This window comes from Kogia breviceps, chromosome 4, assembly GCF_026419965.1.
Source record: "Kogia breviceps isolate mKogBre1 chromosome 4, mKogBre1 haplotype 1, whole genome shotgun sequence".
Lineage (NCBI taxonomy): Eukaryota > Metazoa > Chordata > Mammalia > Artiodactyla > Physeteridae > Kogia > Kogia breviceps.
The window spans coordinates 101,120,314-101,181,261 of record NC_081313.1 but is presented as its reverse complement, the minus strand read 5'-3'; the positions used below and the strand labels follow the sequence as shown (position 1 = coordinate 101,181,261).

General features: G+C 35.7%; 1 protein-coding gene across 1 annotated transcript; it reads right to left on the bottom strand.

Moving 5' to 3' along the window:
- Window positions 1-621: 621 nt before the first annotated feature.
- Window positions 622-55,836, bottom strand: SNX2 (sorting nexin 2). The gene is made up of 15 exons (XM_059060990.2): window positions 55,607-55,836; window positions 32,473-32,590; window positions 27,694-27,857; window positions 26,038-26,104; window positions 25,660-25,703; window positions 24,047-24,188; window positions 20,203-20,281; window positions 14,136-14,211; window positions 12,866-12,979; window positions 12,516-12,609; window positions 10,973-11,178; window positions 3,992-4,135; window positions 2,705-2,785; window positions 2,506-2,577; window positions 622-782 (listed from the first exon to the last, which is right to left on the bottom strand). The coding sequence occupies exons 1-15, from the start codon at window positions 55,712-55,714 to the stop codon at window positions 732-734; spliced, it is 1,560 nt and encodes a 519-aa protein (XP_058916973.1). The 5' UTR covers window positions 55,715-55,836; the 3' UTR covers window positions 622-731.
- Window positions 55,837-60,948: the final 5,112 nt, after the last annotated feature.

Sequence of the window (60,948 nt, the reverse complement as noted above, 5' to 3'; positions counted from 1 at the left end):
GTAACAGAAACATCTGTTTTTTTTCTAATTCTTAAGTTGGGCACTTACAAAGACAATTATTTACTCTCTTACTCAAGACAAGAGCATTCCCTAAAGTTGAACCAAGAGATAAAAAAACTTAATTAACCTTCATTGAGTCATTTAATAATGAAAGAGTTTAGTTTTTTCTGTGAATTAAAAAAATTAGTGATCATAGCATCACCTATATACATCTAAAAGAAAAAGTTTCTTCCTATTAAAATGCTTTTAAAAGATCCCTAATATGTTTACATACCCAAATAATCTGTTACTAATACTTCACAAGGAATATCATTTTATTACTGTAATCACAAAATCATTTCCGTACAGGAATGTATAAGTGAACACTAATTAATGCACTGATAATTCACTTCATAAAGAAGGTGAACATACTACAGTAGAACATATTGTAAAGAAAAAAATATTGTAAAATTTTCTGGCCTTGCAGTGCACTTTTTAGTGCAAGAATTTAAGACACAATAGTGTTCAATTCAGCAAAGTATTGCAGAACGTCATGCCACAGTCCACTTAATTCAAAGAGGGTCAGGACATGCAGCTTGTAATAAAATGTCAGAATATATATTTATAAAAAACCACATGTAATTCATAAAATATATAGTGGTTTATTTAGATGATTTTTGATGATTTCACTATGGAATTCTGCATAACTGGAACAAGCATCCAAGATCTTCTTAACAGGAATAATCTTCTTGCTAGGCAATGGCTTTGGCCTCAGGTAGAAATGCCTCCCAGTATTTTATCAGCTGTGGATGATAACAAAAAATAAAAGACATTCTCATAATCTTTTTGTCGTTTATATAATATATCCTGTGAAGCATTTAAAAAAAAATCTATACAAATAGCTAACAATGATTAACACTTACTAAAGTCTGGTTCTTAAAGGGATCATCTAAATTCCCTTATATTAAGTCTGTCAATATAATTCATATATAAATTATTTAAAAATATAAATTACTCCTAGGTAATTTTAGTTTTTGATGTAAGCAAAAAATTTTTTTAAATATCGAAAAAAGATTTCTTTAATTTATGAATTGTATATATAGAAACAGTTAGTGTAAGTTAAATAAGATTACCTTAAATAATAAAACTGCAATGAGCTTTTCCAATATAAAGTGATAACATCTCCTAATTCAGAGGATATTCACATTTTATGTTATTGCTAGCCAAAAACAATGAGAAAAGGAGGAAGAAAAGAAAATATATCCAAGCAAGAATGGGAAAACATACTGGAAGGAATTAGCTGCCAGTCTTTCCTGGATAGTCCAGAGTCCAGAGAACAGAACAGACTGATATATAAACTAACACTAAGTTTAAAACAATTCCTTTAAAAACAAGCTTATATAACCTTTTTTTTTTTTTTTTACAGATAGTTGCTTTATTTATTCATTTAAAATCTTTTTAAAAAAATTTATTTTATTTTTGGCTGCGTTGGGTCTTCGCTCTGTACGTGGGCCCTCTCCAGTTGCAGCGAGTGGGGCCACTCTTTGTTGCGGTGCGTGGGCCTCTCATTGCCGTGGTTTCTCTGGTTGCGGAGCACAGGCTCTAGGTGCACGGGCTTCAACAGCTGTGGCTCGCGGGCCCCAGACCGCAGGCTCAGCAGCTGTGGTGCACAGGCCCAGTTGCTCCCGCAGCATGTGGGATCTTCCCGGACCAGGGCTCGAACCCATGCCCCCTGCATTGGCAGGTGGATTCTTAACCACTGCATCACCAGGGAAGCCCCCAATTTCTTTTTATATTTAAGGAATCTGACTTTATGAACTAAGTATTTAAAATAAAAAACAAATATAATTTGAAGATATAATGTTATCACCTAATTTAAAAATTTAATCTATTGATATTATAGTTTAAAAATAATTGGTGGAAGAAATCCTTCTATTCAAGATATTAAATAATTTGATCTATTACTCAAATTTATATCAAAATACACAGGAACAAACCTCTGATATTATCTTGTTAGACTTTTCTTTAATATAACATTAAAATCCATGGTTTTCTCTATTTAAGGAGACAAATGCCACTTGTGGTATACAATCAACACCAAACCCACACAAACTAAAGGAAAAATCAAAACAATATATTTTTAAAAACCTTTAAAATTTAGTTTTTAGTTTAAGTTCTATCTGATATGGAAGAGAAGAACTTACTACAAGAATGTACTCAAACAGCTATGATGAATAGGGAAGTAAAACTGGGAAGACTGAGGAAAAGGGAAAAGTAGTCCAGAGTGTTTCTCATAATCTAAAACTGGGAAGAGTATCTCTCTCCTAGAGGTTAGCAGTAGAGGCAAAAAGGACCCGAGAATTTCCAATTACTTTTACTACCATTCTTCCTTCGTTGTCTTTGGTTTTCTCTACTCCATTTATTACTTCTCAAGTAAAGCTCATTTCATTGATTATCATCTTTAAAATAAAAAAGCATATCAAAAACAAATTCTAGAAGTTTTTAAGTTATAAAAAATTACCTTACCTGTTGTTGTGTTTGTACTAATGATTCTAAGTACTTGATAATAACAGTTTTAAAATCTTTCACTCGTTGTTTCTGTTGAAGTACAATGCATGGAAAAAAAAAAAAAGTCCATTAGTACAAAACCAAGTTCGATTTTACCATGATATTGTGGCAAAATGTGACCAAGCTGTTAAGAAAAGTGTGAAATTATTATACTTGCCTCAAATCTTCCCACTTCTTTTCGAATTGTTTTAGAGATCTGTTCAAAATCTCTTTCTCCTTGTTGCACTTTTGCCTCCCACTGACAAAAACAAACAAAAAGGTACAAATTTTTAAATCTTGTCTGGGAAAAATTTATAGAACTAGCTGTCATTACCACTCATTTGACTTATAATGCAGTGCCTAAAAATCCTGAAAGCTCAATATTGGCAAAGCCCAGTTTGGCATCATTCAAACTTGTATGTAACTTTCCAGTATTGGAAATGAACACCAGCTTAATTTCCATTAATATTTTACTGTCAGACTTACGATTAGGATATTCTAGTGCTTAATGAACTACAGTCTCCACACCTTAATTCAGATGAAAAGATTTTGAGTATAAAATTCACTATCAAATAATTTAGTAGTGTTAGAGTGTAATTTTCTCATTTCTTTATATACCTTTAAATTATTTCAAAATATATCAATAATACTGGCTAATTTCAAGAATACATGTTCATCACAATTTATATGCCCATGGAAATAATTAATTAGAAAAATTATATGACAAACATTTAAAAAACATTTTTGTAATGGTGAAATGTACAGATTAAAAAAAAATTGTGCAATTATGGTCTACTGAACACCTATCGATAAACATTAAATTCACTACAGAAACAATGAACGTTGTGATTAGTGACCAATGGAACAGCTAAAATAAAATAAATGAAGACTTAAGCAATGAAATGATATTTTCCCACTATGTAACCAAAACACTGGTACATACTCTTCAAAGAGCAGGTACATTTACTTTAAGTAATATAAAGGTTGTCCTACCTCTTCAATTTCCTTATTGAAGCATGGCAAAAAAAGTGTATAAATTATAATAAACTTATACAAATTTACTAAAATACCATATATAATACATATATATGGGGGATAATGTCACCTGGACAGCTACATGTGGGACAAGTCTATCTCTAAAACCAATTTTAGACACAAAATAAGTAATTATCTGAAATCAAATTAACCATCTCAAAAGAAATGTGTGATCATTAATTCAAGGTTAATTTAAATCTTTTCCTTGTATGCTTCTTTATCAATTCCATAATTATGTGAAAGTAACAAAGGGATCTGGAGATTTTAATGATGATCAAAATGTTAAAGTAATTATAAAACAGTTCATAAGTTATGAAAAAATAGCTAAGTGTTGAATGGTTCAGAAAAAAATTTATGAAAAATTATGCATATATGAATGAGTCATGAAAACTTAGGTAAAGAGATAAATAAAGCATTTTATATTAATCACCTCTCTTATTTCATTTTTAGCTTGCTGTATTTTATCTGGTTTGTTAGCAACCATCATTTTTGCTTCAGTTTCACGTTTTTTGAGCAAAGTAATTTGAGCGTCTTCCCATTTCTGCCAGCACTTCATTCGATGGTCAAATACACCCTATAAGTGAATGACATAATATTACTACTGGGAATTAACACTGAAATACTTTCAAAATACTAGAAGTGCTATAGTACTAAAAACAATAAAACCAAGTACTTATATACTACTCTAATACAATGAGATACTGAAAATAAACATGCCAATATCAAAGAAAATAGAGGTCCATATTCATTTGCTTAAAAACAAAAGCCCGGTAATTGGATGACATATAAGAGCTCAGAATAAAAAAACAAAAAACAGGTCTTCCCTGGTGGCGCAGTGGTTGAGAGTCCGCCTGCCAATGCAGGGGACACGGGTTCGTGCCCCGGTCCGGGAAGATCCCACATGCCACGGAGTGGCTGGGCCCGTGAGCCATGGCCACTGAGCCTGCATGTCCGGAGCCTCTGCTCCGCAATGGGAGAGGCCACAACAGTGAGAGGCCCGCGTACCACAAAAAAAAAAAACCAAAAAAAAAAAAAAAAAAAACCAAAACAAAACTATATATAAAATCCATTTCACTAGCCTTTAGGATTTTTTTCTTTTTCTTAGTTCCCAGACCAGGGGGATCAAACCCATGCCCCCTGCACTGGGAGCACAGTCTTAACCAATGGACCACCAGGGAAGTCCCACTTTTAGGGTTTAAAATGTGGAGTATAATAAGATTTCTAACAGATTTTTATGCTTTGAAGAAAGATTTAATAGGAAGATGCTCGTGTCATATTTACAATTGAAAGTTTTCCTACTAAAATATCAAAAGCAGATTTAAGTGTTGGAAATATGCCAAAAAATTAAAAATAGGAAATGTGAAAAGCCATAAGGTAAGAGAAAGTAAAGTAAAAATGTGGTGGAAGAGATTACCAATGGCAAAACAATGTAAAGATATAACAAAATGTGGGGATCGGGGGGAGAGATAGTCCTATACAAGATAAAAAGCGCAAATGGATATATGTATCTAGTATGCAGAATTAAATGAAGAAATAGACAAAAAGACCGTAACAGAACTATTCAACCAACTTCATGACTTCCTTCAAGGGGTTTGGTAGAGCAAGAGCAGGTGAATGGAGGAACGAAATGAAATATGAATGTAAGACAGTAATTAGAAATTTCATTAAAAAAAACCTGATGGACTGGAATACAACAATCATCCCTTTTCTAGCTTGATGTTGGGGATATATTCTTTTTTTTTTTTTTAGTATTTATTAATGGAACAAATGAAGCAAGCATTAATAACACGGGTGAAACAGAGTTATTTTCATTTATTCCAAATAGAGAGCTTTTGGATCAAGAAACAGTAAATTAATACACGCTGTTATAGGAACCTGATGAAGAAGAAAGCACGCAGATAGTGTATTTTCAAGATGTAGGCTGTGGAACAAATCAAATTTGGATTCAAATACTAGTTCTGTCACTGTATGTTCTTGTAGAAATTCATTTAATTTCTATAACCCACAGTTCTTCCAAATATAAAAGAGTGAAATGAGATCCAGATTTATGGACTACAAATAAAATGAAAAGTATATAGCACACATGGTGACTTAACCTAATGGATGTTTAATAATTAGTAAGTACTATTATGGATTACTTCTAGATAACATACACATATAAATGTAGTTAATTAACTCTTAGATTTCTACCAGAAGTGCAAATAATAATAAGTAATACGAAAAAACCATAATTGGACTGTATTTACAGCATACAGAATATTTTGAAAATGCAGGCAAGAATATTAAAAACTCCAAATCCAAAGAGTTCTTAAAGACCGTACACATTTTAATTAGCCAGGACAAGAGACATCCTAGGCAAACTAGTAAGTTAAATGCACTCTAGAGGCATTTAAATTCATTTTACTAGATTTGTCACCTCATATAATTTCTCTTCTCTCAGTAGTGAGTCTTACTGTTCTCTTGTTTGCTTTTCTTATGTTTAAAAGACTACATTCTCCTTAAAACATTTCTCATTATGAATTGATTTTGCTTCAGCCAAATTAATTTGGGCCAAAATCACAAAAGTAACACATCTAACACAAATACAAGTCACTATCGTTTAAAACAAATAAACAATCCCTGTGCCTCACCCCCTACACATACACAAATTTTAAAAGTAATTTAAGACTTTAGGCCTAGTTTTCCTTTAAAGGAACACGGCCATATCAGCTCTTCATTTATAAATTCCTCTGTTCAATAACAATTTGATTATTTAAAATATGTACCAATACAGTGCAACAGCGAACCAAAATGCCCTTTAATTTCAATATTTGCTTAAGTTCTTAGTATATATCAACTGGCCTTTTCAGTAATACACCAACTTAAACTAATTTGGTCTCTGCCTGGTTTATTATCTCATAATATTCCAGAAATCACATGTTCACTGTGGTACAGATACAGGAGCTATGGGAAAGGCAAATCTACTAAAGTCAGGTTATTTTAGATAAAAAAATTAATCTTAACTCCATAAGAATTAACTTTTTCTTCATTTGGTTTCCTACCCTTGTAACACCAGAATATAAAAGAAAAAAAGAATCAGAACCATACCTGATCTTCTAAAAATGCTATCTTTTTCTTTTTCCCATTGGGGTATAGCTGTTTTACAATGTTGTGCTAGTTTCTACTGTACAGCGAAGTGGAGTTCCCTGAGCTATACAGCAGGTTCTCATTATTTATCTATTTTATACGTATTAGTGTATATCTGTCAATCCCAAACTATCAAATCATAACTTAATGTATTCCTCTGCATGTCAAGATACTAATCCACTCTGGTACAACCAACTTCTTCTACAAGAGGGATACATTTACACTGATGATTCACTTTAGACATCCCCCACCCTCCGCCAATTTATGGTACGCAATTATATGCAAGCTCATCTAGGTTAGACAAGGTTGCAGTTGTGGAGCAGTTTTTCTGGCCAACCAGGAAATCTGAGGCTGCAATTTTAATTTAATTAATACCATATTCTAATTCAGTGAATCTGAAAGTATGCTGCCTAGATTCCTGGAGTCCTGAAAGGATGCTGATTACTTATAGCCAAACGATGAAGATTTACTCCTTGGGGAATCCATCTACTGTTTTTTTAAAAAAATTATTTTATATATTTTATAAATCTGCATTCCCTGTAAGAATTCCTTATGAAGATTCTAGCGCTAAAAACATTGAAAGCTATTACCCTCAATCCTGACCCTAATCTGGTGGCTCACAGAAGGCCAATACATGAAAATGCATCTAACGAGTTTACCACTTAATACACGTAAGCTAACTAACTGTATTACCCAAAATATAGAGTCCCAGATATCAGAGCCTGTACAAAAGAGGGAAACAGGAGTTCCCTGGCTACAAGGCCAGGCCTGGGCAGTATTCTGAGTGGATGAACTTCATCACTTTCTTTAAGGCCCCAATTTCTCATGTTCTCAGTACCCCAACTTTGGCCCTAAATTCTAATTCCCAAAGTACTCCTAGTTTCAAAATTACCATCATTTTAAAAAGTACTCTCAATATGGATAAAAGAGCTAATTATTGAATAGTGTTAAACAGGTATTAGAAATCAGTAAGACAAAAAATAGAACTGGGCATAAACATAAACAGTTCGTAGAAAAAAGAAATGCAAATGGCTTATCATTTGTAAAGATGCTTAAATTCACAATAACTAAAGAAATTAAAACTTACACACACACACAAAAAAACCCATCATTGGGTGGAAGAAGAAGCAACACATATATTGGTGTGGGAGTATAAAGAGGTATAACCTCTTCAGACAGTAATATGGCAATGTTTATTGAAATTTAAACTTCATATACCCTTTGGCCAAGTAATTCTACTTCTAGGAATTTTATGCCCAAAGAATTATTATCAAAATACTTAATATTTAATATTGGACTCATCAAAAATTCAAGGTCCATCTATATACTAAATGATGGAATATGATACAACCATTTAAAAGAATGCAACACATATTTACGTAAGCTGATAAAGAGACCTTTTTATTTTTTTAATTTTATTTATTTATTTTTTTTGTGCTAGGCGGGCCTCTCACTGTTGTGGCCTCTCCCGTTGCTGAGCGCAGGCTCCAGACGCGCAGGCTCAGCGGCCATGGCTCACGGGCCCAGCCACTCCGCAGCATGTGGGATCTTCCTGGACCGGGGCACAAACCTGTGTCCCCTGCATTGGCAGGTGGATTCTCAACCACTGCACCACCAGGGAAGCCCAAGAGATCTTTTTAAAATAGAGTGGGTAAAAAAAGCAGGCAAAGAACTGTGTATATAGTATGTGCCTTTTTGAAGAAGGAAGGAAGAGATGAAGGGAGGGAGAAGGGGGTTGAGAAAAAGAACACAGAAAGAAAGAAGGAAAGAAAAACAAAGAGAAAATAAGCTTCATAAATGTGCACAGCTAATTCTGTAAAGACATCTAACAGAAATTCACCAAAGGAAGAGAAACTAGAGGTTTTAGTAAAAAGAAATTTTACCTTTTAGGGCTGTTAGAATTATTCTGTGCATGTATTACTCTTTCAAATACAAATGAATTAGTTTAAAATAAAAAACAAACAAAAAATAAAGACCATAAAAATTGCCTTGCCATCTTACTCCATAATTTCTCAACTCCTTCATGAAGCTGACCTGGGCTAGGTTTCAGTAGAAAATCAATCTGAAAGAGCTTAATTCATCTTAAGGTAAAACTTGACCATAGCTCTTTACTCTTCTTCTAGTCAATGAATCACTAATTCAGTATTTCCCAAAGTGTGTTGCATATATGTAAAAATATATTAATTGGAAAAGAATTCCTGATCATATGAATTTGGAAGCCTCTGGATTAAATAAAGTTAAATGTCTTTTTTTACTGCTAGACAGTCCTGAGCTTTTTAAATGCACTCTGAATCTGCAAGACAGGGATACTGCATACATTATCTCCAAAACTCAGCTAACTGTGGCACATCTTTCGGTGTCAGTGTTATGTAGAAAACATTCCAGGAAACACTGATATAACTGTAATTTCATGGAATGTAAAAAAACAGTAAGAAGGTAGAGGCAGTTATGAGAAAAGCTGTTTTTGAGGGATACGCATCCAACATACACTCCCTACCCTGTCAGGGAGTCTTGTCCCAGGTTAGCTCTTCTCAGCAGGTACTACTTCTCAGACAGTGCCTACTGTCCCTTTTTGAACCCTCAGGTTTTTTGCAAGTGTTATACTTTTTAATAATAGCTCTCATGCTAATGGAAGCTCTGGAATGAGGTGAGAGCAGGTGAGAAACAGGAACCATTATCTCTAAACTGAATTTCTGTATATCACAAGTTGTCTATATAAAATGAACTGATAACTATATATTAATATAATTAAATAGGTGAAAAGAAAAATTAACTGCCAGGAATATAAAGAGTAACATCTAACAACATAAATGTCCATCAACAGAGGAATAGATAAAGAAGATGTGGAATATTACTCAGCCATAAAAAAGATATGGAATATTACTCATCCATAAAATAATGCCATTTGCAGCAACATGGATGGACGTAGAGATTGTCATTCTGAGTGAAGTAAGTCAGACACAGAAAGACAAATATCATATGATATGGCTTATATGTGGAATCTAAAAAAAAAAGGGGGACAAATGAACTTATTTACAAAACAGCAGTAGAGTCATGGATGTAGCAAACAAACTTATGGTTACCAGGGGATAAGGGAGTGGAGGGATAATCTGGGAGATTGGGACTGACATATACACATTACTATATATAAAATAGATAAGTAGTAAGAATTTGCTGTATAGTACAGGGAACTCTACTCAATACTCTGTAATGGCCTATATGGGAAAAGAATCTAAAAAAGAAAAGAGTGGATATAAGTATATGTATAACGGATTCACTTTGCTGTTCACCTGAAACTAACACAACATTGTAAATCAACTACACTTCAACAAAAACTGAAAGAGTAACACCTAAGAATAAATACAAACAAAACTGGTAATGTAGACAAACCTAAACCTAAGAAAGTAACACTCTGAAATGCTAAGAACCCTCTAGTAATAACTGTCATCATTAGCCTGAGAACAGAATCGTCTATAATATGCATTGCATCAATGTTCTGAATACAAATACTAATTTAACTTTCTAGATGTTTGAATCCAAGGTAAACTTCCAGTTCCTCCCGACTCCATGAGAACTAATGTTCCTAACAGTAATTCATAGATACCATAAGATCTTAAAAAGTATATTCCAAAACATGTAACATAAAATAAGTCAGTTCAGTTTCATTAACTGAATATTGGTGTTATCTATAAAATACTAATTTTCATTAGTTAATGGGATTACTTTCTTAACTATTCAGAAACTTAAGACTGTTCATCCTTAAACATTACCACTAGATAACATAATTTTTTATCTAATCTAGTCCCATCTTGTCTATAATTAGATGGTGACATAAACACAGAATGTTTGCTTATAGTCCAAATTCATGCCAAAGCCACCGTTAAACATATTCGTGCAATAATCAGTTCTGATTTTTTCCTGCTTCTTATTATAAATTTACTAATGGTTAACAGAATCCAGTCTGTAGTTTCAGCTTATGCTAGAAGGAGTAAACAAATGCTATCAGTTAGCTGCAAACTTCTATATACAAATATATAAGTAAGTGTGTAATGGTTTTATTTTAATTGGCATCCTTAGATCTCTTAAAAACATCCATTCTGTCTATTGTACTGTCTAAGTCATAGGGGAAGAGAATATTAAGCTATGAATAATCATCTTGAAGCCATTTTATACTTACTATTATGTAATTTACACACTTAAATGCATGCCTAATAGGATACCATATTCTTATAAGCAAAACACTGAAGTATAAAGAATTCAAGGAAGATTACAAAATAAGGCTTACTTTCACTGCAGCAATAAGACGAATGTAGTCACTAAGTAGTTCTGAAAACATATAAAAGTCAGCAAAAGCTTGTTCTTGATGTAACTGGTCTATCTTCTCCTCAACCTCTGCAAGCTGAGACAAAGCTCTAGACAGTGCAGTATGATCTTCAGAATTACCTAACATGGCAGCACTTTTAGCAAAGGCAGCTGTGTTGGCTGAAAGTTCTGAAATAAAAAAGTATGCACTTTTAGTGTTCACTAGTGAAATTTTTCAATATTTCATTGATTTTTTTTACTGTCATTCTATATTTTATCTATTCACAAACTGCTCGAACATTTTAAAATAATTAACATGCAACAATCAGTCATTAAAATGCCTTGGGCATATAAATGTTAACTACTCAGAGATCTACTGAAAATTTAAAAGAACCACTGCCTATATTCCCAGGGGATGAACTATGTTTAATAATATAATAATCTCCCTTCCCTTTCTCCCCTAAAGTGCTGTTTCTCTGTCTAGTCCTACAAAAGATAAAAAATATATTTTTCATATGGAAAGCACTGGGATCAATCACAATTGATTTATACTACATTATTTGGCCTTTAAACATTTATTATTGAAAATAATATCTCTAACTTTTGATAAGAATATTATTTAGCTCACAGGAGGAAAGCAAAGTAAAACTGCACATGCAATTCACATAAATCTTATTCTTTTCTTCTTTGTGTGCAACAATGCGTAGTGAAATATTAAGAATTTTTGAAAAGATTTTTCAATGTGATTCAGATACATCAAATAAAGAAAAACAGATGTCAAGGACTAACAATTATATTGCTTTGATTGCTCTGTTGCTCTGCATTACATAAAGTTCTCTTAAAGAACCATAAAATGTTCCCTAAGAGAAAGACTACAAATAGCAAAAACTGTTATAAGTTACTTTCAATAATAAATGTACCAGTAGATTTTCTGTAATTATTTTTTGCAATGTATTGCTGGGAATGGCACATACTAAATTACTTATTAAGTGTTTTAGAAAGATGATTGTAAAAGCCATGTATTCTTCAAAAATAAAACCAAAAAACCTCACCATGGAATCAAAAAATTACAACTAAAATTTTCTATGAATTTTTAACAGCCCCCTCCAGGTTTTTAAATATGGTGTTTGAAAAATGAAGAAAATACTCGAGTTCTCTATGAAATATAGGTACAAAACGAACATTTTAAAGAAAAATTTCATCATTCATTTTTGAATTTCATTCCTTAATTATATAAGGGTTACCAATAAGACATCTTCATTCATTCATTAAATATGTTTAACAAAGAGTTAATCAATCAATTTTAATCCAAAATTCAAAATATACTTTTACAAGTTCAAGATTTTTCTCCTTCTAAACTAGAAATTACATAAAATGGAACAGAAAACATTAAATAACAAAGTTGAAACAGAAAACATCCTCTTTAAAATATTCATAACTTTAAAATGTTCATTTTTAATAAAATTTAAATAAAATATCTGAATTAACTTACAGCATTAAACATATAAATAACAAGACAAACAAACCTTTTCTATGACAGACCAAGGCTTCAACACTGGCATGAAGTTTCCTAAGTTGCTGATCCAGATTTTCAAATTGCTGCTGCTTTTCTTCGAACCACTAAGAAAAAAATGAAAAATGGAGCTAATTTAGCCAGAACAAACCACTGTAAATTAGGTTACCAATAAATAGCAAGCTACATCCCTTGTTTTAAAGCAACAAATTAACCATGTATAACCATGGTGGTCAACTGATGTGCTGAGAACTAAACTCAATAAGCAAATTAATATCCTATTTTCTACTTGTACAGCTTTAAAATGCAATTGTTGGGCTCATTAATTCATCTCATTATTCAAGTCAAAAAATCAGCTCTTACGGCATCCGATTCATTCATCTTGATTGTCATTTTGTTGACAGCGTCGGCAGCCTTGTTCACCATCCTCAATATTCCTGCTCCACTCAGAGCCTGTGTATTAACTGCTCTAGGCAGCTGGAATTGAATGACAAATAAGGGCAAACAAACCGGTTAAAAGCCTGGAGGTTTAACTGGCCACAGAAGGGACTGCCCCCCCACCACAGCCCCGAAAAACAAAAAAGAAAAAAGAAAAAAAGGAGGTTGTATTTTCTTCACTCTCATACATTTCAATAGTGAGATCTAATTTCTCAAATATACTACTTCTCAAAGGAAAACTTAAAAAATAGACTTTCCATTTGTTTTTCTTCTGCACGTTTACATTTAGATAGAACAACACTCTGTTTGTCAAAATATATTAAGAAATTGCCAAGCACTTTAACACTGGCCACCTGTTTGCTAGCAGAAATAAACTGTTTATAAGGAAAAAAGAAGAAAGTCTCGAGAAAAATCTCCTTATGCTTAGTTAGGACTGTGTGATTTTGAATTTTTTAACAATCTGGGGTTCAAGTAAATTTAAAAACAATTCTCAAACGGTAACAATTAGAGGATAAAATGTGCCAAATACAAAGAGCAGCATGGTTATAATTAAAGCTCTTTCAAATCATAAATTTGCACTTCAAAACCTTAATAAGACTATTAGAATGTAGACACACAAACACACATTATTCAACTATCTCTAAAATGAGGTCTGAATAAACTTACTTCAACACAATGCCTAAGCAACAACTTAGGGCATTCAGAATTAGACTATTTATAAGCCATTCTTTTAAATCTGGTTTTAATTTTTCAAGAAAGGGAATGATCATCCTACAATTATCAAGGCAAAGAAGATATTTTGCTAGCAATTTAAAGTAATTAAAGCTAATTAAAGCACTAAGCAAAAAAAAAAAAATTTTGCTTTATTCCATCTATTAATGCAACTGTTTACTGAACACCTATTTTTTTTGTGTGTGTGTGGTACACGGGCCTCTCACTGTTGTGGCCTCTCCCATTGCGGAGCACAGGCTCCGGACACACAGGCTCAGCGGCCATGGCTCACAGGTCCAGCCACTCTGTGGCATGTGGGATCTTCCCGGACCGGGGCACGAACCTGTGTCCCCTGCATCGGCAAGCGGACTCTCAACCACCGCGCCACAAGGGAAGCCGTGAACACCTATTATTATACAAATTATTACACTGATAATCATAAATGAGAACATTTACATATAAAAATTTAAAGTAGAAATAATACCTCTGAACTTTCCAAGAACTGCCTTAAATCAGGATCCTGTAGTAAAGTCGGATGATTTACTGTTCTTTGAAGATACCTAGATTTAAGAATAAAATGCTCCTTTATTTATCAGTACCATCTTATTTTAAATCTTATTTCAACAAAATAAAAATTAAAAAATAAAAAAAAAGATGTACTCTGTTTGCCTCCTATCATATCAGTTAGTCTTCACTCTAATTATGTAGAATCTTATAGTAACTTAATGATTAAAAAGCTTTTCATTCATCTTTTGAAAATTCATAATTATGTAAAAAGAGACATGGTAGGGGGTGGGAGTAGGAATGGGGAGAGGTTAAATAACTTACCAAACGTCTCACTGCGAAGTATTAGAGTTATAAAAGGGTATATAGGTAAGTTTATCAAATAACGCTATCTTTCGGTGGGTCAGTATGTTTCCAGCTATTACTATATATATTCCAGTAATATATATATTACTATATAGTCCACTCAAATTTTTTTCCTTTTTAAATTGTCATCATTACCAAAATGGAGAACAGCCTACCAATTTCTTTTTCCTTGGCAGCGGATTTTAATTATCAAGTAAGTTTTGGTCCTTATTTGACAAGGACTAAATTTTCTTCAATATTTTTATTTTTAAGGTTCTGCTATTTTTGATAAATGTCTTCCTTATATGATACCACATAAAATAAAAAGTAAAGAGAAACATCATTATTAAATCACTATTAGACTAACTTTAGTAATTTTCCTTTACTAGAAAAGGTACAGCCCTGACATTCATAAAAAATAACCAATCTTTCATAAAAAAAGAGGTTCACTATTTGATGACCATTGATTACTTATCTAATCCCATTTTTAAAAAACTGCTCTTTCCCCAGATTAATAACATGCAGTAATATTTCAATTATAATATTTTGCCTAACAGTTAATGTACCTTTATTTCTGCAGCATAAATGTAGTCAGTGATGACTTTTATCTCTTTACAAGATTATAAAGTATGCCTAAAATAGTTTCTAAAAAAAGTGATAATCTTTTCTAAAGTCAAACACTATATATAATGGTTAAAATGAATAATCGCTGCTTAAATGTTAACTTCTGTTTTTTGTATATTTAAATAAAATACACACCATATTAAACTTCACTATAAGTCATTAGCCCACACAAGGTCATTATAACAGAAACAGAGTATTTAATAGATATGTACAATGCAATCTACACTGTGGTTTTAAAAAGTATTTGCAGCTTACTTTATAAAGGTAAAAAAGAGATGCAGTAGGAACACTAATCCTGTAAGTCTAAGAAATGTTGGTATTTTCCCACTGGAATTTTACTTACAATTTTAACACTAAGTTCTCCAGTACTACTCTAGGTGAGTTATTTACTTAGACTGTGTACTGCTTAAAGCAGTTTGCGTAAGTTGTTCACCTGAGTGCACACAACAGCTGATGAATAGCAAGCACTCAGACGTTCATAAAATGAACAAGCAGGAAGACAAAACATCTAGTACCCAACCTTTAAGAAATATTCTAATATTTCAATCTAAATGGAAATACCTAATACTATTTATATTCTAAAATAGCTTTTTAAAGTGAATTCACAGAATACTAGTCTCATACAATATTCCATGAAAAAGACTGGTTCTACAATCAAGAAAGCTTGAAATATATTACATACATATTCCTTTCTTTAAGACTTATAATGAACAGCAGCATATTAAATGCTATGAGAAGTACTGCAGGAAAAAACCTGGTTTAACTTTGTTACAGCCTACATTTATAAACCTCAACTGACAACAGATTTCCTTTTTTCATCCTACCACATACTAGCAATCTGAGGAATCCATTTTGGAAAATGATATTCTAGAAAAAGAGATGGTAAAACTTTTCTTCTTAAGCGTTACATGAAAATAAAGAGCAATTAACCATTAAAAAAAGGTATTGGGCTTCCCTGGTGGCGCAGTGGTTGAGAGTCCGTCTGCTGATGCAGGGGACACGGGTTCATGCCCCGGTCTGGGAAGATCCCACATGCCGCGGAGCGGCTGGGCCCGTGAGCCATGGCCGCTGAGCCTGCGCGTCCGGAGCCTGTGCTCCGCAACGGGAAAGGCCACAACAGTGAGAGGCCCACATACCACAAAAAAAAAAAAAAAAGGTATTAAACTTATATAATGTTAAAATTAAGAAAAGAAACATAAAATGGATTTTAAATTGATGACTATTTGTCAATAGTCAACAATTCAGAATTAAGGTAAGAGAGGGTTGTAGATATATAAAGGAAAGGTACAGAATAAAAAGGAAAAGAATGTAAGAAAAATACATGAAAAGAGGTATGGAGAGAAGCAGAAACACTGAAGGAAAACAGAAGTGGAAGATGCAATGGAACTGATGAAAAATAAGTATCAGATTCAACAAGAGGTGGTCAGTAGTTGTTCTTGAGATTTGTGCTAAGGAAAAGTTATTGGTACATTTAGAATCACTTAGGGCTTTCAAATTCCTACTTACTTACCAAAACAAAATAAAGCAGGTTATACAAAACGCTTGAGAGGAACAGAGTTAAAGATATTTCTCTTGCTTAAGACTCAGACATGTGTGCTAAGAATGAGAGAATAGACCAGCAGAAAGAGCCTGGGTCTTTGATGACATTCATTTGTTCATTCAATATTTATTGAGCATTTACTACACATCAGTTACACTCTGAGTACTCAGATGTATCAGTGAACAAAAGAGAACAAGATTCCTTCTCTAGTGGAGCTTTAAATTAATTAATTTATTTTTAAAGTGATTTATTTACTCTTTTTTTATTTAATTTATTTTTGGCTGCGTTGGGTCTTAGTTGCAGCACACAGGTTCTTGGTTGAGGCATGCGGGATCCTTCGTTGCGACACATGGGCTTCTCTCTAGTTGTGGTGCACAGGCTGCAGGGAACGCGGGCTTGGTAGCTGTGGCTTGTGGGTTCCAGAGCACGTGGGCTCTGTAGTTTGTGGCATGTGGGCTCTCTCTAGTTGAGGCCCATGAGCTCAGTAGTTGTGGCGCGTGGGTTTAGTTGCCCGGTGGTGTGTGGGACCTCAGTTCCCTGACCAGGGATTGAACCCTCTTTCCCCTGCATTATAAGTCGGATTCTTTACCACTGGACCACCCGGGAAGTCTCTGGAGCTTTAATTTTAGTAACAGAAGATGGACAATAAATCATAAACATAAAAATTATGTAGTATGTGATAAGGTAGCAAATGCTGTGGAAAAATGAAAGGACAAGTGGAGAAAGGACAAGTAAATGGGATCAAGGGTGTAAGGTGTGGTTGATGGAGATGTAAACAGAATAGGTCAGAATGAAACCAATAATCAAAACAGGCTTCACTGGCAAGGTGACATCTGAATGTTTGAATTTGAAAGAGGTAAGGGAATTAGGTAGCAGATACCTGGGAACAAAAGCTTTCTAGGCAGTGGGGACAGGGTAGGGGGTAGAACCCTAAGGTGGGAAGATGCCTGGGATCTTAGAGGAGCAGCAAAAAGGTGAGTGTGGCCTAGAGCAAAGTGATCAAGGAGGATAGGAGATCAAGTAGATATCAGAGTAATAGGAGATCAAGCAGGTAACAGAGTGAGCAGTGCAAGTCACGTAAGAATTTATAGGTCATTATAAGGACTCTGGCTTTTATTGACTGAAGCTGGGTGGGTGGACGAATAGGAGTGGGAAGATGATCTGATTCATGTTTTAAAAGGATGACACTGGCTGCTATATTAGAAAAAAGAGTAGAGGTACAAGGATGGAAACAAGGAGACTAATGAGGAGTCTACCACAGTTAATTCAGACATTTGGACTAGTAGTGGACGGGTGAAAAAATGGTTGTCCAGATATCAGAAGGAAGCAATAGGATTTCCTGATGGATTTGATAATACTAAACATCTGCTTACCTCCAAACTTCCTGATATGAACGAATGGATTAATCAACAAACACTAACTGTTTAGGCTTTGCCAGTTGGGTTTTCAGGTGCTTGTTATGATACACTTACATTTTAGAGAAAAGGAACAATGAATTTAAGTTAAATAACTTGTCCAAGGCCTCACAGGTAGTGTGTAGTGTGTAATGGAGTGCAGGCTTCAACAGAGAAAGGATTCTAAAACCCTATATACTGCATAATGCTACTTTACATTTTTTAGTTTATATTTAAAGAAGTGTATCCTTACTATAAAATAAATTCAATATGCTTGTAGGTAAGATATGAAGCACTCTTAAGAAAATCAAGTGAGCGATCTTCGGGATACTTAGAAGTACTTTCTGCTTACTTTACTGAGTGTGGCACAGGGGAATTACTTGGGTTCTTAACCACTCCCTTTCTCTTCCCATATTTCAATACCAGATGTTTATCCTTTTGTTCAAGATAGTTATCTGGATTCTCTAAGTTGTACAAATAAATATGTAAATGAATACCAGAGTGTAAACAAAGAAATACTTCCTTGACCCGCCAGATCCAACTAGGTTATATATCCACAGATATGCCTATTCTAATGTTTAAATTTTAAGAAACGCCACAGAAAAATCACTTAAGAAAAATCATTCCAGTTCCTTTGCTTCTGTACCTTTACACCTATATTTTCTTTAGTTATCTTTTCTAATGCAAAATGAACTCACAGTACACCGTATCCTTCCCCCCGCCAAAACTGCAAATTCCACTAAGGTAGTATTTAACAAGTAACATTTATCAGTAAGAAACTATCTTCACATACACACTAGGTCAAGCTTCAATATTTCCTTAAAACTCTCCTCAGTGTTACACAGTGAATGAAGATATGGTTTAAGTATTATGCAATGCATTCAAGTTAAAAGAAAGGTGAATGTAGAATCAAATTATATGCCCTTGGTACAATAAATCTTCATTAAGTTCCTTATCAAGAATGCCATCCAAAATATTTCAAATTTACTCACAGAAAAATAGGACTGGAAAGGCTTCTCAAAAGGTCATGGTTATACTTTCAGGAAGGACTAAGCAAAATCAAGGCAGCACATTATCTACCTTTACTCTTAAAAACACTCATTCTATGACCTCTTTCACAAGAGAATCAATTTAAATGCCTAAATTAAACTTCTTTCAATGCAATTTAAATCCTTTTCCTGAGTAACTGCTGAGTCTCATGGACATAATCTCATCTTTTAAGTCTTCAAGATTTTAAGCTGCACACTAGCTTTTCTTATAGCAAATTGTTCAAACATGACTTTACTGTGGTATTTTCTTAAAATTTAAACAATTTATTACTAAAACCCAGAAATACACTGCCTCAAAAAGAGTTTTACAAAATCATTTGTACCCTATAGATATATATACTATTTCCTAAAATCTGTCTTATCTATGCCAACCACTAATTTTAAGCCAAGAGAGAAAATAAGACAGAGAACAAATAAGCAAATTCAATTAAAATAACAAAAACTATGAAATTAGAAAATGTATTAAGTCCAGGTAATTACCAACTTATGTACTATAAATTGGGCTTTAAGATAGTTTTGAACTTGTTTTCTCAAATCTTCAGCATAGCAAGGAAGAAATGTTAAGATTCTGGGAGTGGGATTCCTCCCATCCATTTCGCGTTTAGTCGGCCACAATGAACACAAGTCTTCAAAGCCATAGGAAATGTGTCAGGTCAAGAAGTCTAAAGCAAGGCACAGCATATATATCTATCAGCCTTTAACTATACAGTCAACTCGAACAATGACTAATACCTTCTGTACACTCAAGTCAAAATCAATTATAAAGAATTGAAGGAGGGAGCACAAACCTAATTTTTCATTGTATTTAATAACATTTCAGTATCACCAAGTAATAATTCAAGGGAAATAATTCAGATGAAAATAGGTATTACTTTGTTAGACTACTAATGAGAATAAAAATGGAACAAGTATACAGTACTGTGTTTCTGAATGAATCAATATTCTTAATAAAAGCTTATAGCACTTAATAAGAGTAATCAAGTTGTACTTTGAGAATTTTAATACTTAAAATATACTTGTGCCATTTAATGGAATTAGACTTATATTATTGAAGTAAAAACATTGTAGTAATAAAACACAGCTGATTAGAATTACCTTTCAAGAGCTGCTCTTCGTTTTTCTACAAATTCTGTGGATGATGAATCTTCTTTACCCACTTTGACCTTGGTCATGCCTTTGAAAACATTGAAAGACTCATGATTTTCTATTACTGAGAAACATTCTTTTATAATCACTTCTGCATAATTTAAAATATATTTTAAATTTGAACTTGACAAAAAAGCTCCTAAAATTATAACTAGTATCATAGTTTTGAGAAATTAACATCTGTACTTGGCAAGCACTTATAATGTAAGTTTTAAAAGAGTACAGCTAAAGCAGAGGTTGAGCTGTGTCTGTAGTTTTCTAACTCATAACTGTTTGGACTCTTTATCTGACATACATTAAACTCTTGGTAAGTTAAAATGTGTTTGCATTTCAATATGCATAATGGAGTTCAAATTAGTAAATTTAAGCACATTTGATATTTCCATCTCTTATGAGCAATAATTAACGTTCTTTACTTTGGGGACTAGAAAAATAAAAATAAGTGTAGTCCACTAATATGCTAAGTATTTCCTCTGTTGCAGATTCTAAGAACATGTTCTTGTTTATTTATCTGGTCTTATACCAGTTTGAAATAATGAGCTCTTTCATAGAGACATTTAGAACTCTTCAAATTTAGAGAATAAAAATCATGCTAATCATTTCTGTATTAGCAATTTCAATTTTAACAATACTATCAGACTGCAGATTTTTCTTCTTTTCCCTGTTCTTTTTACTCTCAAAATTCGATTCTATGGAAATGAAGTAATGACATATGTACAACATGGATGAACCTTAAAAATATTATGCTACGTTGACAGAAGCTTGTCACAAAGGACCATGTATTATATGATTCCCTGTTTTTTGAAATGTCCAGAATTGGAAAATCTAGAGAAAGAAAGCAAATTAGTGATTGCCTAGGACTGGGGGTGGATAAGGAAATTAGAGGATGATGGCTAAGGGGTAACAGAAATATTCTAAAACTGACTGTAGTGAGGTATGTACAAGTCTGAATATACGAAAAGCTAATAATCAATTATACACTTTAAATGGATGAATTGTATGGCATGTGAATTATATCTCAATAAAGCCATTTAAAAATAGATCATGTAAAACCATGTAATTCTTATTCAGGTTGGTATACCTGGTGAAAAATGACATATCACCTATGAATGTTTTAACATAATTCCTCTGAAATACAACAGTTTGAAAAGCAAAACTCATTCAAACACTTAAAATTACCTACCTTGAGTGGACTACTAGGTGTGGGATGTTATTTCACATATTCTGTTTTTGTGAAAAAAAACCTTACCACTATATAATTTTTTGCTTTTTAAAATTCTGTGATCTGCTCATGCTACTTCCTAGAGGTAAGTAACCATTATGGGCCACTGCGGTAAATAAAAACTTACTGTAAGCAGTTACTCCTTAACACTTTTCAAATTCTTTGTTGCTCTTTTTTAAAAGCTTCACAAAAATAGTGTTTTTAAGTCAACTAAGGTTCTATAAAAGCAGTAACAGTTACATGCTAATGAAAAGACCCCTCTTCCTTCAGTGGCAGTTACAGCTTCCCAGGAAAGAGAAGTTACTATTCTTATTACACCACTGTGTTTGTGACTTGAAAACCACTGGGTATATAATTAAAAGGGCCTCTCATATTTAAAAATTTTCTTAGACAATATATTCATTTTTATTTTTAAAAATTGATGGACAATATGAAATTTTTTAAATGACTGCTTCTCTACTTGATTTTCTGCCAGGAACTTCACAGAACTTGTTACCCACATTCAATAATTGTTCACACTTTATGCACACATTTAGAGGAAACTGTTTAATTTGGCTTCATCTTTTATTTTACAATAATTTTTCCTGCTAATTTATTTATATCTATTTTTTTTAAACTGCATTTTATGTGGTTGCCTCAAATTCTTTCAATCTCTTTTTAATTCAATAATTTGTGGAAGGTTGAAGATTATTAGGGCAAAATATTAGTTTGAAACACAACAAACTTGGGCATAAAAATTTAGTTAAAAAAATTTTTTTTTTCTGGCTCAATGTTTAAGCACTAAACTAGTGTATCTAGCCATCAAAATGGGAAAAATTATTTTTTGTTTTTTTCTCTTTTGATATATAAAAATAGTTGTACAACTTAAAAAAGGATATTAATAACAAATAATTTATGATAAATGAAACTTAAACTCACTACATAGATAATAGGAGGACAAAAGATAACACTGCAACAATTTAGAGGAGAGAGAAATAACATTATTAACTAGACTAGCACTTCTCAGAGTATGGTTAGCATATTCGGAAGGTTTCTGAGACCCTTTGGGCTGGTGGGGGATGTGTACAAAAATCGACCTTCATAATACTAAGCTGCTATTTGTGTCTTTTTTGCTCCCATTCTTTCATGAGAGCTCAGTGGAGTTTTACAAAAGTTGTAAGATGTGTTGTATCACAACAGGTAGAGTGTAGAAACACATACGAAAATACAGCTATTTTCTATTAAGCCACAATTTAAAGAGATTTTGCAAAAATGTAAAAAACAAAAGCAAGCCACTCATTAAATTTTTTTGTCTTATAAAAATTATTTTTCACAAAATTTTTTTTATTTGTTAACAGGTAATGAGTTTATTATTTTTAAGTGCATTAATAAATACAATTTAAAAATTCTCATATAATAGGGACTTCCCTGGTGGTACAGTGGTTAAGAATTTGCCTGCCAATGCAGGGTACATGGGCTCGAGCCCTGGTCTGGGAAGATCCCACATGCCATGGAGCAACTAAGCCTGTGCGCCACAACTACTGAGCCTGCGCTCTAGAGCCCGCGAGCCACAACTACTGAGCCTGTGAGCCACAACTACTGAGCCCAAATGACACAACTACTGAAGCCTGAGTGCCTAGAGCCTGTGCTCTACAACCAGAAGCCATCACAATGAGAAGCCCACGCATTCAATGAAGAGTAACCCCCGCTCGCTGCAACTAGAGGAAGCCCACGCACAGCAACAAAGACCCAAAGCTGTCAGAAATAAATAAATAAATTTATTTTTAAAAAAACTTTAAAAAGAGAAAGAATAAATACATTTAAATATATCAGGTTTCAAAAATCATAAAAGATATGGATAAAACTGCTTTTCAAATCAAATGTTTAAAAAAGTAAAAACAATAACTTAAAGATATGTAAAATTCATTTTGAATATTTTTCAGAAGATAATCATGTATATTAAAAAATAGAGATAAATAACCTGTGACTGAAAAGCCTGGAAAATATACTACAAAATTTTAAAACATGACAGATGTTTTTTAATGCTGGGACAATGGAAGTTCTCCTCCTCTTTTGTAATGTTCTGCATTTTCTTAACTAAGTAAGCCTTTATTACCTGTAAAAATAGAAATGTTTTTAAATGTTAAATTGAAGTACGTAATAAACTAAGATGAGATTAAATAGCTCCTGTGTGAGCAACGCTAGATCAAATCTTTTTGTACAATGTATAGCTAAGCACAAAACACCTCCAAACCCTTAGAAAAATGTTAATATACTAATAATATTGAATATTCTCTAAATGTTACTCAGTAATAAGATACTCTAATGACCCTAAAAGGGTTTATAGTTGCTTTCACCTTGCCAAATATTTAACATCATTATATTATACAAATCAAATCTTCAAGTGTTAGAAAATAAAACTTAGCTATACACTCTTCAGTTGATGAATGACTATCATAAACAGAATACTTAAATTCAGTATCTCTAGATATTGAGATGTCATGATAGTGAATGATCATGGAATATACACATCTATACAGTTAAAACTTAACTAGTAAGAGTAACAATAAATTTTTTAAAATTCATACTTACCTACTATACTCTTTTCTGGAGCTGGTGGCACAATATAACCAACGTGTAAATACTTGCTTGCTAACTTGCTATGCAAACCGAGAAAGTCACTAAATCTTCTTTTAACTGAAAATTCACTCTTACTGAACATGGAAAGAGAAGTCTACAAGTGAAGAAGAGGTATTTCAAATTCTGAATACTAAACAATTTTTTAGAAGTTAATGTAATACATAATTGTGAACATGCATATATACATATCACACACACTGATCTACTCTGAAAAAATGCAGAGTAGCTAACTAATGTGATGTAAAGATTGCTAACAACTGAAAAAAACCCAAATCATAGATTTTTTTTAAACAGAAACTTAAGAGGACAGAAAATGTTTGCTTTATTCTACCCTTAACTCATCTCATTGACTCTACCTGTATTTATGCTAATGATTCTTAAATCTTTACTTCTGGCCCAGATCTCCTCTGAGCTTCAGTCCAATAATACATAGCCCAAGGGAAACCTCCACTTAAATCTCACTGCCACCTCAATTTCACCATATTTTTCCCTGCTAGAACATAAGTTCCATGACTGAAGGGCATTTCTTTGTGTGATTTACTACTATACTGTAGTCCTTGGAAAAGAGCCTGACCCCGAGGTATTTAATAAATAAGTATCTGTTCAATGAATTAACAAATCTGACTCCATACTGTGTTCCTCCCCTCGTGTTGCCTCCTCTCCAGGATCACTCCAACAACCACAACGTTCCTCTAGACAAAAACTTAGGCATGGGAGGGAGGCTCAAGAGGAAGGGAATATGGGGATATATGTATACTTACAGCTGATTCACTTTGTTGTACAACAGAAACTAACACAACATTGTAAAGCAATTATACTCCAATAAAGATAAAAAAAGACCCCTCACACTTAGGCATCCCCCCTTCCCCACTCCTTACATCCAAGCCCTACTGATTCTACCTCCTATACATCACAAGAAGCCATTTATTTCACTCATCCCTAGAACTAATTCCTTAGTATTAAGAATCACTTCTCACAGCTAGAACTGTTTCAGATCCTCTCTTTAAGATTTGAAGGCCTACAATCCCTTTAAGGATTGCAACCGCCTCTTAACTTGAAATCCTGACCTTTACTTTGATCCTCCCAATCCATACTGAGTCAGGGAGAGCTTTCTAGAACAAAAATCAATTGCACCACATTCTTGTTTGAACCTCTTCAATGGCTCTCCATTATATATACTAAGGATGAAGGCCAAATTCCTAATGTGGCTGTTCATAATATAGGAAGGCTTACTGCCAAACAATTTAATCGGGCACCACTTCCTGCAGATCCTAGAAAGAACAATGCTTTCTTGATTTCTGGCTTTTACACAAGCAAATCCCTTTGCCCCTCTCCCACCCAAACCACTTCTCCTACCTTTGCCTAGATTACATCCCTTCCTGCATACTCTCCCAGAATATTTTACCTACCAAACCACTCAGAACTCAGTGTAGCTATTTATATGCAACTTTTACTGGATGATAACCTTTGTAAAGACAGAGGTCATTTACACCTTAATCACTGTAGTATCCTCATACTACACATGGTGAGGGCTCAATATTTTTTTAAAGGAGCAAAAGACTTACCTTTGTTGTTACTCTATAAGCCATGTAAGCATTCATACCATCACCTACAAGAAAAGTCAAACTATTAAAAATCGTAAGCTTAACCACATGCACACACACAAGGTAACTATGTGAGGTAATACATTAACTTGATTGTAGTAATCATTTTATAACATATATTAAATCATCACATTGTACATCCTAAATACACACAATTTTTATTTGTCAATTATACCTCAATAAAGCTGGGAAAAAAACAAAATAAGCTGCCATGAGTTTAAAAATAAAAGCACCATTTTAATATTGTAACAATGCATTTAGTTAAGAAAAACTGCACATTAACAACCAAGCTAATTATCAAAAAGAAGCAAGTACAAAATATAATAAATATTAACTTACCAACTTTCTCTGGATCGGATACACCAATTTCTATATCAAAAACATCTCCATTTGCTTCTTCTTCAATCTAGAAAATTTATTTTTGTTATTAAAGATTCCAGTTTATATTATTATCATAATACTAATAACTATAATTTTTACCATCTATCTTTTATTAGGGTCACTGTGACATCAATTTGAAAAGTCACTAAGCACTCCATTTATGAACAATAAAAGCTTTCACATTTCCTGACTATGTAAAAAATACACACACACAAAGACAACAGGAAAAGGATCACTGGGAGAAGGAACAGAAAATCTTGTTTTCCACCAACTCCTCAGAGGTAGAGAAAACGTTGTAGTCTTCTGTAGGAATATTGTGGAATGTTTTTGTTCGATATACTCAATCTTCAGATTCAGATTATGAAAATAATTAATTCCTTGATTTTTTTTAATATTAGTATTTTTCAAAGTTGTATCTCTCCTCTTTAAAAACCAGGAGGTAGCCATTACTTTTGCCAGTGGAATCTTACATACTTGCAGGAATTATAAGCAACTTGAGCATCATGATTTCACCAATTACCTAGTAAACAAATGTTCTTCTTGAAGCCAATGAAAGCACTATAAAGCTCACTGAAAAAAGAAGTAGGAAAAATGATAAACCTATAGGACTACAGAGAAACACCTTATCCATTATAAATAAGCAATCCTTATTAATAGCAGTTCTGAGGCAAAGTTTTGTTACTTTCAAGAAGAAAACACAGAGTTAAATCTTGCAAATTTTAAAAGCAATATTAATAGTCTAAGGCTATCAAAAAACCGATGTTTTTCTAATGACAATTTTTTTCAAAGTTGCCCTCCTGTAAAGATTTTTAAAAAGTAAGCCTTATTTGAACTGTAACACATATAAAGGATAAAAATCCTAGGTAAACAGCTCAGTAATTTTTACAAAGTAAACACATCTTCATAACCAGAATGTAGATTAAGAAAAAACACCATCATTACACCTTAGAAGGTCCTCATGCTTCCTCTCCACTCACAACACATCTCTTACTCTGCCGACATAACTATTAACATTTATTACATACTTTTATCAAATAAAATTACTCAAGATACCACTTTAGGGCTTCCCTGGTGGCGCAGTGGTTAAGAGTCCGCCTGCCGATGCAGAGCACATGGGTTCGTGCCCTGGTCCGGGAAGATCCCACATGCCGCGGAGCAGCAAGGCCCGTGAGCCATGGCTGCTGAGCCTGTGCGTCCGGAGCCTCTGCTCCACAACGGGAGAGGCCACAACAGTGAGAGGCCCGCGTACCGCAAAAAAAAAAAAAAAAAAAAAAAAAAAGATACCACTTTACTGTGATTAACTTTTCAAAGCACTTTCAGACATTACCTTATTTGACCAAGAGAGGAACACTGAGAGGCACACATTACCATCATGAGATCACAAATGACAAACTGCTTGACTTAAGAAGGAAAGTGATGTGCTCAAGTTACTGGATGAAAAAGGGGTGGGATAAAATTAGAAGCCAAATCACCTGACCTCTTTAGTTCAGTGTTCCTTTCCAAACATTTCTAAAAGGCTTTGATTACAAATGACTAACAGTAAAGAAATGTTGGGTGGGGTACAAAAAAAGTATTATTTACATATTAACTTAGAATATAAACATTTTTCCATACCTCCTCCCTGGATCTGTCAAAGATCACAGGAGCAGACATACTCTTTGATTCAATTCTGGGAGCAATGAGTGTCGTGGGGGTCACAGGTGTGACTGCAGGAGAAGGTTCTGAGGAGAGCACAGGTTCCCTTTCTGGACTGTCCAGAGAAACTTCTTCTGTTGCTTCTAGATAAAAATTAAACTAGTTGAGGACACTGGTAACAAACTCCCAATAGTCTACAGAGCCGTCAATAAATTATGAAAAATATTTTTATATGATCCATAATATCAAAATATTATTTTAAAATAACTTATAAATAATTTATGAATCCTTCCTTAATTGTTTATCAAAACTTTAAAACCAACAGTGACTCTGTAGATTTTAGGAAGAATTCCAGTAAGTCAGCATAATTATCTATACTAGTGGTAGGGATAAAGCCAGTAGGAAAGCAATGACGTGGATAATTCCACATTCATTTGTGTTTGGATCTGTAATATATCTAATACTTGTGGTAACTTACCTTCCAAAATCTTGTATGCAGGCTAACATTACTATTTTTTCATACATATGAACACAAATTTCATGGCAGAAAACTGCCCAGAACTATCCCAATTGGTATTAAAAATGTTATGGAAAGTCCACAATGTTAGTAATCTAAAGCAATTAACCGCTAAAGATTACTGGATATTAGCTGAATATACAAATATGACGCAAAACAAATAGGTGCTTAGGTTTTCAATTAAAATGTTTGTTCATTTGAAAAATCTAAAATTAAATATATTTAAAAACAAATGAAATCGATAAACTGAATGTCTACAAGCTATGTAACATTGTGCTAAATGCAATGGAGAACCATAAAGAAATGTAAAATATCATACCTGCCCTCAGGGAGTTTATAATCTAGTTGGGAAAACAAGACATAAGCATGTGGAATGTTAAATAATAATAAAAGAAAAATAACAGCCAAGAAAACAATAAAAAGAAAATTACAAGACATTTAATTGCTGTATGAACTAAAGAATAAACGCTATAATTTGAGTTGAAGTGGGACAGAATAATTTAGGCTGGGGAAAATGAGGAATATTTTACAAAACTGAATTGAGAAGATCTGAATGAGTTTAGAGAAAAAATGAGGGAAGCATTCCACGAAAATGAAATACAGTTGACCCTTGAACAACGCGGGAGTTAGGGCCGCCGACCCTCCACAGTCAAAAATCTGAGTATAACTTATAGTTGGGCCCTCCATATATGTGGCTCCTCTGTATTAGAGGTTCCACATCCTTGGATTCAATCAACCTCAGATCAAGTCGTACTGTAGTATCGGCTAATTTTTAAAAATGCATATTAGTGGACCCCAGCAGTTCAAACTCATATTGTTCAGGAGTCAACCATAACAGCATAAGCTAAAAGCAAAGCCAGAAAAGTGAAAATTACAATCAGTGGCCAAAATGATAATCTGTTGGTTTATACAATGCTACCAGGAAAAGGCAGGCAGGACTACAAAGGAAACAGGATCAGATCAGCCGTTTCTAACCTGAGTTTCCTACATTCCTTGAGGTTTGGGAAGGTAGTAATAGTCAGTGAGTCATTTTAATACCTCAAAAAGTATATCACTAATAACATGTTATTTACCTGAAGCAGTATCTTACCTCTTGAATTAGGAGGTACAAACTACTATGCATAAAATAAATAAGCTACAAGGGTATATTGTACAGCACAAGGAATACAGCCAATATTTTATAACTATAAATGGAGTATAAACTTTAAAAACTGTGAATCACTATGTCATAACCTGAAACTTATACAATATTGTACATCAACTATACCTCGATAAAAAAATATGTAAAAATTTTTTTAAAAAGAAAATAAAATGGATAGAGATTTAGGTTCAGCATACCAATTTGCTTTAAATTCTTCCCATGAAAAATTATTTTAGTAAAAGTGATCTAACATACTACAAATTAACAAAAATTAATTAAAACCAGACCTAAAGATTCCATAAAATGCCCCATATGTAAGTACAAAGATTAGCATTTCCTTGGAAGAGACACTTTGCAGATAAGTATAAATTGATTATATCAATGTCAGCTAAGTTTCACTCATACCATAGACACCAGAGAATTTTTTAAACAAAGGAATACTCATTAAACTTAGATTTGGTATCATCTGCTGAAAAGCGTAAGTGAAATAAGCTAAGTATCCTGGCAGAAACAAGTTCTAAAAGTCTAGGACAATATCAATATTGGCAATTTGCTCACCCTCCCTTATTCTTCTAGGACAGTTTCCTATTATGTTCAGTGTAGCTTAGTGCAGGATGTAAGTAATGGTGGAAAGGGGCTCTGTAGTCACCCATATTTGGTGAACACTCTGTAAGTAAGCTAATAACAGTTAACAAAAGTCACGCTTGAACTTTTTCTAATACCACTTCTGACATAATAGTATTTGAAATACTACCCAAAATACATGAGCATACATACCAATTACAATCTAATATTCTTATGGTTTTAAAACCAAATGGCTAAATCACTAGAGCAATACCTATAGTTTCTCCTCTGATACATGTCTTAGAACACCTAATGATGTCATTATGAAATGCAGCTGAGTTTAAGATAAAAGATAAAGCATAAAAAAGTGTCTGTAGGTAACAAAAAAAACAAATAACTATTTTTACTGCTTAGTCCATGTCTCTCCTTAAAAACAAAGACAAACAAAACAAACACTGACATTGACCATATCTGTATCATTATAATTAGTATAGGCTGCACTAGGTAGACTAAAACACAAAAATAGATTTTTCTAATCAAGCTTAGTGGGCAAATATCACTGTATAATCCTCATGTGGCAAACTGTTTGATCAGCTGGGCACACTGTAAACAAGAAAACCCTCTTTCCTTTAATAAAATGGATAATCCTGGGCTTCCCTGGTGGCGCAGTGGTTGAGAATCCGCCTGCGGATGCAGGGGACACGGGTTCGTGCCCCGGTCCGGGAAGATCCCACATTCCGCGGAGCGGCTGGGCCCGTGAGCCATGGCCGCTGAGCCTGCGCGTCCGGAGCCTGTGCTCCACAAAGGGAGAGGCCACAGCAGTGAGAGGCCCGTGTACCACCAAAAAAATTAAAAAAATTAAAAATAAATAAATAAATAAAATGGATAATCCAAGTGTTCTATGTATGACCCTCTACTATCAGAGGAATAGGCACAATTTTAGATTAGCACCTACTTAGTAGAGAGAGACCTTGTGTCATCTTTCAGACATAAATGCCATGAAAAAACTTTTAAGGACTGTCTGGAAAAAAGTCCATGAAAGGAAAGAAAAAGGAATATTACAGCTTTGGTTAACTGTCATTATACTCTAAGTTGTAAGGTAGCTACAGAAAAAGCGGGGGTGGGGGTAGGAAAATGATTGGTATTTGGTATCACATTTTTAACTTTCTGACATGAATTCATAAAATACATTAATTCATCTGCAGTGAAAACTTTTCATATATCAAGCAGGAAATTATATGGACCTCTGTGATGGAGGACTGTATCTTTAAACATATTTGTAGGGGACTTCCCTGGTGGCGCAGTGCTTAAGAATCCGCCTGCCAGGACTTCCCTGGTGGCACAGTGTTTAAAAATCTGCCTGCCAATGCAGCGGACATGGGTTCAATCCCTGGTCCGGGAAGATCCCACATGCCGCGGAGCAACTAAGCCCACGCACCACAACTACTGAGCCTATGCGCTGCAACTACTGAAGCCCGCGCACTCTAGGACCCATGTGCCACAACTACTGAAGTCTGTGCGCCTAGAGCCTATGCTCCACAAGAAGAGAAGCGACAGCACAACAAGGAGTAGCCCCACTCGCCACAACTAGAGAAGGCCCCCGCGCAGCAACGAAGACCCAACGCAGTCAAAAAAAAAAAAAAATACAGGATGGTTGAATATTCAACCTATTCAACCACTATAAAAGCTGAGGGGGCTTCCCTGGTGGCGCAGTGGTTGAGAATCCGCCTGTCGATGCAGGGCACACGGGTTCGTGCCCCGGTCCGGGAAGATCCCACATACCACGGAGCAGCTGGGCCCGTGAGCCATGGCTGCTGAGCCTGTGCATCTGGAGCCTGTGCTCCGCAACGGGAGAGGCCACAACAGTGAGAGGCCCGCGTACCACAAAAAAAAAAAAAAAGCTGAGGATGTATTATTAAGTTTTAACTCATGAAAGCCAGTTTAGGTAAATTAAGCTCTTAAACACACAAAGATTTACTATTTTAATTATGTGTGTCACTAATTCTAAGGAAGATATTGCTTTTTAATAACCAAACATTAATTTGTACCTAAATTTTAATCTTAAAACAGATAACTGTTTTGAAGAGTCCAATTTTTTAAAAGGTAGACTGGACTACACCAAATCCTGCCCCCATATCAAAAATAAATTCCTGAAGCATCAATTTACTCACGTAAAATTCAATCAAAAATGGAACATGTGGTAAATACGGAAGCATTTTATTAAAACAGATTTCAAATATATATAGACTACAAATTAAGTGATTGCTTTAAATTATTTTTTTATTTATTTTATTTATTTTTGGCTGCACTGGGTCTTCATTGCCGCACACAGGCTTTTTCATTCGTGCTTCTTTCAACAGTCTTTATTTTTCACAAAGCAAATTAACTGAAATTTCCTATCCTCCTCAGTTGGTAACAAGAGCTACCACTAACACTTTACAAAAAATGTCAGTTTTGCTTTAGAGAAAATTTTCTCACAGGATATATGCTATAGTTGACAATTATTTTTTAAAAAAATAAAGGTACTTATAATTACCTGCAAAAAGGTCTTCTCTGTCATCATCCAGCACAACTTCTGCAGGTTTTGGACCATTGGAGTTTGTACTAATATCTTCTGTAATAAGACTAGCTGGATCTGGAGATGATGGACTTGACTGTTAAAAAAACAATAATTGACAATGGATTGCCATGTTTGCTTGATATATCTCTATACATTACAGAAATAGAATATTCTCTTGATAAGAAAAGAAGACGATGAACAGCTATTTATAGTTCCTCCTTTGAGGGTAAGAATGAATCAAAAACATACTTTTACTCACTTTCTCCTTTCTTAACAAGAAGTCACTTAAGATTTAAAAATAAAATCTTTTCTAGTCACCCAGTTAGATACACTAATTTGCCATGTTGAGTTATAATTAACAAAAACAAATTTTAATGATTTACACAGTATACAATATTCCGACATAATAATAAATATCAGATCTTGAAAACATGTTGCATGAGGAAGAAGTTCAAACTACTACTTTACTGTAAGAGGAAGCTTTAACAGTAGTTGAATTAAGACTACAATTATTCTAAAATTTCTATAGTTTCAAACTAAAAATATGCCCTCCCCCAAATATTTACATTTCAACTAAGCTAAGGAACTATTTTTGTACTTTTTAAAGTACAAAGGTCAGCAAAATGGATTGAAGATTGTAAAGCTTTTAGTTTTATCACAGTTTTCTTATAGTAATAGTTAAAACCAATACTATTTTTTTAAAAAAATAACAAAAAGGAAGTTGTATACATCAAAAGCACACAACTAGATATTTTCACAAACCCAACATCCCTGAGTAATCAGCACCCAGATCAAGAAAGAAAACATTATCGTCAACTCTAGAAGCTCCACTCATGCTCCCTCCCATTCTTTACCCCTCTCTCCACCCAGGCTTCTACCAACATGGATTTGTTTTTCCTGTTTTCACTCTTCATGGAACTGGAATCATACAAAATATATTCTTGTGTATTTGGTTTTTGATCTTAATGTTATGTATCCGAGATTCTTCTGTATTATTGTATGTAATAATAGGACACTCATTTTCGTTTCTGTAAATATTTCACTGTGTACATACATCACAATTGATCCATTCTACTGTTGATGGGCATTTGGGTTTTCAAATTTCATTATCAGTTTTATACCACTACCAATAGTACTGTATAAACTTTCTAGTACATATTTTAGCAAACAGTGAACAAATGTCTGTTTGGTACGTACCTAGAAGTGGAATACCTGGATCATAAGGTAGGTGAATGTTCTGCTTTAGAAGATATCACTAAACATTCTTCTAAAGTGGTTATTTAATTTATACTCCCATCAGTAATATATGAAAATTTCAGTTGCTCCATACCCTTGTCAACACTTTACTATATTCCATCTTTTTCGTTTTAGCTATTATGGAGGGTGTAGAGTGTATCTTTTGTGGTTTGAATTTGCATTTCCCGGATGAATAATGATGCTGAGCAATTTTTCATATGATTAACAGACATTTGGATATCTTTTCTTGGGAAGGGTCTCTTCAAATATTTTCCCTATTTTTTTCTATTGTTCCTATTGATTTGCCTTTTTTTTTTTTTTTTTTTTTTTGTGGTACGCGGGCCTCTCACTGTTGTGGCCTCTCCCGTTGTGGAGCACAGGCTCCAGATGCGCAGGCTCAGAGGCCATGGCTCACGGGCCCAGCCACTCCGCATCATGTGGGATCTTCCCAGACTGGGGCATGAACCTGTGTCCCCTGCATCGGCAGGCGGACTCTCAACCAATGCGCCACCAGGGAAGCCCGATTTGTAATTCTTTACATGTTCTAGATACAAGTTCTTTGTGAGGTATGTATCACAAATATTTTTCTCCCAGTCCGTACTTAATGTCTTTCCACTTAGTTAATGGTAGGTATTGATGAACAGAAGTTCTTAATTTTAGTAAAGGTAAATTATCAACTTTGTTTTAAGATTAGTAAATTTTTTGTAGGATGAATAATTTTTCTTTTTTAAACACTGTCCAGGGAACACTGAGACATGTTTCTTTTTTTTTTTTTTTAAGTATTTACTTATTTATTTGGATGCACCAGGTCTTAGCTGTGGCATGTGAACTCTTACTTGCAGCATGCCTGTGGGATCTAGTTCCCTGACCAGGGATCAAATCTGGGCCCCCTGCACTGGGAGTGTGGAGTCTTATCCATTGCGCCACCAGGGAAGTCCCCAAGGATGAATAATCTTTTAAGGCCACTCCTAATTCATAAGATTTTCTGATCAGCTTTTTGAGTAAACTATCCTCTACAGCATGAGGACATTTCTTAAGAGCTTTCAAAAACAGTTTAAATTCCTTATGGGAAAATTTTAAAAAGCGGTTTTCTTTTCTCTCAGGAGCTCATGCTTACAGACCAAACTCTCACAAAGGTAGGCCTCTATTTACCTTAGCATTTCTTCTTGAAGAAATTTGGAAACAAATAAGCTTTTATTATAAGATTCTTCTAGAAGATGTTCCTGACAACCTCAATCTCATCTCTAGCTGAGTCTGGTTAGGTGAGTGATATATATGCTTCCACAGCATATCTATTTCTTTTGCCATAATTTCTCTTACCACACTATATTATAATTATTATCTGTTTATAGACTACAAATTCTATATGGAAAGAAGAATGTCTTATTTTTTTTTTTATCAGGTTCCTGGCCGCAAACACTCAATGACTATCTGTTAAGTGAATTCTAAGAAAATAATTACAAATATGTGTAAGAATTGGCCAAAAGTTTGTCAATCAGATTGTCTATAATACTGAATGGTTTGAAATACCCTAAAGCACAGCATGATCCTCTAAGTAGAAAATCCAGAACTGACAAAAAAGGCTCCCAGAACTAATAAGCAATTATAGCAAACCTGTAGGATACAGATTAACATACAAAAGTTAATCACTTCTATATACCAGCAACAAACAGAATTTGAAATTTAAAAAAAAAACATTTGCATCAGCACCCAAAACAACTAAATATTTAGGAATTAATCTAACAAAATATGTATCAATACAATACCCATATGAGGAAAACTAAAAACCTCTAATGAACAAAATTAAAGAACTAAATAAATGAACAGATATTCTATATTCATGAATAGGAAGATTCAATATAGTCAAGATGTCAGTTCTTCCTGACTTGATCTACAGATTCAATGCAATACCAATCAAAATCCTGGCAAGTTATTTTGTGACTATCGATAAAATGATGCTAAAGTTTACACGGAGAAGCAAAAAATCCCGAAAGAGACACTACTGAAGGAGAAGAACAAAATGGGAGGGCTGAAGCTACCTGACTTCAAAACTTACCATAGGCTACAATAATCAACACAGTGTGGTATTGGTGAAAGAATAGATTAATGGGACAGAACAGAGAGCCCAGATATAGATCCACATAATATGGCCAGTTGATTTTTTGAAATGAGCAAAGGCAATACAATGGAGAAAAATTAGTCTCTTCAACAAATAGTGCTGGAACAACTGGAAATCTACATGTAAAAAAAGAACCTAGACACAGACCTTACACCCTTCACAAAAATCAACTCAAAATGGATCACAGACCTAAACGTAAAGCACAAAAGTATAAAGTTTCTAGAAGATAACATAGGAGAAAATCCAGATGACCTTGGGTTTCTTAATGAGTTTTTAGATACAACAGAGGCACAATCCATGAAAGAAAGACTTGATAAGACAGACTCCACTAAAATTAAAATGAAAACTTCTGCTCTGCAAAAGATAGTGTCAAGAAAATGGAAAAACAAGCTGTAGATTGGGAGAAAATATCTGCAAAACACACAGCTGATAAAGCACTGTGATCCAAAATATACAAAGAACTCTTAAAATTCAACAATTAGAAAATGAACAGCTCAGTTTAAAAATAGGACAAAAACCTTCAAGATACTTCACCAAAGATAAACACATGGCAAATAAGCATATGAAAACATGCCCCACATCATATATCATTAGAGAAATGCAAATTAAAATGAGACACCATTATACCTCATAGTGGTACATTCTATATACCTATTAAAGTAGTCAAAATTTGGAACACTGACAACACCAAATGCTGATGAGGATATGGAACAACAGGAACTCTCATTCACTGCTGGTGGGAATGCAAAGTGGTACAGCCACTATGGAAGACAATTTGGCAGTACATTTATAAGATGAGCATACTCTTATCATACGTTCCAGCAACCGTGATCTTTAATATTCATCCAGAGGAGCTGAAAACTTATGCCCATACAAAAACATGCACATAATGTTTACAGCAGCTTTATTCATAATTGCAAAAACTTGGAAGCAATGAAGATGTTCTTCAGTAGGTAAATGGGTAAATAAACTACAGTACATCCAGACAATGGAATATTATTCAAGCTAAAAGGAAATGAGCTTTCTAACCATGAAAAAATACAGAACATAAATATTACTAAGTGAAAGAAGCCAGTCTTTGATATTATAACAGTGAACATGTCATTATACATTTGTCCAAACCCAGAGAATGTACAATACTAAGAGTGAACCTTAATGTAAACTATGGATCTTGGGTGATTATGATGTGTCAAAGTGGTTTCACCAATTGTAGCAAAAGTACCACTATGGTGGAGGATGTTGATAATGAAGGAAAATGCATGTGTAGGGGCATTATATGGGAAATCTCTATACCTTCCATTCAATTTTGCTGTGCACTTAAAACTGCTCTAAAAAGTAGTCTATTTTTCAAAACAATGTAGTAGCAGAGTGGCATTTACTGACACAGAAAGATGCTTTTCATATGCCATTATATAAGAGAAATAGTTACACATGTGATCCAGTTTCCTAACACTACTCATTAAAAATAAATGTTTTCAGCAGTTGGCCCTCTGTTTCTGGGGGTTCCAACAGATTTAACCAACTGAATATTGAAAATATTAAAAAAGTAAATTCCATAAAGTTCCAAAAAGCAAAACTGGAGTTTGCCACACACCAGCAACCACTTACACAGCATTTACCTTGTACTTACAACTATTTACAAGCATTTACATTGACAGAGGTATTATAAATAATCTAGAAATGACTTAAAGTATATGGGAAAGGTTGTATATAGATTATATGCAAATACTATGGCATTTTATATAAGAGACTTCCATAAAAGGAATTTTGGTATCTGTGGGATGTCCTGGAACCAATCCCCTGTGGATACTGAGGGAGAACTGTACTTATTTTGAATAAGATACAGGCATTAAGGACCTACATATAATATACCTGTACCCTCAACTTCATGTTGAACAAAGATTTTATTTTTGAATATCAAAATTTCCTGGGGATCAAAACTCTGGATTCTAGTTCTGCCTGCACACTAACTTGTCTACGGTTACATAAATTTCCTCGAGTACCATTTTTTGTCTATTTAATGAGAAGTACATCAGAATTGCTATAACAGTCTTTAACCTACACATTTCACTATTTCACAATTTCTAAATCTAAAATCACCTAATTCTATTTCTTTTTGCATTTCTTAACCTTGCTTGATAACTTTGAAAAAACAAAACACCAAAATTTGTAAAAACGAAATGCAACTTTAAAAATAGTCAATATCAACTCACTGCTATAATTTAATGCCTGTGTAATGAACCTCTGACCAAATCTAAAGAGAAAAGACAATCAACAGATTCCAACCCCCAAACAGCTCAGATGTTGGAAGTATTAATAAAACAAAATTTTTTAAAGCTTTTCTAACTATGCTCTATGAGATAAAGGTAAATACATATGAAGTGAATGAAAAGAAAGATGTTCACATTAGGGCTTCCCTGGTGGCGCAGTGGTTGAGAGTTCGCATGCTGATGCAGGAGACACGGGTTCATGCCCCAGTCCGGGAGGATCCCACATGCTGCAGAGCGGCTGGGCCCGTGAGCCATGGCTACTGAGCCTGCGCGTCCGGAGCCTGCGCTCCACAATGGGAGAGGCCACAACAGTGAGAAGCCCGCATACCACAAAAAAAAAAAAAGAAAAGAAAAAAAAAGAAAGATGTTCACAGAAAAGAAATAGAAACTATCAAAAATAAAAAGGAAAATTTCAGAACTGAAAAAAATTAAAGTAAAAAGTTTGCAGAATGGGTTCAATAAAAGGATGAAGATGAGAGAAAAAACTGTCAGTGAACTTGAAAATAAATCCACATAAAGTATCCAATCTGAATAATAGTGAAACAAAAGTTGAATAAAATGAACAAGGGGGACTTCCCTGGTGGTCCAGTGGTTAAGAATCCGCATTCCAATGCAGGGGACACAAGTTCGATCCCTGGTTGGGGAACTAACACCCCACATGCTGCAGGGCAACTAAGCCCACATGCTCTAGAGCCCACATGCCACAACTAGAAAGCCCTTGTGCCGCAACTACTGAGCCCGTGCGCCACAACAAAAGATCCCGCAAGCCGCAACTAAGACCCAACGCAGCCAAATAAATAAAAAAGTAAATATTAAAAAAAATGAACAAGGCCTCAGGAGTATGTCTAACACTCATGTCACTGAAGTTCCTGGACAGATGAAAAATTTTTGCAGAATTATTTATGGAAGAAATGGTTGAAAATTCCCAAAGTTGAAGGACATAAATTTATAGGAGCAAACCTCAAAAAGGATAAAACCAGAAAAAACTATGTTTACACACATCATCACACAGCTAAAAATAAAAGTATTAGAGAAACAAATGAAAGTAGTGAGAGAAAAAAACCATTTTTACAGGGGGACACCAATTAAAATGACCGTAGATTTCTCATCAGAAATCACAAAGACTAAGAAAACAGTCTAAGAATACTTTCAAAGTGATGGAAGAAAGAACTGTCTACCTACAAATCTATAAACAGCAAAGATACTCTTCAGGAATAAGGGTAAAACAGTTTTCAGATGAAGCACAAATAAGATAATTCATCATCAATAAACCAGGTCTAAAAAAGAAACAGTAAAGGAAATTCTTTACGCTTAAGAAAAATGATACAAGAGGAAACAATGAATGAAGAAAAGGCAACTGAAATGCTAAATATCTGAAAAACAGAAACTACGTTTTCCCTCTTCAATTCTCTAAAATAGATACATCTATTCAAAGTAAAAATTGTAATACAGTCCGTAGTTATAATACATGTAGACTATAAACAACCTATAATGTATTCTTATCATAACTGAATGTTTATATTACTCTAATATCTTGGGTATTCATTGTTCTCTGACATCAAAGTCAGAGAATGAAAAACTGGCATGTTTATGCAACAAAAAGGACTCCATTATATCATAGTTCAGTGTCTGAGAGTGGAAAACAAGATGGGAATGGTGTGGACGAGTGAGCAACTCCAGTAATGCATGTGGTAGCAGCAGTCACCCCACTGTGGGGAGACTATGAGGCATGCACTTTCTATTGGTGCCCATCCATCAGCAGCATGGAGTGCCCTGCTCCACTGCTCACTGAGCAGTCATGGAGCAGTCACTCACTAGAGGCTCTCAGGACTCACTTATCTCTGCCCCTGCCTCTCCATGTCTCTTTCAGTTTCCTAGTGAGTTCAGGAAGAGTTGTTCTCCACTGGATGGAAAGGAGTAAGGAGAGAGTGGTCCATCAAACAAGGAAGTGACGGTGAAAGGGTACAGTGACAGCTTCTGGGTGATCAGAATTATAGTTGTCCGAGACAGGCAACGAGGAGACATCAGTGTTTTTAATAAATAGATATTCTTTTCTTCCCCTATAGCATCATTTAGTAGTTTGCTAGACATTATTCTTATTAAAAGTTTCAAGGTTGCTAATATCTCTTCAAAAAAACCAAACCAAAAAAAAATGAAAACAAACCAAAACAACTAGTGCTTTGGATTGCAACGAAGACTAAAGAAGCCCACATAAGCCTCTTTCTCCCACTTATTAACACTAAAAGCTCTGGATAGAATACAGAAACAATGATCTAAAAGTAAAAAATAGGCAGGTTGGGGAGGGAGCCAAAAATATGGAAAATGATCCTTATGGGGATGAATTTTATGATTTTGTTTCTTGTTCTTCTCTCTCCCACCTTCTCCTGAGGATGGCCTCAACTGCAGAACTACACTAGGAGTATGTGAAGAGACTCAAAACAACAACAACAACAACACACACAAAACAAAAAACCTTTGTCTATCTAGCTATAATACCAGGGCCCCTACAATCTGGAGAACGTAGATGGAAAATTCTTTTTTCTCCCCCTTGCTTCCTAAACCTTTCCTCTCCTGTCCCTGCCCTGAGGCCACACCTAGTTGCTTAGCTGTATGACAAAGCATCTAAAACCCCAAAAGAAAATCTACTTTCTAGCCAGCTGAACCAGGAAAAGGGGGCCCAGTAGCCTGAAGAGCAGGAGACAGAAATCTTCATTAGTATTTTCTCTCCCTTCTTTCACTGCTTTGCTACAAGGGTAGCCCAAGCTGAGCTCCAGTCCACTATGTGACAGTGCAGACAGCTAAAACTCTGAGAGAAGCCTATGTTTCTGGGAAACAGCCTTGGAAGAAAGAGATCAGTATCTCTTTTCCCCCAAAAAACCAGGTCTGTTTACTGTACAGTGTAAGTATCCTCTGGAGCAAAGATCAAGCAGACATTGCCTATTATAAATGATTTGGTTTCCCTAAGCTCAGGTTCCTCAGCTGTGACACAAACCAAAGGCTGGTGCAACACTGGCCTGGGCCTCTCCATTTATCATCCTGGCAAGAGAGGGGCAAGAGAAATGGTCACAAACATATTCATGCTACTGGGTTGGCCAAAAGGTTCGTTCGTTTTTTCCCGCAAGATGGTTGTCATAGCACTTAGTTGTCTTTAACTTCATTCAAAACGATTTTGTTAGATGGTATGTGACAGCTGTCATATCAGCGTGCATTTGAAAAAAGACATCAAAATTGGTGAATTTTTGTGTAGCCATTTTAATACTGAAGATGGAAGAAAAAAAGTAAGGTTTTCGGCATATTTTGCTTTATCATTTAAAGAAAAGTAAAAACGCAACTGAAACGCAAAAAAAGATTGGTGCAGTGTATAGAGAAGGTTCTGTGACTGATCAAATGTGTCAAAAGTGGTTTATGAAGTTTCACGCTGGAGATTTCTCACTGGACAATGCTCCATGGTAGGGTAGACCAGTTGAAGTTGGAGATTTCTCACTGGACAATGCTCCATGGTAGGGTAGACCAGTTGAAGTTGACAGCGATCAAATCAAGACATTAACTGAGAACAATCAACATTATACCACATGGGAGACAGCCGACATACTCAAGATATCCAAATCAAAATCATTTGCACCAGCTTGGTTATGCTCATCACTTTGATGTCTGGGTTCCACATAAGTTAAGCAGTAAAAACCTTCTTGACCGTATTTCTGCACGTGATTCTCTACTTAAACGTAATGAAAACATTCCATTTTAAAAACAAATTGTGACAGGTGATGAAAACTGGATACTGTACAATAATGGGGGAATGGAACAGATTGTGGGGCAAATGAAAGGAACCACCACCAACCACACCAAAGGCTGGTCGTCATTCAAAGTAGGTGATGTTGTGTATATGGTGGAATTAGAAGGGAGTCCTCTATTATGAGCTCCCTCCAGAAAACCAAACGATTAATTCCAACAAGTACTGCTTCCATTTAGACCAACAGAAAGCAGCACTTGAAGAAAAGCGTCCAGAATTAGTCAACAGAAAGCACATAATCTTCCATCAGGATAACGTAAGACTGCATGTTCCTTTGATGACCAGGCAAAAACTGTTACAGCTCAGCTGGGAAGTTCTGATTCATCCGTTGTATTCACCAGACATTGCACCTTCGGATTTCCATTTATTTTGGTCTTTACAAAATTCTCTTAATGGAAAAAATTGCAATTCCCTGGAAGACTGTAAAAAGCACCTAGAACAGTTATTTGCTCAAAAAGACAAAAAGTTTTGGGAAGATGGAATTATGAAGTTGCCTGAAAAATGGCAGAAAGTAGTGGGACAAAAGGGTGAATACGTTGCTCAATAAAGTTCTTGGTGAAAATGAAAAGCGTGCCTTTTATTTTTACTTAAAAACCGAAGGCACTTTTTGGCTAACCCAATACTTGTTATGCTTTGAGTAAGGAAGTCCTTTATCATGTCAACTTCCAACAACCATAAAACAAGTTAATCTGTTACCTTACCAGGAGGGTAAAGTTTACCCTTTACAGTTCTTGAAAGAATAAATTAGTGACCTTGAAGATAAATCATTAGGAACTCTCCAATCTGAGTAATAGAGAGGAAAAAAGAAATGAAGAAAATGAACAGACCCCCAAGGATCTGTGAAATAGTATAAAAAGGTCTAACATTCATGTTACTGAAGTCCTAGAAAAAGAGCAACGCAAAACAATATTTCAAGAAAGGATGGCTAAAAACTGTCCAAATTTGGTGCAATACATTAATTTACAGATCCAAAAAAAAAAGAAAACTCCAAACAGAACAACTTCAGAGAAAACTAGATGCAGCCTCATTATTAAAAATGGCTGCAATCTGGGACTTCCCTGGTGGTCCTGTGGTTAAGAATCCACCTTTCAACGCAGGGGACACAGGTTCAACCCTTGGTCAGGGAACTAAGATCCCAGATGCTGTGGGGCAACTAAACCCAGGCACTCTAGACCTCGCACACCACAACTAGAGAGCCCTTGTGCCCACGTGCCACAACTAGAGAGCCCATGTGCTGCAACTACTGAGCCCAGGCTCTGGAGCCCATGCGCCACAACTAGAGAGCCAGCGTGCTACAACTACTGAGCCTGTGCTCTGGAGCCTGTGTACCACAACTAGAGAGCTCACGTGCTGCAGTTACTGAGCCCACACGCTATGGAGCTCACACATTGCATCTAGAGAGAAGCCCGTGTGCCACAACGAAGAGTCCACATGACGTAACTAAGACCCTATGCAGCCAAATAAATACATTAATAAAAATGTTTTTAAAAAAAGAAATAAAAGAAGAGCCAAAGAAATGGTAACTGGGGAAATAAAATAGATCATTTTTCTTAAGTTATGTAAAATGTGTATAACTATGAAAGCAAAAATTATAACAACGGTAAAGTTTTCAATGAATGGAAATGTAATACACATGAGAAATATAACATGAAAGAAGGAAGATAAATGGACCTATATGGTTGTAAGGCTCTGAATTTCGTTTGTCAAAGGACAATATTAACTAATTGGACTGTAAATGTTTAGGTATATATTTCCCTCTGTTTTCAGAGGGAAAAACAGAAGAGAAAAACAGTAATCAAATAAAATGCTAGATCTAATGCAATCACACCAATAATCACATTAAATGTAAATATTCTAAACACACCAACTAAAAGACAGAAGCGACCATATTGTGTACAAAAATAACAATGCACAACAATATGCTGCCTACAAAACCCTACTTTAAAGACATAGGTAAGTTAAAAGTAAACAAATGCAAAAAAAAACATGTCATGCTACCAAAGAAGAGCTGGAGTGTTACATTAACATCAAATAAAATAAACATAAGAATAAGGAGTATTATCAGCAATAAAGAGGGGTATCATGTGATAAAAGGATCAATTTACCAAGAAATTATAATACTAAATCACAGTAATTGATACAATAGATAATAAGGGAAGACAGAGAAGACCAGGAAAATTCTATCAATCAACTTGACTTAACATTTACAGAACACTTCAAAAATAACATTAGACTATATACATGTTTCTCGAGTGTACACAGACTGTTCACCATAACAGATCACATTCTGGGACATCAGACAAACCTTAACAAATGTAAAAGAACTGGAATCATAAAACATTCTCTGACACTAATAAAATAAACCTGTATCAGTAACAGAAAACTCTCTGGAAAAGTCCTCAAATTTTGGAAATTAGCACACTTCTAAATCCTATAAGTCAAACAGGAAGTCACAAGGGAAACTAGAAAATAGTTTAAATTGAATAAAAACAAAAACACAGTATCAAAATTTGTGGGATGCAACTAAAGCAGTGCTTACAGAGAAATACATAGCTAAATACTAGCACTCAAAAAACAAAGTCTTAAACCAATGATCAAAGCTTGACAAAAGAGAAGAGCAAACTAAACAGACAGCAAGCAGAAGGAAATTAATTAAATTAAAAAACAAAATAAAAAAGAAACCAAGAAACCAAAAACTGATTCTTTGGAAAGATTCCAATAAAATGACAAACCTTTAGCAAGATTAAAATGAATGAATAAATAAGCAAACAAAGAGATGACATAAATTACCAATATAAGCGATGAAAAAGGAGGGGCATTACCCAGACTACACAGATGCGGTAATAGGATAATGGAGTATTACGAAAAACCTATGCCCATGAATTTCACAGCTTACACTGAATGGACAAATTCCTTGAAAGTCACATACAACCAAAGTTCAACAAGAAGAAATACTTCTGTATCTATCAGATACACTGAATTTGAAGTTAAAAATCATCTAGCAAACAAAACAACATGTTCAGATGATTTTACTAGCAAGTTCTGTCAACACTTAAGGCAGACATATGACTAATTCCACACAACCTCTTCAACAATATAGAAGAGGAGGAAACACTTTCCAACTCATTTAATGAGGCAAGCATTTCTGATATCAAAATCAGACATTACGAGTAAAAGAAAACAACACACAAGTATCTGTCACAAACAAAGACACAATAGCAGCAAAACACTAGCAAACTGGAAGCAGCAATATATAAAAAGGATAAATACATTATGACTGTGTGGGGTTTATGCCAGGAATTCAAGGTTTAGTCAACATTTGAAAATCAATCAATATAATCCAGTTTATCAATAAACTAAAGAGAATTATATGAACATCTTATTAGATGCAGAAAAATTATTTGCCAACATGAACATCATTCAGAGACACAAAAGTCAGAAAACTAGAAATAGAAGAAAACTTATTCAACCCAATAAAGGTTATCTACCAAAAAAATCATATTTAAGGGAGAAAACAATGAATATTTTCCTCCTATTAGCACGAAAGGGGAAAAGATACCCACTCTCACCATTTCTGTTCAGTATTACAATATTGGTTCTAGCTAGTGCATTAAGACAAGAAAAAGAAAGACATACAGATTGGAAAGAAATAAAACTCGAATCAGAGACAACATGATTTTTTACATAGAAAATCCCAAAGGTTCTACAAAAAAACCTACTAGAACTAGAATGTTTAGCAACAGTTGCAGAAAACAGGGTAAATATGCCACCAATGAGCAAATGTAAAAGATATAAAGGCACCAAAAAACCATAAAATAGGTATAAACTAATAAAATATGTACTAGATCTGTATGCTGAGAACTATGAACACTGATGAGAAAGATCAAGACAGACCTAAAAGAAAAAAAAAAGGAGAGAAATAGTACACTTATGGCTTAAAGGCTCAGTATTGTTAATATGTTAATTCTCCCCCAAACTAATCAATGGATTCATTACAATCTCAATTAAAATCTCAGCAGAAATTTTTGGTAGAAGTCAATAAACAGATTCTAAAATTATATGGATAGGCAAAAGAACTAGAATAGCCAAAACTATTTTGATTTGTTTGTTTTGTTTTGTTTTTGTGGTACGCGGGCCTCTCACTGTCGTGGCCTCTCCCGTTGCGGAGCACAGGCTCCGTACACACAGGCTCAGCAGTCATGGCTCAAGGGCCTAGTCGCTCTGTGGCATGTGGGATTTTCCCAGACCGGGGCACGAACCTGTGTCCCCTGCATCGGCAGGCAGACTCTCAACCACTGCACCACCAGGGAAACCCGCCAAAACTATTTTGAAAAGAACAAAGTCACTGGATTCACACTACCTGATTTCAAGACTCGGGTAATCAAGGTAATCAAGACAGCATAGAACTGGCAAAAAGATAGTCAAAAGATCAATGAAACAGAGTCCAGAAATAGACCCACACATATATGCTCTACTGATTTTTGACAAAGATGCAAAGACAACCCAATGAAGAAACTTTCAAAGTCTAGCTTCTCTAACTTAATAGAAAACATCTGAAATTCACTGATGTTTGTTGCATGTACTGAAAAATACTATCAACTAACAATATTTATAGAACATTCCACCCAATATCAGACTAAATACATTCTTTTCAAGTGCACACATATTTACCACAGAAAACCATATTCTGAGCCATAAAACAAACTGTAAAATGATTATCTTTTAGTAAATGGTGGTTTAACAATAAGATATTTATATTCAAAAAACTGAACCTCAACTTATAAGAAAATTAACTCAAAATCAATCTGAGGTCCAAATATAAAAGATAAAACTTATAGAAAAAACATAAGCAAAACCTTTGTGACCTTGTGTTAATGTTCGCCAAGGATTTCATATGTAACAGATGAAGTACTATCAATTAAAAAAGGATAAAACAAGCCACAGATTGGGAAAAAATATCGTCAAAACACACATCTGGCAAAGGATGTGTATTCAGAATACATGAAGAATTCTCAAAACTCAATAAGGAAACCCATTTTAAAATGGCTAAAAGATACAAAAGAACACTTCACCAAAGAAGACAATTTTCAGATAGTGAACACGTATGTGAAAAGATACGCACCTTCATTAACCATTAAGGAATGTATATTAAAACCACAATTAGATAACACTACATACCTTTTAGAATGGCTAAAAATCACTGGTATGCTGGTATATGTTTAGCCATCCAGTCTTTGGGAGAGAAGACCCTGAATTTTAGCTTTTGCTGATTTCTGTGGCATAAACATACCCTCTGTTGCTGATTTCTCCCGACTGGATGTGGAGCTAGGAAGATATGTTACTTTCCACCATACGGATACAACAGACATATATAGAAACTAGTAAAACATAGTAAAGGAATTAGGAAGTGACAAGTTTTATATATTTATTACCTTTGTTTTTTTAATATAATTTATCTTCATATAATTTAATTTTTAACAATGGCTGCTTACTAAACAGCTTACAAAATTCCTGAAAATTTAAAGATCAGTTCTTTCAAGCCAGTATAAGCCAGTCCCAAGCATGCCACTGCCTGAAATAAAACTGACGCTAACAAGTGCTGACAAGGATGTGGAACAACTGAATTCTCCATCATTGAAGAAAACAGTCTGGAAATTATCTTTTTCTTCTTTCTTAGAATCTTACAATTTTTTTAGATTTCAGAGATAAAATTAATGAAAACCTGACCAGAGACTAAAACAGGCAAATCCAGAGGCACAGAAGTTTCCTTTGGACCAGCCTTCAGGATTCAAACACTCAATAATACATAAAAAGTGTGACTCTTTGAATAGGAATAAAGTTTCAATATATATATTTTTAAAGAAATTTATTTATTTTATTTTTGGCTGTATTAGGTCTTTGTTGTTGCAGGCAGGCTTTCTCTAGTTGTGGTGAGCAGGGGCTACCCTTTGTTGCAGTGCGCAGGCTTCCCATTGCAGTGGCTTCTCTTGTTGCGGAGCACAGGCTCTAGGCGTGCGGCTTCAGGGGTTGTGGCATGCCAGCTCAGTAGTTGTGTCTTGCAGGCTCTAGAGTGCAGGCTCAGTAGTTGTGCTGCGTGGGCTTAGTTGCTCCGTGGCATGTGGGATCTTCCCGGACCAGGGCTCGAACCTGTGTCCCCTGTACTGGTAGGTGGATTCTTAACCACTGCACCACCAGGGAAGTCCCTAAAACTTCAATATTAAAATAACTTTTATGATGGGAGGAAATACCATAACATCATGCTTTCATTTTAATGAAACCATATATTATCAATTCTCAGACTTGGAGAACACTGTCCTAATGGACATGGTCTTGAGTTATATTACTAGTTATTATTATAACTTGAGATACATTATTACTAGAGCCATTAACTTGTGAAACTAAAAGTAATTAACTTCATCTCCCTATGCTTTATCTCCCTTGAACCTTTCTGGCAAAAAGTTAGGCAGTCCGTTAGAAAGTTAAACATGTATTTACCACACAACCAGCAATCCTACTTCTACGTATTTTCCCAAAGGAAATGAAAACTGTTCACACAAAAATCTGTATATAGATGTTCATGTCATCTCTAATCATTAATGCCCCAAACTGTAAACAACATAAACATTCTTCAACAACAAAGAACTGTGATACACAATACAACGGAATACTAAATTCAGCAACAAAGGAATGAATTACTGATACATGCAACAACATCAATAAATATTAGATACTTTAGGTTAAGTGAAAGAAGCTACATTCAGAAAGTTTCATGCTGTTTTATTTATAAAAAATATAATTCCATCTATATGAGGCCATTTATATGAAATTCTGGAAAAGACAAAACTATAGGCAAAAAGCAGATCAGTGGGTGCCAGAGCCTGGGAGTGGGAGGCGTTAACTACATGAGAGAATTTTTAGAAGGTGATGGAAGTGTCCTATATCTTGACTGAGGTGGTAGTGAACTTTACTGAGATAAATTTTATCACAACTAAAAACTATCATCACAGGAAAAAAACATCAGAGTTCAATTTTATAGGAAAGTGGGCATTTGAAAAGTAACATTAAGGACAAATCTGGGGAGTTCCTGGCAGTCCAGTGGTTAGGACTCCAAGCTTTCACTGCTGAGGGCCTGGGTTCAATCCCTGGTCAGGGAACTAAGATCCACAAGCCGTGCAGCATGGCTAAGAAAAAAAGAAAAAAAAATTACTCTTTTTAAGAAAAAACTGAAAAAAATTGAGCACCTCTGCCTCAAGCAACTACACAGAATAACATTTTTTACAGGCACTAAAAATATTCATTCCAAAACCCTTATATTTAATGGCTTCCAGGGAAAGTAGTCAATTAGAGTTATACTTAGTCATAAATCTCTTTCTAGTATTTTCCATGCCATTGCCTTTAAATACCTGGTCACGAAATGTCTTTCCTCTTAAACATAGGTAATTCATAATGAAATTTTCAAAAAAATTAAAACATTTAAAGTTGGATGCCAACCCAAAGATGAGAAGACAGAATTAGGAAAACAAGATATATGCTGTTACTACCTGTTGTTTTAGAACAAGATACTAAACTTCAGTTCTTTATCAAAAGACTCTTTAGTTTTACTTGCTCTCTTGATACTGTCACCCACTTTTCAGGGTTTCAAAGATCATCTCTATGCAATTAAGTCACTCCAGTTTTCTATACCATTTCTGTACCATGTGCATATTTCAATTACACATATATCACCTGGTATTGCAGGTGCCTGTTCACACAGGTGTGTTTATTATGTTGACTCCTGTAGGTTCATATACTCCATAAGGGCAAGGACTAGATTTCTATTAAACTAGTTTGCTTTAGTGTCACCATTCAATAAATTGTATTGAATCTGTATCTCTAGTCCATCCAGTATTTCTAGCTGTCTGATAGTATCTGCATTGGTGTAACTTATTCCCAAATGAAATAAACTTATAATTCCTTCCCCTAGACATTGTAAGTCTTAAGCTATCTTTTAATCTGCTATTGCATCAACTTCTTTCTCTCCTTTATTATTTGCACTTTTCTTCTTGAGGCTTTAAACCTCAGATTTAAAATAACCTCTGGCTCATCAACCTACCAATGATACCTCGCACTCAAATTCATCCCTCAGACCACTAGCACATTAAGCTTCCTAGGTGATCATGTTACTTCCCTGAAAATCTTCCAGAGCTCTCACGTGCCTACAAAACAAATTTCAAAGCTATTCACAATCTCACCACATTAACCTCTAACATCCTATATTCAGCCACTCAGAGTTCCCTAAAATATGGACTGAACCTTAAGTGACACGTGCCATTCTCCCACACTGAAATTTCTCCACCCTTCGAAGTCTCTCTTAAATATTACCATCTCAATGGCTTTTCCTAGCTAACAGAAACACTTACTGTTCATCTACTATGTGTCAGGAACGCTGATAGGAGTCAGAATCGCTCCCATTTCACTGGTACTTTCAGTGTTTTCAGATCATATAGTCACAGTCTGTCTGTATCAGAGTTTTCTGCACATCTTTCTTCTCCACTGGAGATTTTCTGTCCTCAAAGATTTGCATTATCTTGCTAATATCTGCACTCCCGTTATCATCTAAAAAGTATGGTAGAGAGTAAATACTCAAGTATTTACTGAAGTCAACTAAGTACAGTATCTTCTGTGCAATTATGGCATAAGGTTACATGGTGGGAAAGGAATTATAAGACCTGTGAACCTCCCATCTGGAAATTTCACTTGAAATGCACTATAAACTATCATGTGACAGTGTTGGGGAAACTGTGGTTTTCAACTTAACTTCAGCTGACCTTAAGATTTGAGGTTAGTACAAGAACCAGGTGTAAACATCTACAGTCAACCAATTTTCAGAAAGGATGCCAAGACCATTCAATGGAGAAAGAGTCTTTTCATCAAATGGTGCTGTGACAAGTGGATTGCCACATGCAAAACAATGAAGTTGGACTTTACCTCATACCATATACAAAAGTTAACTCAAAACAAATCAAACCCCTAAATGTAAGAGCCAAAACTATAAAACCCTTAGAAGAAAACAGATATTCATGGAATTCATGGAAAAGACTCTGACAAGTACAGGTTTCTGGTAACTGACTATACTGCTGAACTGAATGAATAAGTATTTTCAGAACTCTAATGGAAAACTGATGAATTCATTAAAGTGCTAACAAAAGATCAAGGTGAAAAAAAATTAATTACATGGGACTGAGTGAACTGATGAGGATGATTATAATTTTTGTGACTTTCTTTTTGAGTAAAAAGATGTGATGTAAATTTGTGTAAAAAGAACTTAATGTAAAACAATGCCACTCTTCTCACATATTTTCTGTTTTGGAAAATATATTTTCTGTTAAAAACGTGATTTAGCCTGACACGTAATAGGTTGATTATTGTTATTATAAATGAATTAATAAATTTTTAAAAAAGATATAAATCTTCATGACCTTGGATTGGGTAGGGGATTCTTATATATGATGTTGAAAGCATGACCAACAAAATAAAAAACAGATAAACTGGACTTCACCAAATCTTTTAAAAATTTGTGCTTCAGAGAACACTGTCAAGAACATGAAAAGACAATCCACAGAATAGGGGAAAAATTTTTGCAAATTATTTATCTGGTAAAGAACTTGTATCTATGATATACAAAAAATTCTTATAAATAAAAAGACAGGGCTTCGCTGGTGGCTCAGTGGTTAAGAATCCGCCTGCCTATGCAGGGGACACCGGTTCAAGCCCTGGTCCGGTAAGATCCCACAAGCCACAGAGCAACTAAGCCCGTGTGCCACAACTACTGAGCCTGTGCTTTAGAGCCCATGAGCCACAACTACTGAGCCCACAAGCCACAACTACTGAAGCCTGCGCACCTAGAACCCGTGCTCCCCAACAAGAGAAGCCGCCGCAATTAGAAGCCCGTGCCCCACAACAAAGAGTAGCCCCTGCTTGCTCCAACTAGAGAAAGCTTGCACACAGCAACAAAGACCCAATGCAGCCAAAACTAAAATAAATTTAAAAATTTATAAAAAACAAAAATAAAAAGACAACCCAACTGAAAAATGAGCAAAGGCTCTGAACAGACATTTCTCCAAATATGTACAAATGGCCAATAAGCACATGCAAAGATGTCTTCAAGAAAATAATCAAACCCACACTTAAGATACCATTTCACATGCATTATGATGGATAGAATAAAACAGTCGAATAACAACAAGTGTTGGTGAGGATGTGGAAAAACTGGTTCCCTCATACATGGCTGATGGGAATGTAAAATGGTGTGGCCATTTTGGGAAACCACTCCAGCAATTCTTCAAATGATTAAATGTAGAGTCACCATATAACCCAGCAATTCTACTTGTACACAAATGTTTATTGCAGCATTATTTATAATAGTCAAAATGTGGAAACAATGCAAATGTCCAATGAATGACAAAATGGATAAACAAAATGTGGTATAGCCATACAATGGATTATTATTCACGCATAAAAACAAATTAAGTATAGACTTTGAAAACATTATGCCAAGTGAAAGATGTCAGTCACAAAAGACCACATGTTACATGATTTTATTCATATAAAGTCTAGAATAGGGACGTCTATAGAGACAGAGAGTGAACTAGTAGTTGCCTAAGGTTGGGGGCAGACGAGTTTAGGGAATGGGGACGGGGGTGAGAGGTTACGGAGGTTTCTTTCTGAGGTGATGAAAATGTTGTAGTACCTGTGAATATACTAAAACGCATAAAATTGTACATATTAAATGCATGAGTTATATGGTATGTGAATTATAACTCAATAAAGCTGTTTAAAAAAAGAACAGGTGAAACTAACACAACATTGTAAATCAACTATAATCCAATAAAGAAAAAAAAAGAACAGGCACATAATATAAATTTCCCGACCTTTTTAAGGTGTTGTCTTACTACTTCATGCTGCCTTAGGGCAAGCACCTTTAAGCTTAGGACTATTATCATTAAAAAAAAAAAAAAAAAAAAAAAAAAAAAAAAAAAAAAGGCAGTAGAAGTGGTATTCCTAAACAATGTAAAGCCTCTCAGGTACAAAAAAAGAACAAGCTTCCCCTCCCTGCCCCCATGCCAGCCCTTCTCCACTCTGTTTCATAGTCACAACAGAAACATACACTAGGGGTTTTAAATATCCTTTAGCTACTGAACATAGCTTTATGTGACTGTTCTTAATTTTGAAAGGAAAGGAGTTTAATATTGAGATAAAAACATACTCATAGCATACACATACACTAAGTTGTATAGTCATTAAAAGCTTAACAATTACGACATGGAAGCTGTGTATAATTTGATTTTCACTTATATGAATTTCAACTGATTTTTTTCCTCCAAATGCCCTCAAAAGAAAAAGTTTCTACATGAATAATATTTTTAAAACTCTGACTTACTTTTTTTTAAAATAGAAAGACATTAATTTTTATGCCTTTCTTACAATTTACGGCTTAGGTAATAACTAGTCAAAGCAGATGACCTGTATCAGAATCACCTGGGGCTTTGCAACTCATTGTCCTTGGGACTAGAAGCAATGTCATGAGGAGAGTTTGTTAAAAATGCAGAATTTGGCTTATCCCAGACCTACAGAATCAGAATTTGCTTTAACAAGATCTCTAGGTAACTTATATATAATGTTTGAAAAACAATGATCTAGAACACTTATAAAAAAACATGCAGATTCTAGTGAGGCAAAGGCATCTGCATTTTAAACAAGAATCCTATGGTTTCCCCTACACACTGAAGTTTGAGAAGCACTACTCAAAAGAAAAGGGGCATACTGAAAAAACATTCCTTTAGAGCAGCTTTGGTATACTAATAAATGCTGCTATATATCCTTCCCCAAATAGTTTGAAAAGCAAAAAAAAAAATTCGGAATTTGTAAGTCTCACAGTTATACTACCTTAAAATTCATACCCTGAATGAGTCTCATGAAATAAGGGGTTTAGATGAACAATCAAAACCAACTTTTAAAAAAGTTTTCATAACGCAGTAACCAAAATAAATTTATTCATACTCAAAATTTTGTAGACTTCTACTGAAAAATAGTTAAATACCTTATTAAAAAGTCCCATTCAAATGGGAAATATAAATTATAGCTCCTTTTACTCAACTTTAAAGACTTCAATTAAACAGAATGCTTAGTGCTCACAATATTCTAGTTTACAATATGTTAATTAAGTTTATTCTTATCCTTGCTGGTGGAAAACCTTTGTAGCCCACAAAGGGGAATACAGGTCTTAGGATCATGCAGACACTAACTTTCAATACGTGTTAAGGTAGCTGTAGAGTACATAAAGGACTACAAGGATATTGGCCCCAAAAGGTAATTTGCTGTGCAAGATAATTTTTACTAATTCTTAGGGGATGCTGGTTTTGACAATTAATTCAGCAAACATTTGCTAAATACAATCAATGGTCAAGATTTTGTGGGGAAACAAAGATGATCAAGGCACTATCCCTAGCCCCAAGAAGCATATAATCCTGAGGACAGGTGGAGTTTGGGCAGGAACCTGCAAATACAATTAGCAGAATGTGGTCAGTACCGAAAACGGGTGCCGGAAGTTCCCAGTTTCAGCTAAGTGAATGCCAAATAATGGATATTTTACAGTAATTTCCAATTGACTTGCTGCAGAGTTCAACAAGCTAGGTAAGCTTACTAAAAAGCAGGTTTATGAATAAGTACAGCCCAAGATAAACAATTCTCTGGGAAATTTGCTTATATTTTAATACACATACACACACTTAAAGTTGGGCTATGAGGTGTGTGTGCGCTCATCAAAGGCAAAGCAATTCAAATATGAACTGGATACAGGAGGCCCAAGACAGTTAAGTTCATAGAGGGCGTTTCCTTTGACAAAAACAGGAACACTTAGCTTCAGAGATCGCTGATCATGCGAGAAAAGAGGAAAAGGGAGTGAGGATCTGTTTTTATTTTTCCCCTGGTAACTTAAAAAAAAACCACAAAAACCTCCCCCACTGCCCAACAGTTTCCTGAACTATTCCCTCCCTTCAACTTTATATTTTGTCAAAACTATGATCCTTAAAAAGCTTAAGAACTAAAGAAGATAAGCAAAACCGGTCAAATGCATTTACCTATTTAACAGTCCAAAACAGGTACTTCCCTCAAGGGGAACTAGCGTCCATGAAGGGCCAGGACCGGGAAACGTGCACCCACACGATCCCTCCAGCGCCTCGGCCACTGAGCACTCTGTTCACTGCTCTCCCCTTTCGGAGGCACACCCTCCCTTGGGAAGGGAAAAGCAAGCACCTCTTAAAAGGGGCTGCGGAGGTCGCCCGGCAGCGCGGTGAGGTTTGCGGGGACCCAGGGCAAAACCTTCTCAGCTCTGGAAGAAGCGGTGCAAGTGACACTGACGAGGGCCAGCTGAACGGGGAAAGGACACTGCGATGCTCTGTCCGGTCCCGGCCCCTCAGGGGTTCAGGTCGGCCCCCCGGCACGCAGTTTGCTCTCTTAAAGCAGGCCTAGCCGCCCAGGCCAACTCCAGCCCAATGACAGGTCCCCGAGGTGGGGCCCGCGTCACAGGTGTCGCCCCAACCAGGTCCTTGTAAATCCGGGGGGGTGGGGAGGGACAAGTCGGGGAACGGCAAAGGCACCGAAAGGTGAGACGCGCGGCAGCGACGCAGCGCAGCATCCACGGCGACGCGGTCTCACCTCTAAGGTGGAGACAGTGCTGGTGAACAGGTCCTCTCCGTCCTCCAGCTCCTCAAAGTCGTTGGGTTTCCCGACCCCCAGCGGAGGAGGTTCCCTCTCAGCCGCCATCTTCGCTCGCCCAGACTACTGCGCGAGCGGGACCTCGCGGACCTGTCACGTGAGCACGCACGGCTAGGCTGGCGCGCGGGCCGCTGGGCTCCCCCGCCTCCCCGGCCCACCGCGCGCAGCCCCACCCCCGGCCTCGAGACTGCGCCCGCCCGGCGCGCGCCGCGCTCAGCCCCGCCCGTTTGCCTCTCTTTCCACCTTCATGTCTGGGTTGCGGCCACCTTTTCACCGCCCACTCGCTGTACTGACTTTTGTGGAAGAATCTTGGACTTTTATTGCCACGTCCCTTTCTTAGCAGGACTAGGCCAAACGATTTCTGTTGTCGTTACCAGTTTTAAAATCTCCTTTAGGAAGTGGGAGAGCTTGGGGACCAGTCTTTGGGCTTGGATTATGCACAGACTGAGGGCAAGATTGAAGATTGGCGGAAGAGAGACGTGTCTCTTAGATCTCTAGGCTGTCCCATAGAACTTTCTGACATGATGGAAATGTTCTATATCAGTAGCGCCCGGTAGAGTAGCCGGTGGCCGAGCACTTGAAATGAGACTAGTGTGACTGAGTTTTAAATTGTACTTAATTTGAATTAATTTAAATCTAAATAGTCCGCATGTGGATAGAGGCTACCTATTGGACAATGCAGCTCCAAATAACAAAAACCACCCTGAATAACTTGTCTGAGGTTTACTCCAATTTCATCACAAGGCAGCACACAATATTTTTCCTCAGTAAAGTCAAAGTCAGAAAGGCTGGAAAAAGGACAATTAGGAAAATTAGTGGGTGATTAGTAAGAGCATCATACGCAACTCCCTCTTGCAATTAATAGATCTTCATTGTCAGAGGGTCTCTTGAAGACTTTCAACTTCAATTACCTCACTTCAGTGCATGGGATTACTGTCAGGATCGAATAAGAAAAAATGTGAAATTATTCTGAAAGCTAAAGATTGCTATGCCAATGCAAGGTTTGTTCGTGGAAAAATAAAAGGGCATTGCAGGTAGCAACCTGAAGTTACAATTTTGCTGGAGAAGAAATCTTCACAGGGATTCTTTACAAATTAAGTATATAGAGGCCCTCAGCCCTCACTGGCCTGGGAGTTAGAAGCCCTGGGTTCTACTGGCTGTGTGCCAGACTTACTTGGCATCACTGTAATTATTATTTTTTTAAGGGTATTGGAGCAGAAGGTTTTCTAGTCACTAGGATTTCTTCCATCCCTAAATTTCGGAATTTCTATGATTATTTTCAAGAAGTATCAACCCAAACCCAACTAATTTAAGTAAGTATACCAAGTCGTTGCTTGGTGTCAAATGTTGCCTGAGTGAGTTGGATGCATGGGCCAGTTGTCACTGTCATGCTCCCGTCACCATTGATACTGCCCTCGGCCTGTCTGGAATCAGATGTTGAGGCACATTCCCTGACCTGCATTCCACCACCTACAGACAGTCTGTGGCCTGTCACTGATCAGAAACTTTAATCTCTTGAAAGCTCACATTGTGGATTGAGGTGATTCTTCTCTGTATCCTTTTTACCTGTGCCTCTGTTTATTGCTTACTACTTTCTGTCTTATGCTATGGTCATTTATATTCCCAGCATATCTTTTTTATTGGACATTTGAATTAGTTGAAATATAGGTCCAGCTGCTTGTAACACAGAACCACATTCAAAGTGGCTTTAGAAAAATGCAGTGTAATTATCCCTCACGTGGGAAGATGAAGGCTCCATGAGCTCACCCAGGGATTGCAGGCTCCTTCTGTGGTCCTCCTCTCCCTAGGGTGTAATCTCTTCCTCATGGTCTACGTTGGCTAAACACCACAAGCCACATTCCAGCAGGCAGAAAAGGAGTAAAGGGAAATACAATGACATCCCCTTTCCTTTAAGGGCGTAGTCCAGAAATTCCACGCACCACTTCTCTCCACATCCCTTTGATCAGCTCCTTAGTTACATGGCCATCCCTAGCTACAGGAGACTAGAAAATGCCATCATTATGCCACCCCCTAAAAACTAGGGGTTCCCTTACTCTGGAAGAAATGAAGACTATTGTAGGAAACCAGCAGTCTCTGTTATAAAGCATCTATTCACTCTTTTTATGGTAGCATATCTGAATTTCCTTCTGGGTAACCATTCTTCCCTACTCTAGCCTGGAAGTCTCCTCCAGCTCAGGAATGGAGTGGATGACCTAGGCTTAAGCCAAACCTAGCATTGACTCCCTTGGCCCTAGTGATTGGTGGGAGGTCAGATTCAGCCTCATTTCCCCAAGCTCTTAGCAGCTTTGTCTTTCTTTCCCTATTCAACCTAAATTCTACCAGGACTTTAAGAATTGTCTTGCTCTTTTTCTTGGCTCTTTTTCTTCCTCGGTCCTTTACTTTTCTGTTTTATCTTTTCTGAAATCCCAAATCCAGTCATCAGCTTCTCTAATCTTATATCCATATTGCTAAGAGCATTTGAAAAGTAAACCCCAACCTCAACCGGAAAGCCTGTAAGTCCATGATTTCTAACACCGACTCCCCACTGCCTAGATACCACCATTTGTTTCTTTTCCAAATCCTTCAACTGTTCTTTCCAATAAAGGTTCTCTTTTCTCCTCCAGTATCCCATCACCTTTTCTCCTCATTTTCATCAAATGACTTAGCCTGCTCATTCAATGACAAAATAAAATCTGCCAGTTGAATCCTTCAGCCTTCAAGTAGGATGGAAATTCTCTTCTCTCTGTGCTCCCATCACTTACTGTGTATGTTTCTATAACACCTATTATATTGTACTGTGATCATGGCCACTTTTCTATCACCCCTGATAGTCTGTAGGATCGTTGCATTCCAGGGCTGTTTTTTATTTGACTTTGGATCCTGGGTAGCCCTCAGCTAGTGATCTATAACTGTAAAATGAATTATACAAAACTTAGCAGCTTAAAAACACAAATATTTATTTTCTCACAATTTCGGTGGGTCAGAAATCCGGGTGCAACTTAGCTAAGTGCCTCTGACTCTAAGTCTCTCACAAGGCTGCAGTAAAGGTATCTAGCAGAGCTGCAGTCAGTTCAAGCAAGACTCACCTGGGAGAGGATCTGCTTCCATGCTCACTCACATGACTGGTGGCAGGTCTCAGGTCCTAGCTGGCTGTTGCCTGGAGATTGAGTTCCTTGGCACACAAGCCTCTCCATAAGGCTTTTCAAACAACATGCCACTTGCTTCCCCTAGAGTAAGAACTCTAAGAAAGACAGAGTGAGCCAAGAAAGGACAGAGAGGGTGAAGAAGACAGAAGCCAGAGTCTTTCTGTAACCTAATCTCAGAAGTGGCATCTCATCACTTTTGCTGTATTCTGTTCATTAGAAGCTCACACTCAAGGAGAGGGATAAAACTGGGGTGTGACTAACAGGAGGCAGGGATCTTGGGGGCCATTTTAGAGGTTGCCACAAACCACAATAGCATTTAGTGCTCAGTAAAATAGTATGCTATTAACACCTTCAATGAACAGATGAATGAATATGAAACTTAAAGAAGAGGGCTAAGTGGAAGATATAGATTTGGTAGTTTAAGCCACTAGTATATGATAGGACCCAGGTAGTCTGGGAAGCACAACCCTTAGGATCATTAAAGAAGCAGGTAAAGGAAGAGGTGCCATAAAGAAAACTAAAAATCAATGAAGAGATAGGAAGCAATGTAGAAGAGAGGGCAAAAGGAAGCAAAAGAACAAAGAAGAGAGTGTTTAGTAGTATCCATTGCCTTGGGTATGTTAATAAGATGGTAACTGAAAAGGTGAATGATTAATGAGTACAAAAAAATGAATACAACAAGTTGTGATGGTTAATTTTATGTGTTGCCTTGGTTGGACCATGGTGCCCAGATATTTGGTCAAGTATTCTACTGGATGTTTCTGTGAAAGTGTTTTTGGGATGAGATGAACATGTAGATCAGTGGCCTTTTAGTAACACAGATTACCCACCATAATGTGGGTGGGCCTCATCTAATCAGTTGAAGGCCTTAATAGAATAAAGACTGACCTCCCCACAAGCAAGAAGGAATTTTAGCAGACTACTGCCTTTGGACTTGAACTGCAACCCTTTGCTGAGTCTCCAGCTTGCTGGCCTACCTCATCAGATTTTGGACTCACTAAGCCTCTACAGTTGCATGAGCCAATTCCTTAAAATAAATCTCTCTATATATATGTAACACATCCTGTTGGTTCTGTTTCTATGGCAGATCCAGACAAATACACACGTATAGACTATTCTTTTAAAATATATAAATGGAAGCAACGACAGAATAGGTCAGTAACTTGCTGAAGATACAGGGTTTTTTTTGCATGTTTTAATTAGATTTAAACATTTTTATATATTAGGGAAAGAGGTGAAAAGAGAACAATAGGTTGAGAATATAATATAGAGAAATAATCAGAATGCATGAGGTCTGAAAGCATACAGGCAGGAATGGGATAAAGAGCAAGCAGAGGAATGTGCCTTAAAAAAGAGAAGGTATACTTCTTCCTTTGTGAATAGAGAAAGGGCCATTTAGAGCCTGTTTTAGCTGTTGTGCATAACAAACCATTCCAAAACTTAGTCATTGAAAATGACAACCATTTCTTATTTCTCATGAGTCTGCAGGTCCGGCAGGGTAGTTCTGCTGGACCAGATTTGGCAAATCTTCTTGTAGGGTTTGTTCATGTATCTGTGGTCAGCTGAGGGATTGGCTGGGGGCTGGCTGGACAAGGCTGGTTTGGGGTAGGACAGCTTAGCTCTGTTCCATGGGCTCTCCTTCTTCTAGACTGGGCTTCCTTTCAAGGCTATGGCAGGGCTCCAAAAAAGAAGGTAGACACATACAAGTACTTTTTCAAGCTTTCACAAAAGAAAGTCACATAACCAAGCCCAGGATCAGAATGGGGAGGGGCTATAAAATTGTAGGGCAAAGGGTGTATAAAAAGGAAGCCATTAATTTGGGCCATTAGTGCAGTCAGTTTACCACAGGGGGATGCATTTACAGACTTGTTTATAAATATAGGCACAGGAAACGCAAAAGTCCACACCCAAGATATCTATATATTTATATATACATATAGGTACATAGATATTTATACATATATTTAAATTCATAGTTTATTTATTTATTTATTTATTGGGGTAGGAAAGGTTAATTTCTAAGAGAAAAGTAGTCAGTACCAGCACACGTGGCAATTCTAAGTATTTTCAGTAGATCTTTGAAGATTTGGCGAGGACATTCACCAGGGACATATAAGGAACTGGCAGATAGTACTG

Bases quoted from the DNA above. Each gene is read 5' to 3' on its own strand.
- SNX2 (XM_059060990.2), bottom strand. From the start codon at position 55,714: ATGGCGGCTGAGAGGGAACCTCCTCCGCTGGGGGTCGGGAAACCCAAC. The intron at 24,189-25,659 runs GTAAGTCTTTTG...CTTCACTTGTAG, and splicing joins CTTATAGAGTAACAACAAAG to ACTTCTCTTTCCATGTTCAG. The intron at 4,136-10,972 runs GTAAGCCTTATT...ATTCACTTATAG, and splicing joins GTCTTATTGCTGCAGTGAAA to GGTGTATTTGACCATCGAAT.